At 39.2% G+C, this 72,089-nt stretch overlaps 1 protein-coding gene across 15 annotated transcripts; it reads right to left on the bottom strand.

Moving 5' to 3' along the window:
* Window positions 1–17,383: 17,383 nt before the first annotated feature.
* On the bottom strand, window positions 17,384–67,333 carry jus (EB domain-containing julius seizure protein). 15 transcript variants are annotated; one of them, XM_089729898.1, is made up of 9 exons: window positions 67,111–67,333; window positions 32,580–32,731; window positions 29,211–29,357; window positions 26,520–26,660; window positions 24,237–24,351; window positions 22,672–22,768; window positions 21,891–21,989; window positions 20,601–20,642; window positions 17,384–18,740 (listed from the first exon to the last, which is right to left on the bottom strand). In XM_089729898.1, exons 2-9 carry the CDS (start codon window positions 32,689–32,691, stop codon window positions 18,675–18,677), a joined length of 819 nt encoding a protein of 272 aa, XP_089586024.1. In that variant the 5' UTR covers window positions 32,692–32,731; window positions 67,111–67,333; the 3' UTR covers window positions 17,384–18,674. The 15 variants fall into 15 exon arrangements, with proteins under 15 accessions (XP_089586024.1, XP_089586018.1, XP_089586020.1 ...); XM_089729892.1 differs by having other exon boundaries at window positions 21,905–21,989; XM_089729894.1 differs by lacking the exon at window positions 67,111–67,333 and adding an exon at window positions 36,556–37,326 and having other exon boundaries at window positions 21,905–21,989.
* Window positions 67,334–72,089: the final 4,756 nt, after the last annotated feature.

The raw sequence follows: 72,089 nt of genomic DNA, 5'->3' as shown, positions 1-72,089 counted from the left end.
TATGTCTTCATCGTACAAATTCGTAACGACTAGCCGAGAATGTAGCCGTGATGATTAGCAGAGATAAGGTATGGCTGGTAATATTCAATTTTGCGAGTCTGCCATACCACTGAAGCAGGCGGGTCGCCCTGTGCCAGAGGGTTCTTTTGTCTCTTCGATTTAAGGTGACGTATTGTTATTCAACGTATTTCCCTTATTTAGTTTTACCAGTTTGGCGGTTTCCTTCTCCTTCTTCGTTCCCTCACTGCTGAGGATCGTGACCACATGTGACTCCTTCATTGTGTTCGGTCGTGTCTAGCATTGACCGCATGGTATAGACTACCACCAACCGCTTTCTTAACTAGACCACCATCTGGCTGGTGTTCTGGCCACGGCGCGCTTACCTTCTATGCGACCCAAAATGATGTGCTTCTCTAATTCATGTCTGGGAGACCGCAGACCGATATGTCCGAAGATGCTCATTAACAGGGAGCCGTTTTTGGACTTATTAAAATGGACTCGTTAGTTCTCATGTCAGTCCGTGGTTTCCATGTCAGTCTATTCTGAGCATCCTCCGCCACACCCACATTTCTGAAGGGTATGAAAATGCTCAGACGAGAGAAACAAACCTTTTATTAATGTAATTTATTTAAGACATGTTTTTACTGTTATACATTTTCTCTTGAGACCAGTTATGACGCTACTCTTCTATACACAGACACATAGATTACTAGTGCTGATATTATGCTCAGAGAAAAGAAAACAGAATTTGTCAAAAATATTAATTATTGCAAGAATTTCAATGCTGAACGATTAAATCATACTTCACAACTGTTGTCATTGTAGCAAGGATTGGGAAAGGTCTATGTCTAGCAGTGGACGTAGGTAGGCTGAAAGATAGATTGATAGTTTACAGCTGTAAACTATTGCTTAAATAAGCAATTACTTAAATATTTAAATAATTATAGACCTTCGCCAAGCCTCGCCACTACACAATTGCTTTCAGTATAGAAGATAAAATAAAATCGAGTTATCATCGACTATTTGAATTCAGAAAACACATAGTAAGGCCGAGATTCATAATGGAATATCAAATCATGATCGAGATGACATTTCACAGTGATGTAGTAGTGTACTCATTCATTATCTCGAACAGAATTTATGTTTGATAGATTAAGGGTTGAATTTAAAATAGAATGAATTTAGAGGTGTACTATTATTGCATTAGGTTTTCGTTAATATTCCATATATTTTATAACAGACCCATGCTATTGGAAAATTAATGTTTGAAGTAAATTACATTAATGATTTCGAAAATTCAACCGTTGGTCTAAATTGTGTTACAATAACCGATATTCGAGAAATTATTACCTAGCAGAATAAATGTGTAACAGGAAAAATGGTATTGGAAGTAGATCAAAAGTCTAATGTAAAATATTAGCCGATATAAATTTGGTAGTATGATTAGTAGAATAAATTGTAATATGTATGTACATCAGTATTTTTTATTACAATGAAATAAAAAAGAGAATAAGTAGTCGTTCTTCGATTCATTTCAAGCAAAGATCCTTCCTCCCTTTCAGCCAAATGAGATATCAAAGTAATAAAATCCGTGTAGTACAATTCATTGGACAAATAAATTTTATTTTCAATCTATTAGCAGAAGCGAGTACAAACGTATGACAAACGCCCACATCTAACCTTACCCTTTACGCAGTGGAGATAATAATACAATGGTTAAATTTTTTATTTCTCCATATAGGCAGCGATTTCAAGGCCTACCGTGAATCTTACCATCCGTCCTTAAAATTTGAGATCGAGATTCTATTCTGTAGTTGTCTTACTCTTTTGACGTTATCGATGCTTTGGGGCATAACCGGCGGAATAGTGTCATATTATGATGTCTAAAGGGGCTTAATATACGCCCTACCAACTGTAGATATATCAACAATCTCACGGCTCACCTGCTGTTAAGCCTATAGACATTTATGACATACAAACGAAGGACTAATTGTACTGAATTTACAACCGACCCTTCGTTCAAATTGGAACACACACACACAACATTGGCTGATTCACTGCAAAAACGGGCTAATATCTACCCAATTATAAAGACTTTTCAATCTTTTTTGGGTTTTATTTACATTTTATTGTAGTAATAGAAAAAAAATTTAGTTCCTTGAGAATTTGGACTTACATAGTGGCATCACTCAGGGAGACGACAAGTATACACCAACCGTCTCACTTTTAAATTTAGGCTACAAACACTTCAGCGGATGAATCATATCGTCTGAATTCTCGTGTACTATTTCGATAAGCTCAGTAACGGTGTCTTGAAAAAGGAATTACATCGTGGAGTACAACGAAAAAAAAAATGCGTATTACTAGTACGTAGTAGTAGAGCAATAGAAATCTGCACGGGAAAGTACTATTTTGGCCATTTCTATCATCAAACAGTTATGCGTTTCTATTTTGGGTGTGATAACAATTCTTAGTATGGTTATTCGTGACAGAGAAGATCGAGGGAAAGAGACCGCGCGGGCGCATCCCGACAAGGTGGTGCCATCAAATCCGCACCACACTAGAAACCCCATTCCACGAAGACCTTCACTGGAAACACTGCAAAATCCTGCCTAAGCGTGATGGTCAGCAATGAAAAAACGACTCAAGAAGAAGGAGATTCTATCAAATTGAGACTTTTACCATATCTCAAAAGGCGGATGGTGACATTTCATAAGCTCTCTCTAGTATTGGGCTAACAACAGATATGCCTTGCCCATGCCTGGCCAGTTGGCCCAAAAAATACCTACCAAAACTTTTTTAAGCTACACCACTTAATCCGACAAAAATAAGACAGGGTCTGTCCCATTCCGGGCGCTTTCATCCACTAATTGAATCCGCCCCTTTACGTGGCAAATTACTCCGTAATTGTACGTGCCTACGTCCACTGCAATTACACGTTACATAGAAATTACAAGAGCCATGCTTTACGTGAAGAATTTCGGGGGTTTTGGTACGTTGAGATACATCACGAAAGGAATATGTACTTAGAAAGTTTTAAAATTGCTTTTTGAATGGATAAACGTAGGACTGGTTTCTGTAAAAGAAACTCTTTTTTTTTTAATTAAATAAAAAACGATTAATGATTAAAATGATACAAGTGAAATTTGTTTGATGCTTGAAAATGAGCTTTATTTCTGTTTTTCGGCGAATGAAAACGTAACGAGACGAATTCGTCAATTGCTTTCTCTCCCAGAAACTCGAACTGGTTGATTGACTCACGGTAGAAATAGGTAAGATACACATATTTAATAAACAACTAAAGGAATAATTGCCAATGTCTTTTTCGATTTAAAAAAATTTTTACACGCTTTATATTAGCTTCACTTGTATGTATGTTTGTAACTGACTCGTTTAGACGCGATTTTAACCCACTTTAAACGGCCAGATTTAATTCAAACTTTGTAGATTTATCGATGACAATTCAATAAAAAAAAAATATTTTATACAAGTTTTTTTTTACAAAAATATGTAGAATTTAATTGACATTATTTTACATGTATCAAAATCGAAATTAACTTTACTTTAAGAATCCGCTAAGAATCAATACACACACATCACGTAAGACTTAAAAAACACGGCCTACTCTAGCCGCGAAGCATTTGAGCGATGAAATATTAGAGCTTTGAATTCTTTTACATACGACTCACACTTGTACCGAGTCCTCGTGTTGTACCGAGTCCTTGTTGAGTCGGAGAGTCCCTTTCAAAGTGTCAGGAGTGCTCAACTAATGGTCTTTTGCCCGTTTCGTTTTCAGACCAACAGTGTGCAATTCGGATTACGGAAAAGCATTTAGATGCGTTTTTATACAAAATACCTATCCGATTTTTAATAACACATCGATTCTAAGTTTGTTTTTAAGTCTGTCTTTTTACTAGGACTGATTTCCGAAATGTCTCAATAACTATGAAATACGTCTCTTCTTCAGCCCGTGTCCACCCAATGCTGAGTGTAGGTCTCCTCGAATGCACCCCACTCTCTTCGGTCTCTTGCCTTTCTCATCCAGTCTCTAGCAACCACTTTGACCAGGTCATCGGTCGGACCTCGTAGGCTGTCTGCCCACGTTACGACGACCACGAGGTCTCGACTCCATTACTTTTGTGCCCCCCGAATGTCAGTGCGGCGGCATATGTGGCCAGCCCACTTCCACTTTTTCCGAACAATCACACTGATGAAATACGTGTCTTTCATTAATAGGCAGAGAACGACTAATTATATTTTATACTAATCAGCTCGGATGGAAACAGCTTTAAAAAAGGCGTAAAGTTTCGTATAAGTAAGGATAATAAATTTGGAGCATCAAATGAGCAAACATTAACTATAATTTGATGCTCTATACGCAACAATGTGACGGGTAGCGTGGTTTTGTAATATTGTACTCTGAGAGAGCGACCGTGCTCACTGCTGCATTGTACTAGAGTTTAACAGGAAAATCACTTAACAATAGAGTCGGTGTATTCTAAGCGAAATTTTGTGTTTATTAACTAGAGAATTTTAAAGAACTCTTTTAGTTTACTAAATAAATGTTATAATTTAGTACTTTTATGGTTTCTATTTTGGCCTTTTGAATATATAGGTATATGGCCGATAGCAAATAGCATGTGTTCCTGGAATTTGTGATTTTTTTAAATAACTAGCTTTTGTCCGCGACTCCGTCCGCGTGGAATAGTTACTTTGGCATAACGTTAAATTTTACCCCCACTTCATTTACGTAGGAAGTGAAAATATTTTTGAATTATAGAACGTTAAGGAGATATTTAAACCCCTATTTTGAAACATTCTTTATTGGTGCTCCACTTGTATTGGTATTACCGTAATGTTATATAGCCTATAAGCCTTTTCCAATAAAGGGGCTATCTGAAAGTGAAATAATTTTTCAAATCGGACCAGTAGTTCCTGAGATTAGCGCGTTCAAACAAACAAACTCTTCAGCTTTATAATATTAGTATAGATTGTGAACGCTCTTCCTTAGGTGGGTGGTAATCCGTGAACTTATTTAAATTACTAGAATATTATATACAAAAAACAAAGACTAGGAAAACGAAATACCTGAAGAGCGCGTATTTAACTAATACTAAGCTAAGAAAGACTTCGAGTCTGCCTTTCTGCCAATAGAATCTAATATCTGAACTAAATAAAAGCAATATTCAAAGTTTTTTTTTGTTGTTCTGGTAGTCAGTATCTCGACAACATGTTGCAACAAAGGGCGCGATTCGGAGACAAGATCAAATGAAGTTTTAACGAAGTACATAACCCAATGCGGGCACCTATAGTGTTACAAAGAGTTTCTCTTAGAGTTTCTGTAAACCCCTACCATGAATCCATTATTTCCAAAGAAAGAAATATAATTAAGAAGTTAATCTACATGTTTGTCGCTGATGCGTTTCTAGATCATTCGTTTGATGGTAGTTTTTACTGGTGGTAGGACCTCTTGTGAGTCCGCACGAGTAGGTAGTAGTTTGAAGACGTCGTGGCCTAAGGGATAAGACGTCCGGTGCGTTCGTGTTGAGCGATGCACCGGTGTTCGAATCTCAGGCGGGTACTAATTTTTCTAATGGAATACGTACTCAACAAATGTTCACGATTGACTTCCACGGTGAAGGAATAACGTCGTGTAATAAAAATCAAACCCGCAAAATTATAATTTGTGTAATTACTGGTGGTAAGGCCTCTTGTGAGTCCGCACGAGTAGGTACCACCACCCCGCCTATTTCGGCTGTGAAGCAGTAATGCGTTTCGGTCTGAAGGATGGGGCAGCCGTTGTAACTATACTGAGACTTTAGAACTTATATCTCAAGGTGGGTGGCGCATTTACGTTGTAGATGTCTATGAGCTCCAGTAACCACTTAACACCAGGTGGGCTGTGAGCTCGTCCACCCATCTAAGCAATAAAAAAATTTTGATTAGCCCAATATCATTGGTCTTTTACATTGCAATTAGCTGGATAAATCACTGCAGCAAGAAGATATAACTCAGGTGTACTGCTATAGATCAGACAATAACAGCTTGCAACCATCAAATAAGTCTTTCAATGCAACATACCCACCTCGTTGTGGGAGCGACCACAGAAATCAGTATTCGGTTTGAAAGGTGGGGCAGCCGTTCTAACAATGCTGGCTAGGCTGTGAGCTCGTCCAGCCATCTAAGCAATAAAAAAAATTGATAGTAGTGAAACTTTGTTCAGTTGCAATAGGCATACCAGGGAAGACCTCTGTCAGTAGTACCTTTGAAGGTTACGATAAGTAAAACGCGATTCTTTTCAAGAAATCGATGTTATTCATGCAATTAGCTATACTCACAGCATAGCGTGACCGGCTTTTACTGCACCTCTACTAAAACGTACATTTGTGACGTAATTCAGTATGGTGGTTTTTACACTTCAGGGAAAGTTTATGTCATGTCGGAAATTACCAGTTTTCAATGGAATTTATGACGGAAAAAAATTATTTTTGTGAAGAGTTTACTTTAATAATTTGAATTGACTAAACCTTTCCGCGATCTAAGCTAAGGTCAGATGAACCTAGGGGTACCACCTAGATGAGTACCACCGCCCTGCCTAATTCTGCCGCGAAGCAGTAATACGTTTCGGTTTGAAGGATGGAGCAGCTATCGTACTGTTGCAACTAAGACCTTAGAACTATTGTCTCAAAGTGCATTACATTGTAGTTGTCCATGGGCGCCAGTAACCACTTAACAGCAGGTGAGCCGTGAGCTCGTCTACCCATCAAAGTAAATAAATAGCTCCTCTGAAGAACTTTCGTAAATTGTTCATGCGAACACTGAAGTCAATGTTTACAATATTCCGGTTCATGAAACTAAATGAGTTAGTAATTCCTGATTTTGGCACTGAATCTATCAATAATACTGTTTAAATCGATGGGATATATTGTAGAATATCTGTACCAGCTAACTATATACGTGACCCTCTCTAACTGGTCATAGGGTGTGGTGAGAATGCTTAGTATACCGGTATGCATAGTATACCTTAATTATGATATAGTGTGCATTGTGTGAGAATTGTTACATAAAGCAGTTTCGATTTTAATCTCATCTCTTAAGGTGGTGGTAGGACCTCTTGTACTGGTGGTAGGACCTCTTGTGAGTCCGCGCGGGTGGGTACCACCACCCTGCCTATTTCTGCCGTGAAGCAGTAATGCGTTTCGGTTTGAAGGGTGGGGCAGCCGTCGTTACTATACTTGAGACCTTAGAACTTGTATCTCAAGGTGGGTGGCGCATTTACGTTGTGCATGTCTATGGGCTCCAGTAACCACTTAACACCAGGTGGGCTGTGAGCTCGTCCACCCATCTAAGTAATAAAAAAATAAAAAAAAATCTTAAGATCGCCGACTGTAATCATATTGCAACCATACAAATACCTCGTATAAAATGCTTTAATTAAACCAAAGAATAAAGGTATTCATTAACTGTGTTCTCCTTTTCTCTAGAACCTCCTTTTCGTTTACTGGCTAACTGTAGGTCATTTTTTATTTTTATTTTATTTCTTAGATGGGTGGACGAGTTCACAGACCACATGGTGTTAAGTGGTTACTGAGACCCATAGACATCTACAACGTAAATGCGCCACCCACCTTGAGATATAAGTTCTAAGGTCACAGTAGAGTTACAAGTCATTTACCAGTGAAATAAAATTTTATTAAATAACATTAGTTGAAACAATCAAATTTATGGTAGGGGTTTTCAGTGTGTCCTTTTGTTCGCCAGTATAAAGTTACTTCCGTCGTAGCTGCTCGCTTTGATCTCCGAGAGCGGTAATTAAATCTGCTTTTGTACGAAGTTCTTAGTTTTTACAACGAATACGCAACGCGATTCTATTTATAGATTATGATTCGGTAGACAGCGGCTTGGCTCTGCCCCTGGCATTGCTGATGTCCATGGGCGACGGTAACTACTCACCAACAGGCGAGCCGTATGCTCGTCTGCCTACAAGGGCAATAATAACAATTAAAAAAATAAACAAAATCTCATTAGCCCAACATCACAGCTCTTTTACATTGAAATTACCTGAACCATCAAACAAGTCTTTGAATGTAACGTGGCTACCTCGTTGTGGGGAGTGACCACAGAAATCAGTATTGCCAAAAGCGACTTGAGTTACCGGCCGACACACGTCTTTACGGGTCCATCAGATTCAATAGCCCTTGCATTAGACGCCTTCAACTCTAACACTAGGACAAGGCTTAGGGACCCCGGTAACCGTGCTCGTCGAGCTCAGCAAAGAGTTCAACTTGCAACCTAACCTGCATGGGTTTCGGCCCGCTGAGTTTCTCAACGAGTCACGATTCCGATCCGGTAGTAGATTCATTCGCGAAGCAGGGCAGTATTTTTTTTATTGCTTAGATGGGTGGACGAGCTCACAGCCCACCCGGTGTGAAGTGGTTACTGGAGCCCATAGACATCTACAACGTAAATGCGCCACCCACTTTGAGATATAAGTTTTAAGATCTTAGTATAGTTACAACGGCTGCCCTACCCTTCAGACCGAAACACATTACTGCTTCACGGCAGAAACAGACAGGGCGGTGGTACCTACCCGCGCGGACTTACAAGAGGTCCTACCACCAGTAATTACGCAAATTATAATTTTGCGGGTTTGATTTTTATTACACAATATTATTCCTTCATCGTGGAAGTCAATCGTGAACATTTGTTGAGTACGTATTTCATTAGAAAAATTGGTACCCGCCTGGGATTCGAACACCGGTGCATCGCTCAACACGAATGCATCGGATGTCTTATCCTTTAGGCAGTTGTTAGCATAACCCACCCCTCCGGTCCGAGGCTCTGTCGCCCACTTGTCCTCGTGAAACTGGAAACGCCTCCGGGCCACCAGTAATCCTTCATTCATAAAAAGAGCTACCGGCCACCCACCTCTTTTCAAATCTTGTTTAAATGTCTTTGTTGAACTCTGTAAACTATGACAAAAGTTATTAACTCTAAGAGCTGGTATCTTAAACTAAGAGTGGTGACGTTGCATCCCATATATCATTATGTGCTTCGATATTCCCCTAAAACATCCACTCGACTAATAAGATTGAATTTTCACGATCTTCATAACATTCACAAACTATAACGGCTAATTTACTCGTTCAATATCGGGCTAGTTCAAGCTATTCAAGTTATAATAAACACACAAATAGTTGAACGGCGATTTCCAGACACAGGATATCGAATTCCACCCTACGGTCAGGGCGGGCGGATGTATAAATTCCGCCCAGCCCACCATAGATAACCCTTCTGCAGACATAAATTTAGGGTAAATAATCTAAGTTATTAGTAGAGGAGGCGACTGGGGGGTTACAATTTATGTGGACGTTAAAGAAAAATTGAATTAGTCCTAAAACCTCTCTTTTAATTTAGATTAAGGTTCGCAATGAAGATTTTTTAAATCTTTTTGAATAAAATAAACTAACTTATTTAAGTAATTTTGCAAAAACTGTAAAAAGTTCAGACTACGTCAGAAATTGTAAAATTAAAATATTATAAACTCATTCTGCAAATCTCGAAGTTCTAAGAAATTATAATAAGAATACAGTATTTTTTTATTGCAGAAGATTAAACGGTCCTTGGATTTAAAAAAAAAAGTTAAACGACGCTAAAAAATAACACTAAGACTTAAAGAGTGCATCTAAGAATCATAAAGAATCAATCAACCTATACCTAAATTAACCTACCTACATATATAACGTCCGGAAATGTATTTGTATTTGTCTCGTATTATTTATAATATTGTCTAAAATGAAATATACTTAAATCTACCAGTCGCATAACAAACAGGGAACCAATACGTCTCGGCACTTACTTATTGTACATAGTATACGCGATACAGTAAATTGCTTGTAATAATGTTACTTCTCCATTGGCCCTGTCATTTTGCACTGCTACCCGTTCATACATTGACTCCTTTTATTGCACAGACTAAAAACACCGGCATGGTGATGTGATGTGTCTTACTGGTGGTAGGAGCTATTGTGAGTCCGCATGGTTAGGTACCACCACTTTGACTATTTCTACCGTGAAGCAGTAATGCGTATGAAGAGTGAGAGTTTGAGTTTAGAATTCATATCTCAAGCTGGGTGGCGACATTTACGTTATAGATGTCTATGGGCTCCGGTAACCACTTAATACCAGGTGGGCTGTGAGCTCGTCCACCCATCTGTGCAATAAATACATAAAAGTCACATACTACATTACTACATATTTTATACATCACCACATATTTTGTGTAAATGAGATCAGGGTTGGAAATCGTAGATATAATGAAGACTACTTCAAATAAACTATGGGTTTTAAGATTGGTAGTTTTCTGTTGTAATAAGATTAGAGGGTAATAATATCACTTCGTACAACATAACTAAGAATGATTCCCAAACTATCAACGCGAAAGATTTGTCTTGGATTAATTATTAACTGAACACCCAAATTCCTTTTTGCAACTGCAAGGAATAATTTTCTGCACCAGACTGTGGTTTTGAAGATAAAAGATGGCTTTATCTGTACAAGCTGTTCCAACACCCTACCGCCTTCGCATACACAAGCATAATTTCCGACACAGCGCTCGCAAATCGATGCCGAAGCCCCTTTTTATTCGCATTGACATTTTCATATGTCTTATTTCGCATAGAGTATCGTGTTTGCGCCCGCGATCGCAATACTCTTATTGAATTTGTGCATTTTATTGGAAACGTCACGGGGACTAATGGATGCCTCCATACGGAGTTTCCTACTAAGGCTTATTTGACTCGATTTGTTATACTCAGTATAACTTTTTTATGGTCTAAGTTATCAAGTCTGACAATGTTTTGATTTAAAAACCTTAGTTTAAATAATATCAGATTTATCTCACATGTCTCACGTTATTTACATCACAAGGGCTGTTGGCTTTATGACCATTAATATTCGTATATATTGAATGATGAAATAAATTTCTCCATCAAATTTTCGTGGCTTTATGTAATGTATGTTTAACAGGTAATAATTATAGTGATTCAAAGCGCTTTAGTTTAATGTTAGTGAAAGCTCCCATATTTTTTAAAACATGATCGGAGAGTCTTGTGCGATAATAATCATTCCATCTTTAATTATGCCGCTCATCCTGCAAGCATATACCAATTTCCTAAACCAATACTTATTTGAAAAGCGTTCACAGCTGGTTGTCTTGAAGAAGTTTTTATTGAATTAAATCCGCAAATTAAATAAATACAAATAGGACACATTTTAAATATTGTAAGTCCACACGTTCTGAAGGTGGATAGAATTTCATGTCCAATTTGAGTAGGTGGCTGCTTTGCTTATTTAATGAAATCATCTACATACACCCGATCAGGTGTTTTTTAAATAAAAATAAAAAAAATTAAAGAAACCTCTGACAGATATCTGTTTAGTAACCAGATATGAACGGTAGGCAGCGGCTTGGCTCTGCTCTTGGTAATGCTGGCGTCCATGAGAGACGATAACCACTCAACATCAGATGGACCGCATGCTCGTCAGCCTAGAAAGGCGATAAAAATAACCTGCAGCCAACCACAGGCGTACGGTGATTAGCTAACCAAACGCCCAATCATCACCCAAAATAATGCAATTCAAAATGCACTAAAATTATAAACTCATTTATAAACTAATATACAGTAATTATACAAAAGCAGGGTTAATGTGCTAGCCATCTATACTTCACGAGAAGTCATAAGGTGAACTTAGTGAAAATTCTACTGAAGTCGTAGTGTAGTTCACTCACTGTCCCAGTTTTGATAATAAGCTCTTTCACGTCACTAGTGACAGGATTCACGTTGAGCGACATGAACTAATGAACTGTTATTATAATTTTTTTATTTAAGTACAACGGCTGATGTTGAAGTTTTCGGTCACTTATATAGAATAATGTATTGAAGTATATATTTCAGGGCTAGATGATGGGAAGAAATTTAATGGAGAAAAATAATGGAGAAATTGCCTTTAGATTCGATGTCGAAGTGTTAACTACTATATCCTTTATCCCTTGGAAGATAAATTCAATCTAAACGACGCCAATTTTTTTTGTTTCCTACCTAATTATCAATAGCCTCCAGGGGCTATTCTAGTTTCACCGGACTAGTAGGCGAGCTCACGGGGTTCACCCTGGGAAACTTTGCTAACATATACCCTAGCAAGAGTGTTGCTTTGCTAAAACTACCACTGAATCGGAATCGCGACTAACTGAGAAGATCTGGCGAGAAATTCAGTGGGCTGTCTCTGAGCTCCGGGTTGAGACAAACAGATAAACATTAGGTAATGCCATCAATCATCTTGAAACATGAGCTCCAAATCCCTTGATGCTCCCTTTATTGTTATAATAGAGCGGCCACGCCCTTCAAACTACAACCGATTTTAAAAAGAAAAACAGGGCTGTGTAGCCTAGATCTGCGGACTCATTGTAATTCCTAGCACCGTGTCATTGTTATTCGCGATACCTATTCAAATAAGCTCTGTCTTACAGCATGAAATTCAATCAAATATTTAAGTTCGCTCACTGAATTCGTTCATTTGAGCCCTTCACTACGACACGGCCGTATTCCGGGCGCGCGGCCTTGTTTACCATGCCATATTTGCTCCCCCACTTTTGTAGTCGGTAGAAAGGAATCGTCGCAACGGAACCCGGAGCCGCAGTTTCCAGAGACCGCTTTGAAATATTCAGTATGGCCGTGCCGAGTTTCGTTTTAAACAGATCATAAATGATAAAGTTTTTGTTGAGTTCTCTACTCTACATATGTTTATCAGCAAGGCTGTAACGTTGGTGCTCGCCAGAGGATTTTTAATCGCATACTCAAAACAAATTTTATATGTAACCCTACCTGATAGAGCAATCTAATTGGGAGTTCTGTACTTTTCGTACCCTGCTATTAAAATCATCATCATCATCATCAGCCTTTATCTGCCCACTGCTGAAGTCGTCGTGGCCTAGCGGATAAGACGTCCGGTGCATTCGTGTTGAAGCGATGCAACGGTGTTCGAATCTTAGGCGGGTACCAATTTTTCTAATGAAATACGTACTCAACAAATGTTCACGATTGACTTCCACGGTGAAGGAATAGCGTCGTGTAATAAAAATGAAACCCGCAAAATTATAATTTGCGTAATTACTGGTGGTAGGACCTCTTGTGAGTCCGCGCGGGTGGGTACCACCACCCTGCCTATTTCTGCCGTGAAGCAGTATTGCGTTTCGGTTTGAAGAGTGGGGCAGACGTTGTAACTATACTCGAGACCTTAGAACTTGTATCTCAAGGTAGGTGGCGCATTTACGTTGTGGATGTCTATGGGCTCCAGTAACCACTTAACACCAGGTGGGCTGTGAGCTCGTCCACCTATTTGAGCAATAAAAAAAAAAAAAAAAAAAAACATAGGCCTTCCCCAATGCCTTCCACATAATGCGGTCCTCCGCTTTCCGTATCCAACGACTTCCCTAATTAGCACTAAGTCTAAGTTGGAGGACGCCCCACGCTCCTGGTACCCATCCGTGGCCTCCATTTGAGAAAAATGAGGAACGTAAATTAATTACCGTTTAATAACGGCTCTGACGCCATTCAAGCGAGAACTCTTATAGAAACAGCTAAGACAGTGGAACAAGTGGTGATTGAGATATTTATTTATTTATCGTATGGCATTCGTTTACACTGCGTGGTTATAATTTAAATTTACAGTTTGTGAAATAATCGATAGCTTCTTCTGTTAAATTTTTGAGATCTTCCACTTGGCCTGCGAATTTCGTTAGTGGGCATTCCATGACAATGTGGCGCATAGTTTGCTCTGGGCATCCGCATTCACAGCTTTCGTTTTCCGTCCAGCCCCATCTCTTCCGCAGCTGGTTACAGTGGCCAACTCCCGTTCTCAGGTGGTTAAGCATGCACCAGATTGGGCGTTTTTCTCTGAAACCAGGTGGGCGGGAGTGTGGATTCAGCTCGAACAGTTCAGGTGGGATGCATCTGGCTGACCATTCTTTAACCCAGGCCTCGTTTGTGTTCCAATTGGAGTGTGGTTGGTGTGCCTGTAATGCCGGTGGGTTTCGTGACTTCAATCTCGTCGGTTTGAAGTTGGCTAGGTCCCTGTTGATAGGCAGCTCGGGTCGTCTAAGCGCCTTTTCTATCTCTGCGTATAGGTGGTGGGTGCGGCGAAGGTGGGGTGGGGCAATGCTGCTCAGAGCCGGAAGCCAGTGTAGAGGGGTTGGTTTTAAGCACCCCGTGATTAGGCGCATGGTGTGGTTTAGTTGCGTATCGACTACAGTAGTGTGGGAGCTGTTTAACCATGCAGGGGCGCAGTATTCTGCCGTCGTATATACCAGGGCCAGGGCGGATGTCCTCAGACAGTTGGCTGAGGCTCCCCACGTTGTCCCTATCAGCTTTTGTAGGATATTGTTCCTGGTTCTCAGTTTCGCTGCGACGTTGTTCAGGTGGGCACTGTATGTGAGAGACCGGTCTAGGGTGACACCCAGATATTTGGGATAGGGGTTAAAGGGGAGAGTGGAACCTCTAAAGGTGACGTTGGGTTTCTTGTTAGCCTGTCGGTTATTTAGGTGGAAACAGCAGACTTCCGTCTTGGAAGCGTTTGGACACAAGCGCCATCGAATGAAGTAGTCATCAAGCGTGGCCATGTCGTTTTCAAGCTGACATTCCGTTGTCTCTATACTGCGGCCTTGTGCGACTAGAGCTAGATCGTCGGCGTACGCAAATTTCCTGGAGAGCGTCTCTGGCACATCGTGGGTGTACACGTTGAAGAGTGTTGGTGCGAGGACTGAGCCCTGCGGGAGACCGTTGTTCAGGACCCTGGATAAGCTAGACTTGTCTCCCAGATAGACACGGAATGGTCTGTTGGTAAGAGCGTCCTCAATAACTTTGTAGATCTTTATACAGGGGATAAATCACATATCACGAAGCGAACCAAATATCAATGAATTTCTCAGTATAAGCATTCCAGATTGTAACTGGATCTAATGTACAGTGGGGTGCAAAAATGCATGGATAGCATATGAATAGATTCATATAAACATACAAATGACGCCATCTGTAAAAAATAAAGTATAACTAATTAGAGTATGTGTGAATTTATTTTTTTATTACACTGTAAAATTTAGATAAACAATATTTTGTTGCTTTAAATGAGATCACTAGCTAGATTGAAATGGTAGTTAGGTAAAAACAGAACTAGATTTACATATATATATATAGGATATAGCGAATGAAACCACCAACGCCATCTAGTTTATTTTTATTTATTTCAATTCAAATCTTGAGAGGGACAAAAAACTTAAGGTGTTCATAAAATACTGCGGCCGACCAGGGCCCTGAAACTGCGATACTTTAAGACAAATATTTTTTTTGTATGGAAACTGTCGACATCTTGTAGCGAATGCCCCTAAACTTATACGTTGTTAAATTTAAGACATTTAATTATTGTATAACTAAAGACAGAAAAAAAAAACTAATAAATTATACAAGCCTTTATTTGTTGTAGACAAATTGATAAAATTTTATCAATTTGTGATCTCTGAAAATGTACAAAATCCTTCAAAATAACATATAGAATAGGTAATATGTTACTGCCATCTATAGGGACAATGAGAAACTAATCGAAGCGAAGCTATCTAGTGGCCGACGCCCGTAAACCTTTTTGCTCGATGCTTGAGTTGCTTATCTATAACAAATGTATGTGTATTATCTATGATACATACAAACCAGCATATGATCTTTTTTATTTCACAACAGTAGAACCAATTTGCATTATTCCGGAGCTAAGTGTGAGTAAGTGGTTAAGGGAACACTTTAAAATCACATTGTCACTACCCAGACACGAGATTTAAATTTGTGATATATGCGAGTCCGAATGCAAATATTTGTGTTCCCAGTTGAGCAGCTTTCTTAGAACCCGTAGGATGCTTTCAAGCAGTCCACAAACAGTAAATAGGTATAGTAATATAAAAAACAAAGTTTTTTTTTTTATTGCCCTTGTAGGCAGACGAGCATACGACCCACCTGATGGTGAGTGGTTCCGTTGCCCATGGACTTCAGCAATGCCAGGGGCAGAGCCAATCATCTCGAATAATTCCTCAGAGCACTGACAACGACACAAAAAACCATAGCACAATGATAATAACTGCCGTACCACGGAGGCCAGCGTCGTTGCTCAATGACAGGTTGGTTCAGGACAGGGCGTCTTGGGGATGACATCGCGAGCTCCAACCCTAACCCGGGGTTCTAACCCCAGACGAAAACCGGACGTCGGGTGACAGATTACAGGAGGCGTCATATGGCACCTAGAGCTCTAAAACACCTTTGGGTCCGTGATCCGCTCCCAACATCTGCGAGCCGTTAAGACCCACATACATCACGTGCCTCGTACACGTGGAAATCAGATGCGTGATGCTGGGCCACTGACCCAAAAAAAAACGCCCCAAAATGTATAGAAAGATTTGTTAATCACTACCTACGAAATTGGTGTTTAGTATACTAAAAGTTAATGTATGTTTTTATAAAAGAAAACTTTTTTCTATCAATCTTAATGTAATGCTTGTAGCCATGGTATCAATGCATCTCTACCAGTGCAGTGATAATTTTTAAATGGCATTCTTGAAGAAGTCAGGGGTATGGCAGCCAACGAACTCTTCGAGCGCATTTTGTATTGCCCCTCTCAGGTATAATTTTTTTCCTATCAAGACTTGTTCAAATTTTGATAAAAGTAAAATTCTTTCCGCACGATTTCTGGTGAATACGGTGGATGACGAAAAACTTCAAACGTAGCTCTTGTAGTTTAGAGGTCATCTACTATGTCGTATGAGGTGAAGTGTTCTCGTGTCGAAGCACCGGAGCTAAGTGATTAACCAAGGCTAGCTGAAGATACGCTAGCATCTCCATCATTGTCTGTCAAGTTCTGTTTTTACTGGTGGTACGACCTCTTGTGAGTCCGCGCGGGTAGGTGCCACCACCCTGCCTATTTCTGCCGTGCAGCAGTAATGTCGGTTTCAAGGGTGGGGCAGCCGTTGTAACTATACTTGAGACCTCAGTACCTTATATATAAAGGTGGGTGGCGCTTTTACGTTGTATATGTCTATGGGCTTAAGTAACCACTTAACATCAGGTGGGCTGTGAGCTCATCCACCCAACTAAGCAATAAAAAATAAAAAAAAACGTAGGCCATGAAACTATCAAGAGAATATGGTGTAACATTGCAAGGCTTGTCATACGTATACTTCGGTTAGTTAGGTCCTTGTTTTCCTTCTATGTTTTTTGTACTTATTTCTTCATTGGCGTAAACATCGTTACATGTTAACTAAAAAGGATTAATTGAAATAAAACATCACCAATTGGAAGTATAAGATATAATAAAATTTATATAGTTATGGCATAAACTTTTTCAGTATGTTTACAACTAGCAGTGTCCGAAATATTATTATAATAATGAACGTGAGCATAATATTATATTAAATGTTTTCGTAAAATATTCGTTATCATTAATTAATTACTAATTGAATTAATAACACATATAAAGATTCAGTTAACTGTAGAAGATATTTCCCAATTCTTCCCCATTTATTGGAATATATCTTCAACAAACAAAAAAAAAAAAACAGATATGAAGATGCCGAAGTCGAATATTGCGTCTTTTGTTTTTTTTTGTGCGTTTCGCAAATACATCGTCGAAGAAGCGACTTAGTGCATAATTATTAACTTACAGTATCAAAAAATGTGTAAACTTCCCCATTTTACACATTAAAATTTTAAATAAGAAACATCTAATAGTAGACGAGCTCCATAGCGACGTTTGCTAATAGCTCCTCTCTCGTATTGAAACGCTCAAAATAAGCTATTACTTTTGCTCTTAAAATTAAAGCTAAATTCAGAAAGTCTTATATTAGAAAGCGGCGTAGAACCCATTCTCCGCATTACATAAAAATCTCCGTTTTTTTTTTTCGAACCCAGTGAGATGGTCCCTAATATTTTATCATAGATCTAACATAGCTTAGTATTCGCTATTAATATTTCTAAGGCAGGAAATCACAAAATCTAGCATTCGTTTAATTTAGCTATATATAGAATGAAATCTAATTTGTAGCTTAGACTTAATCATTAATAATCGACCATTTGAAAAACTAATGAACTACAAAAAAATGCCGAAAAGCTCTCCTTCTAATGCTAAAAAGCTAAACTTATCAAGCTAGTCTTAATACTATTTTTTTTTAATAGTGCTTCGTATTCTAAGAGTGACATTTAATAATATAGAACTGTGAAACGTGAATAAATAAGTTCTATCTTTAGTAAACTAATTTTCATATTTCGTGTAGGTAATCTGAACGTTTTCATTAATATTAGAGGCACTTTTTATAGTGGCAATATAATTCAATAACATACGGTGCATAAGTTTATATTCACTACAAAGACAAACTCAAGCCTTAATTTAATATAAAACATTGAACGATATTAATGTAATAAATAAAAATTATGTTGGACTGAAATACTGTGATAGTTAGTTATTTGGATGTCGTTTCTACGTTGTTCTATCTTCTATGTTGGTTTGAGTTCTTCATAGCAACGTTTACGTATCTGGAGCTCGTATTTGGACTGTAACCGACGCCGGTCCAGGAGTCGTTGGAGACCTCAGAGTTGCTGAACGCAATGACGTGGCTGAATGCCCGCTACTTGCTCTTGAACCACGATGAGAGCCTGTCAAAATAATTGATATTAGCACATTTTTTTTTTCTTCCTATGCTGATAGCCTTGAGAGGTTATTTCAGCTTCACTCTAACGTGTAGGTGAGGTCATGGGGCTCGAACCAGAGTATTGCTAACACTGGCCCTAGCAAGAGCAGTGCTTCACAGAATTTACCGCCGGATCGGAAACGCGACCCACTGAGAAAATACAGCGAGAAACTCAGTGGGCTGTGTCTGGGATAATTTGCTCGTGGAGCCCTTCGTCATGAGCGACGGGTTCGACGAGGACGGTGACCGGTGCTTGTGGTGTATCACAGAATAATCATATTCAAAGAAACAAACATGCGATCTCAACCTTACGTGCAAATCACAATCAAAATATTGGATCAGTTTTTTTTTATTGCCCTTGTAGGCAGGTCATGCAGCCCACCTGATGGTGAGTGGTTACCGTCGCCCATGGACGTCAGAAATGCCAGGGGCAGAGCCAAGCCGCTGTCTAAAGATTTTAAAGCTTTGCTATGAAACCAATTAGTTCTGCGATATTGAGACTTTGATTTCACATTTCAAGCGACCATACAGTAATTACCTGCTGTTCATAATCCCTGTTGAATGGCGATATTTATCGTCGCAACACACGACAATTTAAAGCTCATTATTGAATAATAGTTTTTAATCTATTTTCTTTAAGACATTCATTGCTAGTAAATTTTAAGAGCTTTATGTCATTTTTCTTCTAAAGGTTTTTATCATCGTCCCGTAGAAGTTTAAAGGCGTAACGTATCATGCCGTATGTTATTCAAAGCATAAGACAGTACTTTGTATTCGAAATAGCTACCTCATAAGACCCAGTCTTGTTATACGTCATCTACAACAAACTTTTAATTGCGAACCATTTTGAGCTACTATTTGCAATCAAAGTGATTTTTTTTTATTGAATCTTATAATAGCTTTAATTTATTTGTGTATGAATTGAGAATAAATTTTATTTAGGAAGTTTTATTTAGGAATATCAAATGTAAGGCGCATAATAAAAAAAATGTTCAAAACTTTTGTGTACCTAATACATTATTTCTTGTCTCGAAAAGCTTATTTATTACAGTTAACCTGGGCGCATAAAGAATTGCTCTTAGTACCTTTCACGGTAAAGATATGTTTTTTTTTTATATATTATACATTACAATCGCTAGTATTTAACGGGTTCTTACTGCAGTTATTGTTTCAACGAATTTCCGATCTGACGCTATTGTAAGCGCCCTGATCACGGATAAACAAACACACAATGTTTTTAATTACAAAAACATACCGTAAGGCTATCCATATGTTGAAATACTATTTTTTTTTAATACACAAAACTTAACATACATCTAAAAAGTGGCGCAATCTTCTTTGAAGTCACTAGTACCTGTACAAATCATAATCAAGACGAATAATAATAAAGTCTATTGAATGTGTCAAAACGTAGCCACACTTTTCACTTCTAAAATAAGTAGGTACCTCTAAATAGCTTCAAATGTGTATAAACGCAATCAGTTTCAAGCAAACGTGGTCTAAGTCTAGTTTTCCACAAAATATCAGATTAAATTTCACTGCAATAACTTAAGAATTGTTATTCTGTAAGATTAGAGCACCTTCGTAGTCGTTATCACAACTAATAACTTAGGTTAAGAATTGTTATTCTGTATGATTAGAACACTTTTGTATTCGCTGTCACAAATATGGTCTCTAACCAATAACTTAGGTGAAGAATTGTTATTCTGTAAGATTAGAGCAACTTTTTAGTAACAATTATGGTCTCAGTAACGTACCAGTTCCGACGCGCATGCAAAGCTATAGATAATTTAAAAATATATTTGTAACGACATTCGGTGTAAACCTGAGGATTTTCGGTGTGACTGATGACTTTGGTGAGGTCGTGCTGTTGATGAAATTATGAAGGTTAATTTAGTTTTAAAAACATTATTAAGTTCGAAAATAGATAGGACAACATCGACATTAAAAGTGCACACTGTGCCGAGATTCGAAGACTTTTGGGAAGACAATTCCGAAGATCACTTAGACCCAAAAAAGTTTTTACGAAGTGCCGGTTTTAATACAATCAACTGTTACTGGTATAATCTACATTAAAATTAGTAAGAAACTATAATTTGTTTTCATCAGCCAATATCGATAAACAAATTTATTTATTTCATTTGGCCAAGTCATTCGCTGCAATGTTTGCATTTTCGTCGACACTATGAGTGTTATTTCTTGAACTACTGAACTGGGCTGTAATATTATGGTCAAAATCCTTCACAGTTTTACTGTTGTTATCTGCGTCTATTAAAGTTTTAAAAGCCTTTTAGTTACTATCGTTTTTAATAGATCTGAGCTCTACAACTCAATATATACTTTTGTAAATAAAAGAAATTTTGATATGCTCCATGGGGAGTGCTCTGAGGAATTGTTCGAGATGATACCGGCATCTCTTTTTTACCATCGCACCGCCCGCCACCGGAGTAGAGTTCATCCATACTACCTGGAGCCACTGCGGTCATCCACAGTGCGTCTCCAGATGTATTTTTTGCCAAGTACCATCCGGCTATGGAATGAGCTCCCCTCCACGGTGTTTCCCGAGCGCTATGACATGTCCTTCTTCAAACGAGGCTTGTGGAGAGTATTAAGCGGTAGGCAGCGGCTTGGTTCTGCCCCTGGCATTGCTGAAGTCCATGGGCGACGGTAACCACTCACCATCAGGTGGGCCGTATGCTCGTCTGCCTACAAGGGCAATAAAAAAAAAAAAATGCAACTCCCGCACCATTCCAGTTTGCTTATGGATAATAATTTATAGTACTCAGTTTCTTAATAAGGCATCTAATTTTGAAAAAATCTCTTCTTTAAGGATTCTATTGTTATATATCATGAATTATAGCTAATTTAGTAGTAACCCATCTCACAATAAACAAGTCCCTATGAATTATTAAATTTAAAGGGCTAATGTCATTACGACTTTTTTAAATTCAATATAATTAATTATACTTTGATTTTCGCTACTTTTTCCGTTTAAACTCGCGTTGCGTTAAAGTTGAAGTAGTGCGGATTATTAAAATATCGGATTTGCCTTCCGAAAAGCACTTAAACACTTTCACATAAAGCATAGAATAGAAAGAAGATTTGTTCACTATACTTTTGCCTGTGTACCTGGACTCGGCGAGTGGGGTCTTAACTCCTGCTGGCTCGCCTGTCGAGAAGGTGGGCGCATGCTCACTCTAGAACCACGACGGTCCTGGAAAAGTTGATAGCTATTAAAGCTCGCTTTGGGTGCTTACATATTTGATTGAGGCCTATAAACAAGAGAGGCGCTATCATTTCTTGAATACCCACCATGAGTCATGAGGGCAAAGCATCAAGATTTAGTATTTTATTCGGTTTCCACGGGTCATAGGCATCTTAAGTTTTTGGTCGTCAGAAATATTATAGTAGTAATGATTAGCAAGATTAAAACGTAAGTGTAATTTTAATCATATTAACGACTAGCCGTACTCGCCCGCTTCGCTTGGCATCTAAAATTAACATTATTATTTATTGTCATTATTATTAGGGAGTCCAACACTCATATAAATATTAGCCTATTCATTAAGTACCTGTATTTTCTATATGGATACCAAGTTTCAAGTCAATAGGTCGCATGGTTCAGTAGTTATAACGAAACATCCGTAAAAACCACTGTAGATTTACATATTAGTATAGATTTATATCAGTCGCTTTGGATAAACAAGTTAAGGTATTTGTTAAGCTGTTACTAAATTCGACATAAAAATCTGATTTAAAACTTGCAACAAGAATTATGTCAGTACAAATAAGATATCTTTTTTGGATTTCGGTATACTAAAAAAGATCGAAGCAAATACAGTATCTAATATGTTAGAGATTTAACCATAGTTAGGTAATATAAATTTTATGCAAACCTGAGAGTGCAACAGCTTAGATTCTCTGAGCAAAGAAACATTCATCAGACGCGGATTTGGAGTGTTGAAGATCGTCCTGTTTTCACGCCATCTTGCCCTGAAATTATTTGTCAAGTATAGGTAAGTCTTCGCTGTTCATTTCGCGATAAACAGAAGCAGTATTATTTGGTATAGTGAACTGTCTATCTGGTTGGTTATTATAGCTTCAGTGCGCACATTTTATGAAAGCATCTGCAAGTACCTACTTAATATTCCAAAAAATAATATTGAAGATCAAGGCAGGCATTTTTTTATAAAAACGTCCCTTCTGTGCGCAAATAAACATACTAATTTAAAAGAAAAATTAATATATTAAAAAATAATAATCTTTGGTCGCCTAATTGGCTTAGTGTCTTTCGTAACGCGGGGTACTGTATCGTGATTGTATTTCTAATCAAAAACAGTATTTTTGTTGAAGGTACTTTAGCTGTGCCACTTGTTGCAATTTCCTCCTGCTTGTATTTCTAATGAGAAACAACACTTTTGTTGAAGATACTTTGTACTTTAGGTGTGCCACTTGTTATCATATCCGTCTAAATGTAACTAACATAATAATATGTACAGTATCGTACTATGCTCTGTCATTTACTAGTGGTAGGTTGTATTATTATAAGCCCGCCCAGGTAGGTACCGCCCTGAAACCTATAAATGCCGTGAAGCAGTCATGGATTCCGGCTTAAAGGTTGAGAGACCCGTCATACAATACAACTGGAACTTCAACCTCATGTTTTTTTTATTGCTTAAGTAAGTGGATGAGGTCACGGCCCACCTGGTGTTAAGTGGTTACTGGAGCCCATAGACATCTACGACGGAAATACCGCCACCCACATTGAGACATGAGTTTTAAGGTCTCAGTATAATTACAACGGCTGCCCCGCCTTTCAAACCGCAACCCATTAACTGCTTCACGCAGAAACAGGCAGGACTCACAAGAGATCCTACCACCAGTGATTAAGCAAATTATAATTTTACAGGTTTGATTTTTATTACACGATGTTATTCCTTCACAGTGTAGGTCAATTCGTGAACATTTGTTAAGTACGTATTTCATTATAAAAATTGGTACCCGCCTACGGGATTGGAACACCGTTGCATCGCTAGATACGAATGCACCGGATGTCTGATCCTTTAGGCTACGACGACTTTACAGAGATGTCTGGTTTATGATGGACTCCAGTATCTATTTTTGTTTTTTTTTTATTTCTTAGATGGGTGGACGATCTCACAGCCCACCTGGTGCTATGTAGTTGCTGGAGCCCATAGACATCAACAACGTAAATGCGCCACCCACCTTGAGATATAAGTTCTAAGGTCTCAAGTATAGCTACAGCGGCTGCCCCACCCTTCAAACCGAAACGCATTACTGCTTCACGGCAGAAATAGGCAGGGTGGTGCTACCTACCAGTGTGGACTCACAAGAGGTCCTACCACCAGTAAATTTAACACCAGATACGCCATAAATTCATTCATCAGTCTACGCAATGTATATTTAATCAGCATCGTTATCATCGATCGTAAATATTTACCTGCTGAAAAGCCGAAGAACAACGCAAATGATGACAAACATCAGCGCCATGCCGACGAGGACTCCAATCATCGCGGGGTCAACGGTCCTGGTAGACTCATCAACTGGTTTTACGGCTGGTTTAAAACAATAATTACAAATAAACACGATTTAGTAAAACATAACATGAAATACGCACTCAACAAATGTTCACGATTGACTTCCACGGTGAAGGAATAACATCGTGTAATAAAAATGAAACCCGCAAAATTATAATTTGCGTAATTACTGGTGGTAGGACCTCTTGTGAGTCCGCACGGGTAGGTACCACCGCCCCGCCTATTTCTGCCGTGAAGCAGTAATGCGTTTCGGTTTGAAGGGTGGGGCAGCCGTTGTGACTATACTGAGACCTTAGAACTATATCTCAAGGTGTGTGGCGCATTTACGTTGTAGATGTCTATGGGCTCCAGTAACCACTTAACATCAGGTGGGCTGTGAGCTCGTCCACACAGCTAAGCAATAAAAAAAAAAAAAAACATAAATTATTAAAATTTGTACGTTAAATCTTATTGAGAAAAGTACCATCCCTATAAATCGCATAGTAATGTTCTAATAATTAACTAAAATATATTAAGTAATAAAGCAAATAAATACATGTGAACATAACACCATATTTTTCAAGTCGCATTCACAGATTCTTTTACATGGCGCTAAGTGAGAATTCTTCAAATTCCCCAACTATTATAATTAGAAATAGGCCAAAAGAATTCTAGGACAGTAGTCTCGGATTGAACGTGGACAGACAGAAACGTGGCTAACTAATTACATGGACGGATGATCCGATGAGAGCTTTACACAAGGTCAAATTGCGTATAGCCTTAGACCGTAAGAGATCGGGAAACGATTATATCAAACTTAATACATCGACATATGCTGGTGTACGTAATCTTATATATAAAATTCTCATGTCACAATGTTAGTTACCATATATTCCTCTGCAACGGTTTGACCGATTTTTATGAAATTTTATTTGCATGTTAAGTAGGTCTGAGAATCGGCTACTATCTATTTTTCATACCCCTAAGTGATAAGGGTTGTCCGCCCCTAACATTTATTTTTATTTTTGGATATTTTTTTTTGTTATAATGAGGCATTACCTAGGTATGTGGTTGAATGAGGTTTTGTTATTTTTATACTCCCTAATCGTTCACAGCGCTACGTGCCTCTTTCACTCATTTACCACATCCTTACACACTTACAATAAGTTACTTTTTTTTCTACACTAGAAATTCCCTAGAAATCTTATATATGGCAAAACAACGTTTGCCGGGTCAGCTAGTTAAGATATAAATTTAAATCGCGGTAACTTAAAGTACAACACAATATGCAGTAGAATATATGAGGCCGTCGGAGCAAAAGTGGCTTAACCCACAATTTTTCATATTCGTCCTTATATTGCAATTTATTTAAAACATAATAAATTTTGATGCAAATCCGACCAATCCCTAGTTTCACCCATAGATAACAGATGGCTTTGTAAAGATTGTTTTTGCGTGTATTCTGTATTCTTACGAAGCAGTTTAAAAGTAAATTGAAACTATGGTAAGCTTAGTCCACTTTTGATTTAACAAAGTAACTTCTTTACTGGTAGTAAGACGTCTTGTGAGTCCACACAGGTAGGTACCACCACCTGTCTATTTCTGCCGTGAAGCAGGAATGCGTTTCGGTTCGAAGGGCGGGGCAGCCGTTGTACTGTTAAAATTGAGACCATAGAACTCATGTCTCAAGGTGGATGGCGGCATTTACGTTGTAGATGTCTATGGGTTTCGGTAACCACCACACACACCACATCTAAGCAATAACAAAAATTTTGGTGTGAAATAAAACTTTACAATAAAAACTATAAAATAATAATAATTAATAATATTTAATAATAATATTAAAATAATAATAATTTAATAACTAAAGTATATTATTAAAGGGACTCCCCTTTAGGCAAGGTTCCGAAGATACTGGCAGCGTTTCCCCTTTGAATAGCTAGACTAATTCTTTGTCCAATGTAGCTGCCAGTACTTCGGTCTCCTGTGATGTCGAGTAACTTTTTTTTTTATTGCCCTTGTAGGCAGACGAGCATACGGTCCACCTGATTGTGAGTGGTTACCGTCGCCCATGGACTTCAGCAATGCCAGGGGCAGAGCCAAGCCGCTGCCTACCGCTTAAGCCTTGCTATGATTTTTTTTTTGTGTTTAGTTTGAGGTTCATTGTTAGTGTTGATTACATTTGATATTACAAACTATACACTTACGAGTACATATAACTGCTCCGTCGACGGTGACCAGCGGTACCATCTCGAACTTGCAAGCGCAACGTTCATTCTTGCACTCGGTCTTGAAGTCGACGTCTTCGCATTGCTCATTAAACAAGCAGGATTCATTGATGCTTGCCGCTGAAACATTACAACGCAATTTAAATCAAAATGTATTTTGTATTTATTGCTTAGATGGGTGGAAGAGCTCACAGCCCACCTGGTGTTAAGTGGTTACTGGAGCCCATAGATATCAACAACGTAAATGTGCCACCCACCTTGAGATATAAGTTCTAAGGCCTCAAGTATAGCTACAGCGGCTGCCTCACCCTTCAAACCGAAATGTATTACTACTTCACGGCAGAAATAGGCAGGGCGGTGGTACCTACCCGCGCGGACTCACAAGAGGTCCTCCCACCAGTAAAAAATTTTTACCTATATAATATACTTATAGAGAGGCGATGTTTGCTTTGTCTGTGTATGAATTATTAAGTAAAATGTGCTTATAAATTGAAATAAAAATTCAATTTCAAATCCTATCGCGTTAATGTGGTTATCTTTAAGCCTAAAGTATTCAATGGAGAATGGGTAATTTTCTTGTAATAACTATTATGATACTACTAGATAGATGGATATGCCCTTGGTGCCTAATTTAGCCGTGAAGAAATTCATCAGTACTCCATATGTGACAATGCTTAAGCTGGTACTAATAACACTACGATCCTAAGTGACAAGGTGATGGATTCGTATTGTGATTAGTGGGATCCAATACCAGCTGCAATATAAACTCGTGGAAATGGTGGAGAATATCAGATCAGAGAAGATTACATTTTACATAACAAAGCCAGCATCTGGATTAATAGCGTGGACTTATTTGTAAAAAGTGACTCAATATTACTGTCGTTGACCATTTGATTTTCTTTTGTGCCCAACGAAGAAAGGATTATCTTGAATTTTTTGTAATACCAAGTGACTTTTTCCCGTTTCGGAATATTAATCAGTTTAAAATGTGTTCTAAGTTTCTCCGCTAAAAATCAATTGTGATAGCCTCTCTCATGGTTAGTCCCCAAGAACAAATACAACATTATTGCATTATAATAATCTTGGCACGCGATTACCTAGCTCCCCTTATTTTGTTTAGTTAATTAAAAAATACTATGTCTATAAAGTCGGTTTATGGACGATTTTACAAGATAACGTCAGTAGCAGAACTATTCGAACTGCTAGCTCTGACGCCACGCGAGAAGAGATATAAATGTGTCACAAGCTAATGCTTGGGCCGATCGTGCCTCTCTATCGTTTGTTCCGCGCTCTCGCTTGCACGCTCAGGCTCAGGCGGAATGTGACACCTTTCCGTGCGTGCAGCCAGTGTTCATAGATTTATAAGACTTTACCACGCAAATGCTTTGAAATGCACAATTTTTTGATTAAATGCCATTGCGTTTTTGAGACCAAGATGTTGAATCGCCGGATCGTCACTCTAGATATTAGAACTTTGTGGTATGTGGTATGCGGATTTCTTTCTAAATTTAATTGAAAAATGGCTATCTAATTATTTAAGAGGAACATATTATGATGGCTCATTCTAACAATAGAAAACACAGTGACACAAAATAACATGCACCCATTGGAATAGGCATCCATAGTAGTATTTTGTGACTAGCTCGTTCCATAGCATGCCACAAAGGCATATTGAGTTAAATAATTCGAATTAGAACGCGCAAACTACTTACTATAAACTCGTTCGAACTTATATTGTTAATCATCAAACGCTTTAATTAGGATATCGATTTGCCGGGCTAACACGACACCACATAGCTATACAAAATTCAATAATAATGTGTCTAAAATGAGATCTAAAATTTTATGAGGAGCAAAATTGACTTACTTGTGAGCTCATGGTTTGGACTATAAGAGATTTTCTCGTCGACAAGAATAAGTGATAATATTAAAATTAGAACCTAAATTTTCAAAAAAAATTATCGTGAATGTCAAATGAATCTAAAAAAAGACGCAAATGCTAACCCAGCTTAGTCTTGTATAAAGACGACCGTAAGTCAAAGGGAGCTCGTCTTTAAAACCCATGTCGTGAAACTTACCAGAATAAGTGATAATATTAAAATTAGAATCTAAATTTTCAAAAAAACAAATCTAAAATGTCAAATGAATCTAAAAAAAGACGCAAATGCTAACCGAGCTTAGTCTTGTATAAAGACGACCGTAAGTCAAAGGGAGCTCGTCTTTAAAACCCGTGTCGTGAAACTTTACAAAGGAAAGCTTCGCTTTCGCTTTTATGTTCGCGAATGCTTTACATTTAAAACCTATTCAAGCTTCCAGATAGGTCATTTGAATGTAAATTGTTTTTTAAGTTTGAGTGGTAGTTAACGTTCTGTGGTTGGCGATGGCTTTTAAATTGATCCAACGGTGGTAAATGGATTCTTTGGGTCACGGGACCTTCTGGAAATTCCATAAGCCCGAATCTAAATAGATTATACAGTGTTACTTATGTCTAAACTAAGTTTGAGTGGTAGTTAACGTTCTGTTGCTGGCGATGGCTATTATATTGATCCAACGGTGGGAAATGGACTCTTTAGGTCATGAGAGCCTTTGGAAACTCTATAAGCCTGAACTTAAACAGATTATACAGTGTTACTTATATCTAAACTAAGAGTGAATTGGTACATAACTCACGTTTTCCACATTTGTCGAAATGATTGCTGATGGGCACGTCAGGGTGGCACGTGCAAACCTTCTGGCTCTCGTCGCAAACTGCATCAGGAAAGTTGCAGTCGGCCGTCAGTGAGCACCAGTCGCCGACGCGGCCAGGTTTCGATGGATCTGTCCATTATTTTAAGATTTTATTGGATTCATAGCTAAACGAGCAAAAGGTACTATTCGTTAGACTTGGAATTTTGAGGGTACTTTTTGGCGAGGCTGATAATAATATACGACCTTAACTAGTATATTCTGGATCTGGTCTTATTCTAATATGATATTTTTTTGTTATCCTAGGTTTGAAGTGACCTAAGTGAAATCGTTTGAGATAATATTGTCATTTCATTTTTACCATCGCACCCCTCGCCACTGATGTATAGTTCATCCATACCACCTAAGCCCACTGCGTTCCTCCAACGTGCGTTTCCAGAGATCTTTTTTGCCACGTACTATCCGGATTTGCAACAGCCTTTCCTTTATAGCGTTTCCTCAGCTAGGCAGCGACTTGGCTGTGCCTCTGATATTACTGACGTCTATAGCGATAACCACTCACCATCAAGTAGGCCGTATGCCTAGAATGGCAATAAAAAAAGAATAGATGCAATGAAAAACGTTGCATCTGTGGTCGAGTTATTACCGATGCTCGTAAATGTCACCCATATTGAGATATTGAGTGGGTTTCTGTGTCTCAGCCAAGTTTATTTGGTACCGGCTCAAACAAACGAACCACCGATAAAGTCATATTTTAATATACAGTGCGGTCGACGGTTATACAAACATTTTTTATTTTCTATTACATATTACTAGTGGTCCAACAGTAGTCGAAATTCGACTATAATTAATTTAAATTATAAGTTTTAACATTATTATGATTCTATTGTCAAATTATATAATCACAGATTTCGCCAAGACTACACTTTAGGCAAATATTAATAATGACAACCAATATTCTCAATTTGACCATAGATTATAAGCAATAAGAAAAGTTTGACAATTATCAAAATGGAATGCATGCGTGTGTGTGTCAAATATACGGTAGTGTGTGTAATGTTTCCTTTATTAATTTAATGTATCTTTTATGCATTATTTAAAAAAATATTAGCATTATGCACTTCTTCTCTATATTCTCTATAAGTGTAGAAAATTTCATACTCCTCCGTCCGCGCTATTTTCGTAAAAAGGGATACAAAGTTTTTGCTTCACGTACTAATATAAAGATTACATTATGATGCTTCTTCGAACTTCGATCTTCGAACTTGACTGCCTATGACATGAACTTACTCCGAACGGGTCACTTCAAAAATCACATTCAACATGACATGACTTTAGAACATAAATATGGTATTCAATAAATTGATAGCGCGACGTGGGTATCATGTATTTCATATGACACGACATTTTTCATTAAATGACAAATGCTTTTTAGCTTTACGCGGCTGGCCCAATCGATACATATACTACTTTACAGAGCGATGAACTTTAGCGCAATCTGTCGCAGTAATACTGCAACATAATTGCTGCACACTCTATTGGGAAAAAGCAAATGCTAATCAGGCAATTCATCGAAATAACGAAAATTACAGTTGAGTTAAAATAATATAATGCCTTTGCATTTACATTTTTACAGGGAAATAAATAATACAAAAAGTCAAAAAGAGTTGGCTCAGCTGATGCTTTTCAAAGCCACTTGTTTCAATTCAAAGCCACTGATTTCAGTCACCCCCGTTCCCTTTTGGTTTTTTTTTTTTATTGCCTTTGTAGGCAGACGAGTATACGGCCCACCTGATGGTGAGTGGTTACCGTCGCCCATGGACTTCAGCAATGCCAAGGGCAGAGCCAAGCCGCTGCCTACCGCAAGTATTATTATTATAATTGGTGTATTGCAAGACTTAAGACTAAGTACAAGTGCACGGGTTAAAAGTTTGCTATAAACTACAATAAATATAAGAAGAAGAAACACCCGAAATAAGGCATTATTATTTCTTATTCATACCCTAGCCTATTACTGCCCCGAAGTTATCATGTGGTCCAAATTTAAGGATGGGGCAGCCGCTTTTCAATGCAACAATTGATGGGTAAGTGCTTACAGGGGCCCGTAAAGAGCATAACGTGAATGCTGTGACACATGCGAGCTTGAGGTCTAAGTCACAATAAAGTGGGAAAATATTCGACAAGTAGGAAATAACAAATAAACACGAGAGAGATTAAATAGTAAAAGTAGCTTAAATTATGTTTACGACTCACGAAATACAAGTAATGGGTACCCATGGTAAAAGGTAAGTGATACTGAATGCACCGTAATGATACTAAATAACGACAACCGCTCTGACAAGAGTGATACGACAAAGAAGGAGAAATAGATAAACCAATCCTTTAATCTATGACTTGTAGAGAATGCCAACTTTCCACTTAATCTCCACTTTTGACCGTTTTGTTGTTATAAGAGCTCGGAAACCAGAATACTGCACCAGGATTCCGTTTGGAGTTCTTTTTCAAAAATGAATGTGTATAGAATAGAAGAATACATAGATCACAAGATATTTGCAGATTCCTGAATTTGGCTAATGACATTTTCAAGGTTAAGTTTGCGTAGACACAAGTTCCGAACAACAACATGTACTTAAGCCGTCGGTCTACCGAGCAATTTCACCAGCTAGGTCGACGACCCTCTCGTTTCACAGCCCACTGAGTTTCTCATCGGATCTTCTGAGCAGGTCGCAATTCCGATCAGGTGGTGAATTCTGCGAAGCACTGCTCTTGCTAGCGCTATGTGTTAGCGTATTCTCCCAAGTTGAACCTGTGAGCTTACCTACCCGTCCGCGCGTAGCCGGATTAGCTAGGCTACCAGCCAATAGGTATGGAAAAAAAGATGTGTGGTGTCGTGAGACACCGGATAGGAACGGAGTTCCTTATTATAAAAATATTATTTAATATTAAATTCTATTGGAGGTATAAAGAAAATAAAACTGGAGGCTTCGCAAAAACCCCAGGGTCATTAGGTAACGTACGAACTTATTGTGGTACACTTCATTCACGGTTGTTTGCATAAGAGTTAGTGTATTGCGCAAACGAACGCTCCGAGATCGTGGTCAATGAATGATAAAAAAATATGTTATTTTTTGTACGTTATTACAAAGTTAGGTTGTACGCTGTGTGCATTACTAATTTGTACGTTATTACAAAGTTAACTCATACACTGTTTGCATACAAATAAAAATCTTACGTTACGGACGTTTTTCCCGGTTAGGGTACCCCTCCGCATCCTTCCATAAGGAACTTCGTTCCAAAAAACCTTATTTATTGCATATGAAATGCTTATTTACGCTGATCAAATTTTGAACTTACCCGTAACCCCTCCATTGAGTTCAGCCGAGCCTAGCGGTGCCAGGCCGAGCGCCAGGATCACCGCGAGTGAGGCCAACGAGGCCACCACCCACTTGGAGCGCTCGCCCCGCATGCCGCGCTCCCTTACTCCCTGTCACATGCCAAACATATACCTGAAACACAAAAAAAACACCGATAATATGAAGAGGTTCCATTGGTATAAAACCTGCGTGAAAACTCAGGGCTAGTGTTAGCAACGGCCCCAGGTTAGAGCCTCGAAAGCTCACCTACTCACTCGGTTAGGCTGGCATAGCCTCTCAAGGCCAGACCAGACCAGCTTAGGTATTTTAAAAAATGTTGGTTTAAGTGTCAACTTTTTGAGTGCCTTTGCGATTCAAAACTCGACGGAACGCTAAAGTGACACTAAAAAGAGACGAAATTATATAGGAATTACACTGTGAGGGAATGAGAGAGTGCTTTGGAAATTTTTCAGTTCTGCCACGTCTAGATTCCAAGGTAATTGCAAGGTTTCCATTGTAATTTTATGTGTAACGTCAGCTTTTATGATCTAGCTTATCTCTGTTGCGAAGCACGATTCGAAGGGTGGCCGTTATATGCAGCTTTCGCGTTGTGATGTCCATAGACTCTAGAACCACTTAGTGCGTGAGCTGTGAGTTCATTACCAAATCAAAGCGAATATACACAAGATAAAGTAAATAATGGGTTATGTTTGGCATCAAAGTAGTATAAGCTCCATATTAAATCGAATATTGTTTATGACAAATTTTATGTTCATCATGGTAAAATGTATTTTCTGTTATACAAAAATCAACGGATAATTGAAACCCAAAATCAGGGTATTCCTGCAAAAAACGAACTTCTGTTGCGATAAAATTTGATGACAACCAACACGCTTGTATCTGGCGAGCGCAGTGCCTCATTTGCATATAGGTTACGTTGACCATAATATATTGTGTTGGATGTAGGGCATAGACACAGGCAACGCTACTTTATGTATGAAGCTAACATGTATAAAGCTCTGAAATCCTTGGCTTACTTAAAAATAAATAATAGTTTAAAAAACTAAAACTTTTTTTTTTTTTAAACTAGGTGTTATTTATTTTTCATTTTTTAGTTGAATTTCAATTTTTCTATATTCTTTTTTTTTTTTTTTTAATATTGAATTGTAATCGGTCCTTCATAAGTATATGTCGGCGTTAAGCCAGGATTTACACACATAACTTCTTTTACAATGAAAATACAATACAATTCTATAAAACTTTAACATTACTTGTTTACAACAAAAAGCCACGCCTGAGTTATTCAGTGGTTTTTACACAATTAGCCATTTTGTGTTGGTTATAGCAACTACAACTTCTTTTATACAAACAAATGTAATTACTGCGAAACAATTCACAAAACATAGCTTAATATTCAAAATACATATTTTAGTGATTTTACATGACTCACATTTAATTTACTTTACATGAATTACTTTTAAGTAATATTAACTAACATTGTTATTATCCAGCCTAATAATAGATGGCGCCAACAACATAATTGCATAACAATTACAATACTGAATTAAATTATTAGTAGTGTTAATTATAATATAAATTATTATTAATATTTGTGCTTTATTCATATTTAATCATTTATACAGTCATTTGGGTTTTTAAACAATAATATAAACATTAAACATATTCTGAACATTTTCACATCAAAACAGTGTCTGCTAATTATTAAATATGGTAGAATAACAGTTTTGTTGCTAATAATAAATAAATATTAACATATAATAAACTAATCTATATATTATTATGTTAATTATTGCCAACAGTGGCGTTTGCGCCCATACGGCCATACTGATTCCAGCGCGTCCCTTGCGCTGTTTTAGCATTTCACATAACAGTAAACAAGGCATATCCCCTACTGGGATCTGCCCAACACACAAGGCACCATTCACCCTTACGAGATCTAGCTAACACACAAGAGGATTACCCAACGGGATTTACCAAACACACAAAGCATCACCCATACGAGTCTAGTTAACTCGCAAGCCATCACCCTTACAGGATCTAGCCAACTTACCAGGCATCACCCTTACGGGATCTAGCCAACACACTCGGCATCACCCATTCGGGATCTAGCCAACTCACAAGGCATCACCCACTTGGGATCTAGCCAACCCACAAGGCATCACCCTTTCGGGATCTAGCCAACCCAAAAGGCATCACCCATTCGGGATCTAGCCAACTCATAAGGCATCACCCATTCGGGATCTAGCCAACTCATAAGGCATCACCCATTCGGGATCTAGCCAACTCATAAGGCATCACCCATACGGGATCTAGCCAACTCATAAGGCATCACCCATACGGGATCTAGCCAACTCATAAGGCATCACCCATACGGGATCTAGCCAACAAGACCAGGTTTAAGGATTCGCATGGTGGCCCGCCAGCGTTTTAGGAAGGATAATTTGATAGGAAAATAAAAGTAGATACCATAACAAATTATAAATCATTTTACAGCAGAACAAATCTCTCTGCCCATACGGTCAATTTGTCAGTTATCAGAATCCTCTGACATTAAGAGGATAGATTTACCTATATCAAACCGTTACCATTACTAAACCTTTACCTTTACCAAAACACATTAGATGACAGAGACCGCTCGTCCATCCATTTTTTACCAGCTGATTCAATTTCCCCTAATTCATCATTCAGCGGACCATTTTCAATTTGCTTTATTTTAATGACTGGTAGGGAACATCATCCTTCTAATGCCTCTGCATTTTTGTTTTATTGTTGTGCTGCAGCTTTTAATCAACTGTAATTCTTAAAGCTGCCTGTCAGATCTTATTAATTGATATTTTACAAACATGTGACATTTATGACCCATCAATAAGTTCAGCATGCCTGTTGACCATGCTCGCTCTCTTTGCAATAATGTGGTACTGAATTTCATATTGTTCACAAGTTTTTGAAACTCCTGAATTATCTTTTATCTTGGTGAATTTTTAAAAGTGACAGGTTTCCAAAAATGGAACTAAGATTTTAAAAACAGAAATCACATAGAGATCTGTGCCATCCTTTTTCTTGACTAATAATAAAGCAGCACCCCCACTAGAAACCTAGGGTGCAGAGAGTTAATCACTCATCCAAAAATAAATAATTATGAAAGGAAAAGTAAATAATATGGAGCTGCTGAACAGGGATGAGCTGTCTCTTATTATGGCATATTATTAAAAGTTTATTTTTATTTTTATTGTAATATGCTTGAACTCCTCACAATAAACAGGAGACATACAGTATGTACAGCGTTGTACTATCCTATCCAAATTAATTATTTCAAATCCAACTTTTATCTGCCTGATCACCATCTATGAGACATGATTTGCAAAAGTTACATGATGATTGAATAATGACTCCAAACTTGAGCGTTCACTGGATAGAAACTTATAAAAATAGATATGTTCTCCTCAAAGAGTGCAACACTGAGAAGTTATTTTTAAAAGATTAAAACCTATTAGGATGTCAGCAAGACTGTCAGTATTACCATATGAAATTCTATAATAGTTCTAGTATTTTTCTCCATTAAAAGTCACAATGCTTTGTTTTGAAATCAGTTGACCCCTTATGCTCAAAAACTTTACATGAAGTTGTTTAGCTTACTAAATTAGATCTGCAATGATTTAAGTCTTAATTGTGGTGATACGTTTGTCATCTTGACGGCGGTAACAAGTTTTCTCGAAATTACGCAAGTGACGCAGTAACCACATTTAAAACCTTAGTGTTACTAAAAGTGCCACGAAAACTGAAGGAATCATTATGTGATTGTGATAAAACTGAGTTATGTTTAGACATTATATTTAGAGTACATTTTCAATTTGACGCTTTCGGAACGTTTTTAGAATCGATATTATTTAGGAAGCGAAATACATACCACAGCGTATTTCTCAATAACTTGGATCGAATAAATTTAAGATAAATACCTGAAATCAGTATTTTTACCATCTCAGCGTCAGTAGCTTTTCCAAAACATCCACGGTCTAGAACTCATTTTAAATATCCACAACTTTACTGAATGCATGGATCAGTTCGTCCCTCACTTGCTCCAATGCGGTTCAATACAAAGACCAGATATCGGCTTATGTCTTGCTTGCTCTTTTGAACTCGATGTTCATGCGATGAAACAATTAGCTTCATGATAGTTTCGTCCACATTTCCGCATCGGTCTTGATGTCACGCCCTCATCGGAGTTGAACGGCGGCAAATAAAAGTTATAATGCCACTACAAGGGTACAGCATTTGCAGCTATCATCACTTTTCGCCTTTTTAATACAGGTTGAGAGACCCATCACTTGTTCAACAGTGGGCTACTTCATTCGGAGGCTTACGATTAATTTTGGGGCTGCGATCCCACTTCTGATGTCGGCGTTAAGCCAGGATTTACACACATAACTTCTTTTACAATGAAAATACAATACAATTCTATAAAACTTTAACATTACTTGTTTACAACAAAAAGCCACGCCTGAGTTATTCAGTGGTTTTTACACAATTAGCCATTTTGTGTTGGTTATAGCAACTACAACTTCTTTTATACAAACAAATGTAATTACTGCGAAACAATTCACAAAACATAGCTTAATATTCAAAATACATATTTTAGTGATTTTACATGACTCACATTTAATTTACTTTACATGAATTACTTTTAAGTAATATTAACTAACATTGTTATTATCCAGCCTAATAATAGATGGCGCCAACAACATAATTGCATAACAATTACAATACTGAATTAAATTATTAGTAGTGTTAATTATAATATAAATTATTATTAATATTTGTGCTTTATTCATATTTAATCATTTATACAGTCATTTGGGTTTTTAAACAATAATATAAACATTAAACATATTCTGAACATTTTCACATCAAAACAGTGTCTGCTAATTATTAAATATGGTAGAATAACAGTTTTGTTGCTAATAATAAATAAATATTAACATATAATAAACTAATCTATATATTATTATGTTAATTATTGCCAACAGTGGCGTTTGCGCCCATATATACCATATTTCGAGTTAATCTGACGTTTTGAAGGGGGTCAAAATCATTTTCCAAGATTCCGTTACATACTAACAAACATACGTCTGAAACTAATAAAAGCGTATATCGAGGATTAAGGTTATTAAGTTTAAGCGACAATTCGCTTAATACGCGACTTTTAACTTTGTAATTACAGATGCATTTTATTTGGTATTAGCATCAACAGTTCGATGTATTTAATTGAACTTCAATTAAGTTTACTCCATTCAAATATCTGAAGTAGTTTTGTTTTAAGCTATTGCATAGCTTTTATCGCGGGATTTGAGCGCGGCGACCGAATCACGAAATTCCGTAACGAAAATAAAATCTAACACCCTGCTCCGCCTACCATGTAGCTCCCGTTCAACACATTCACACGTTGCGCTTGTGTAAAGTTTGTGAATAAGCGCGCTGCGTGGCGTCGCACTGCATGCGCATCATGAAAAGTCTGCCCATCTCTCTCTCGCGCGGTCTAGCTTATGAGTGTGAAGGGGACACTTAATGTTTTGCTTTTGTTAATGTTTATAAATATAACTTGGTCTTATTTTATTATTGTTTTAATATTAAATTATTATTGTCTAATTATAATTGCATAAGTTAATGAAAAATACTATGCAATAGCTTTACCACGACGATCCCTGAGTGCCACACGTGTTTTTTTTTTGTTAAGATATTTTTCAGTATTTTCAATTTTAAATGGCTCTACTGTAAAATTGCAAAAATGTCGCTTAAACCAAGTAGCCTTTCTCCCTTAGATATGTGTATCGGGTATATCACCAAGACCATATCATAGGGTGCGAATGCTTGACTCATTCAACTAACACTTAAATACGATTACGAGTATGACCCTTTTTTAGATTTAATTGAATCTGTTTTACAACTTAATAATAAAATTAATGTGCTTTATTTGAATCATTCCGTCGAATAACATCTTAGTCGCCCGTGACCAGGATAAAACTGAATATTCGAAATTTCGGAAACATTAAAATGACTATAATAAACGCGAGACTAAACCGTAAAAATAGCTTTAATCATGACTATTTGAAACTGAAGAAGATACCAGATTTTAAGAAGATCCAATTTAATGGCCTCTTTAAATTCGATAATAAATGCAGTTACTGTTCTATATAGTTTGATGATACCGAGAAGTATCTTCTTCTTTTCAAGCTCCTTCATTTTACATAACTGTTTACCTTTACAATCTGAAGCAAAACATTAGGTAATACTTTCCCGTCTGAAGTGTGGAACAACCTTATTAAAGCACTATTGGAGTTAGATCGTGCTCTACTGCCGGTAACTTCTGCTTAACTAATACAATAATGTAAATAACAAAAATAATACAACAATACAAAATAATATATTCTGATAAGCGGCACAACATTATGCTCGAACAACCTAATCCCATTATTGCAAAGTTGGGAAGAAAACAGGATTAGAATCACCAGTAATGACGCCGGAAGGCGGGGGTCTTTTCAAAATGTTTTTCGCGTAATCGTTTTTTGTTGTAAATGTTTTGAAATACTTGAGTGATTCGGATGCAAGGTTTTGGTATTCTCTTACACTTTTAAAAGACGAATTTCGAGTATTACTCTTTCAGCGACGATTTGCTAGTATAATAATTGCATGTTTCTCTTTAATATTATCCCTACCTACTGAACCATATATTATGAGCTTCAACTTGTGTACTACAGCTACTTCAAGCACCGGTCATCGTTCTCATCGAACCCGTCGCTAGAGACGAAGGGTTCGGCGAGTAAACTATCCCACAGCCCACTGAGTTTCTCGCCAGATCTTTTTAGTGGGTCGCGTTTCCTATCCGGTTGTAGATTCTGCGAAGCACTGCTTTTGCTATAGCCTGTGTTAGCAACACCTCCGGATTGAGCACCGAGAGCTCACCTACACGCTAGAATAACGCTGACATAGCCTCTCAAGGCTATCAGCGTAGGTACAAAAAAAAAGTCCTGCAGTTCATTTTAGCTACTAATAAAAGCATAATATACGTCGGCGCAAATATGACTATTTACCTACTGATCATCAACTAATTACTCTGTGATAAGAAATTGATGTTAAACAGTCCCTTTTATTGTAATTTCAATACTTGTAAAAACTTGTAAACACGCTGACGTGTGCCAAGCCCTATAAATACGGCCGTACTATCTAGCGCTCATTCCATTCCCGATCCTGCGGACAGAATGGAAAGCAGTCGACGTCGCCCAAAACACGTCATCTCGGATCCTCCCGATCCACTAACGGTGCTTTTAGGTACTTCAAGCACCGGTCACCGTTCTCGTCGAACCCGTCGCTTGCGACGAAGGGCTCGACGAGTAAATTAACTCTCAGACACAGCCCACTGAGTTTCTCGCCGGATCTTCTCAGTGGGTCGCGTTTCCGATCCGGTGGTAGATTCTGCGAAGCACGGCTCTTGCTAGGGTTCGTGTTAGCAACATCGTCAGGTTGAGCCCCGTGAGCTCACCTACTAAAGTTAGGGTTACGCTGACATAGCCTCTCAAGGCTATCAGCTCAGGTAGGAAAAAAAAAAAAAAAAGCGCTCATTCATTCGTGTCCGAGCCGTAGTACAGTACGGATCTCTCTGTAACGTTGTTATGCTTCTCGTGCAATATACGCAGTTCTCGTGAAGTTTTGTTTTGGAAGCCCAAACATGAGTCATCGTCGAGAACTTAATGACCGTGACGTCACACTTTTTAAAAACATTCCTTCAGCGTTTCTCCTCCGTCATATATATATTTGCATAAAAAGCGGGGTATATTGGTTTAGGGAGGTAAACCACATGCACAGAAATTTCGAACAGTAAAGCAAAACAACGTTGAGCTCTTTGTTGCTTTTACTAGCTTTTGTTATTAAATCTGTCATGTCATATTAAATCCCCAAAGCATAGAAATAAAGTTCTTAGCCCTTATACTGAATGTATAAATTTCTTCTAAGTCTTTTCCGAGTTTGAGTAGATTTTTTTAGTTATTGCTTAAAAGTTATTTTTATTACCTATTAAACGCATTTAGCTATCTATTAAAATTCCTGAGCCTATAAGCTGAGCATTTACATATAATATCAACGGGACTACCTAATGAGTGCGTTTGATTCTGAAAATATCATCTACTATTTCTTATACAACAAATTCAACTCAATTTGAACTTGTAAATTTTCTGATTACCTAATTTAGCGCTGAACGATTTATAATAGGATGCCTTTAAGGCCGGTTTTTCGATATTCCAATTTTCGAAACCATAAATCATTATGCTTCGCATTTGTTATTAGTTTGCAGGTTTTCTTGATCACGAAGAAGGTTAATGACGGATAGATGGCGGGAGCACTAAATTATATTTTGATGGGATAATGAGAATGAAAATATATCCAATTTTTTTTAGCAAGTAATCATGCATTTAATAACTTGTAAACAGTAAATGGTAAGTAGCTCGTGGCGCATTCGGCCAGTGACAACTGAGGTGAATTTCGATAATTCGAAATAGAATCACTGCTATTCAAACTTTTAGACCAAAATGCTTGATCACTTTATAACAGAAACAAGAAAGATGGCAGCTATTGGCTCATGATTTGGCGTCATGCACATTATCATTATAGAATATATATTTTATTACATTTTAGACTAGCTTTGCACATTTTTAGCACTAACTGAAATTTGATAAGCAGAACATACTGTACTGATATCTATGTGCTCCGGAAACCACTAAAACCAGTGGGCCGTGAATTTGTTGAAATCTCACGGAAGCTCACGGAGCTCAAACCTGACGACGATGCTAACACGAACCCTAGCAAGAGCCGTGCTTCGCAGAATCTACCACCGGATCGGAAACGCGACCCACTGAGAAGATCCGGCGAGAAACTCAGTGGGCTGTGTCTGAGAGTTAATTTACTCGTCGAGCCCTTCGTCGCAAGCGACGGGTTCGACGAGAACGGTGACCGGTGCTTGAAGTACCTAAAAGCACCGTTAGTGGATCGGGAGGATCCGAGATGACGTGTTTTGGGCGACGTCGACTGCTTTCCATTCTGTCCGCAGGATCGGGAATGTAGTTACCGGCGGCCACGATGAGAGGGTTCTCGTGTCGTGCCGCTTTATCGAAGTGGTGCATCGAAGCCGACTGTAGATACTTACTGATGGACTCTAAGTCCAGGTCGTCATGGATACCTCCTACCACTAGCTTATGCTAGTTGGCGTTCTCAGAACGCCGATATAATACTCAGGGAACGCTGCTGTTCAATCTCCAGCGAATTCCCCATTCGTCTTTGAAAACACCGTCGAGAAGGGGTAGGGAAGTGCTATTCTAGATATGTAAAGCCGTGTGAGCAGTGGTCATATTTGCACGTATACACGGGGTATTAAAAAAAAGGATGTGTGGTGTCGTGGGACACCGGATAGGAACGAAATTCCTTATTAAAAAAAAATTAATTTTAAGTTCTATTCATTCGAGGTATAAGGAAAATAATTATTCAGGTATAATTTTTTTATTATGATTTTTGTATTGATAAAAACAAAAAAACTACTTCACAAAATTTATAAAAAATATATCATATTATTTTAATATACAAAGAAACAGCTATTTATATGAATAACAATAATAACCGTCATCACGTAGACTATACATTAGACACTGTATAGCCATCACACTAAGACTATACATATATAATAAAAATCTTACGTTACGGACGTTTTTTCCCGGTTAGGGCACTCCTCCGCATCGTCCCATAAGGAACTTCGTTCCAAAAACAATTTAAATATTTCACCACATTGCACAACCCTACATTGATTTAGTTTTGTGGTTGGTTACATTGTGCGTGCCACACGCCATAACACAAATAATTATATTTTTTTGGTCACAAAACTACACGTTTAAATAAGACGTAACCTTTCCGCGTAATCTTTAAGATCGATATTCCCTTGATAAAGTTAGAAACGGAATATTTCAGTGAATTCGGTTCGTTTACCCTTTATGACCGAATTCAGGCCTAGTTACGGACTGTGTTAAGTACATATTAATTGTTAGGGTGCGACGATGACTGTGATTATAAAAAGAAAAATGAATTTAGATACCGGTAACACCATCCTGTTTATTTATGTAGAACTAGCTGGCCCGGCAAACGTTGTTTTGCCATATAAATTATTTCAAGGAAAGATAAATAGCCCAGATACCGACTGCAGCGCTATCTGCCGGGCGGAATTGTGAATCTAAATCACCCAGGGTGCCACACAAACGCATACAAAAAAAATCATTCAAATCGGTCCAGCCGTATAGGAGTTCAGTGACAAACACACGCACAGAAGAAATAAATATATATAAATATATACTAGCTGACTCGGCAAACGTTATTTTGCCATATATAAGATTTCTAGGGAATTACTGGTGTAGAAAAAAAAAACTTTTTGTAAGTGTGTAGGGATTCGCCGGGGTGCCACCCTGGGACCTGGAGGCGGAGGCGCTCGCTGCTGATTACAGGTGGCGTAGCGACCTCCGCTCTAGGGGGGAAGGGCGCCCCGGCGATGGAGTAGTTCGAGCGCGGAGGCTCCAATCTCGGCGGTCCGTGCTGGAGGCGTGGTCTCGCCGCTTGGCGGACCCGTCGGCCGGCATCCGTACCGTCGAGGCGGTCCGCCCGGTTCTTGCGGACTGGGTGGGCCGCGACCGCGGATGCCTCACCTTCCGGCTGACGCAGATGCTTACCGGCCACGGATGTTTTGGCCGGTACTTGCATAAGATAGCCGGAAGGGAACCGACGGCGCAGTGCCACCACTGCGCGGACCGCGACGAGGAAGACACAGCGGAACATACATTGGCGCGTTGCTCTGGATTCGACGAGCAACGCGCCGCCCTCGTCGCGGTCATAGGAGAGGACCTCTCGCTGCCGCGCGTCGTGGCTACGATGCTCGGCAGCGACGCGTCCTGGAAGGCGATGCTCGACTTCTGCGAGTCCACCATCTCGCAGAAGGAGGCGGCGGAGCGAGAGAGGGAGAGCTCTTCCCTTTCCGCACCGATCCGTCGCCGTCGAGCCGGGGGCCGGAGGCGGGAATACGCCCGTACGTCCCGGCCCCTGTAGGTGGCGGCCTCCCCCCGGTGAAGGTCAAGGGGCGACCTGAGGGGGTGAGGCCGCGCGGCGCGCTACCAGCACTCTAGCGCGCTGCCGTGGAGTGAATAGAGCGACCGGTCGACGGTGTATCGCGTCCCGACCCGGCAGGCTGGTTCTGGTCCAGCGGGGTATTCCGGGACACCAGCGGCACCGTCTGGGCGGCCCGACGGGCTGCCGTACCGAAACGGCCGACGTTTCAGAGCCTTCGATTCGCCTCGAAGGCTCCGTCGGCTGGGCGTCCTTGGGGTGAGCCGCGCCGTCTGGTTGTAGTGTTGACCGCGGTAGCCCCCCTACCTCATCCGGGTTCTGACCTCGGAGGGGATCGGACGTCGGGTGTAAGAGTGCAGGGGAGTCGTTTAGTGGGTGGGTCCTAAAATCCTTGGGCCCGCGGTCTGCTCACAACACCATGCAGATCGTTGAGTCTCACATACCCCGCGCGCCCCTCTTGCGCGGGGACCTCGTAGGAGGTTCGGCCCTCTACCCGAAAAAAAAAAAAAAAAAGTGTGTAGGGATGTGGTAAATGAGTGAAAGAGGCATGTAGCGCTGTGAACGATGAGGGAATATAAAAATAACAAAACCTCATTCAACCACGTAATGGCTCAAAAAAAAAAGTCCAAAAAATAAAAAATAAATGTTAGGGGTGGACAACCCTCATCACTTAGTGGTATGAAAAATAGTAGCCGATTCTCAGACCTACTGAACGTGCATATTAAACTTCATAAAAATCGGTCAAAGCGTTTCAGAGGAGTATGGTAACTAACATTGTGACACGAGAATTTTATATATAAGATATAGATAGGAATCGCAGCGCATTAAATTAAAACTTCCACTGTTCCAATATCTTCTGTTATAATAATAATAAAAAATTAATTAACACTTTTTATGTACGTCTTGCTCATTTTTATAGCGTTTTCGCCATCTTCCTTATCACTGTCATTCTGTCTGTCATTATCTTTTCCCTTTCTTTCCGTTTTCTTTCACTCACATATTAACGCTCCGCTCCGCTCCACACTATTTTCATACGTTCCATTCTTACTAATCCTACATTTACGACGCGAAAAGTGCTACCTTCAATTTGAATTGAAATAGAACTCCTACTATTTAGGACACTTTAGACTACAACTCTTTAAAGATAATATCGCATGGCAGTGAGATAGAGAGGTAATAATCGGCTATTGCACAACCAAATCAATATTGTCCATTGAACTAGAAATAGGGTCGATGTATGTTCCTGATGGTTATATACGCGAGTGGAGGAGAACGTCGCTAAAGCACGCGCGTACTAAGCACTCTCTAAGGCATAGTGCTCTCTCGCTGCTTATTAGCCTATGCTCCGGATACAGATATATTATGGTTTTTAGCGATTTGCAGCTGTTGTAAATAGATGCTTAAGCTATTTTAATTTCCTTACAAATATTTTGGTTTAAATGCTATTTTGGAAGAAGTCTGCGCTAAATAAATATAGTCGCAATGAGCCCCGGTACAAATGTGAAGAGAAAAAATATCCGGATATTGATAGCCAGTTCACATGCTGATTTGTAGTCAATGATCACTGCGTTACGTCGACTGTCTACCGTATTCCTGATAAGAAATAGAATAGGTAGAATACAGAATAGAATTCAAACTCCACTCAGAGCTGATTTGGCTTGAGAAATGATAGTTAATACCGCTGTATCATAGCACGTAGGCTTCGTAGCTAATAAAAAAACATGAGTTCATTGATATTCTCTATTGAACTACTCTGAAAAATAATACAATATTTTGACACAAAAGAAAACTGACATAAGCAAAGTTAAATGAGGATATCGTAGAAGTAGTCAAAGGTAATGAAATATGCGTTATAAAGAATAATTTAACTTCTTTTTATTGATGAGGACCTTAAAAACAACTTTTTGCTTATTCTATTATGTTGACCTAAGCTTTTGGTGTTTCACGAAATATAAACTAAAAATTACCGTTCAAATCTTGATGAAATTGAAATGGGATCAAAGGAAAAACGCCATGTTTCAAATGAAAATAATCAAAATCGATTAACTTAGAAAAAAACACGCAATCAATAGTCGAATTGAGACCGTACTCTTTTTTAATTTGGTTTAAAAAAAAAAAACAGTGCTCGTCTAATTGAATAGTACAAATACTTCAAATCTTGTTACTAAGGAAGAGTATAATTTAATAAAGGTTGGACTCCCAAATCGGCAATAGACTTTCATGACACCGATAAGATATTATGTCGGCCCTATCAATGAAAAAGCTTTACTTAAGTCACGAAACAAAATGGAAACATACAGTCACTTAAACTGTTAACTAACGCTATTAAAAGTGCAGTCTGATAAGATGATAAAGATACGAATAAGTAATAGTAGTGTTTTTTCCGGCTTACGCGTGTCCTAGTACTTTACTTGTATTATCACTATGACCTGTTTATGATTCTTTATGTGATTGAATAATATACTACCCCACATTTCCGTGCTGTTGCAAGCGCCATCATACTTTGTATGTCAAGATGTTTTAATTCCAGTGATATTACACAAAAATTAACTAGAAACATTCCATCCACAGTATTCAGTCTACCTATGATAATGGCACTGGGAACGTTACTGCAATTTCCGGAGCTCAATAATATCGAAGACTGTAGAAAAAACCCTTACAAAAATATACTCACACAGAGCTACGAAAGCTTAAAACAATTTTAACTATTCCGCTTATTGTCATATATCATGTTATGTATCTCTTAAATGATTACTTAACGAAGCCACTTATTTCCAGTAAGTCTGCCTTCATATTTATTGAAAATTCGAATGGATACTGATATGCTCCTAAAAAGTTAATCAATTTCGCTTAAGCGAAAACGCAACAAGCTCTAACCGTATAGCAGGCCGTGTTTTTATAAAATCGTTCAAATACTATAGAGTTTGAACTTTATGATTGGGAACATATGTGCTGATCTCGATTGAAACTGAAGCCTGTTGCAGACCAAATCACATTGAACTTTAAAAAAATATTGTCGTTACATAGATGATTCATATTTTATTTCATTTAGTTGGTTGGATAGGTACCAGTTCTAGTGTCAGTAGTTGCTGAGCCTTTAAAGCCATTTTGTTTGCTTAGATAAATGGTCAATCTCACGGCTCACCTGGTGTTAAATAGTTACCGGAACTCATAGGCATCCACAGCATAAATTCCGCCACCACCTTGAGACATGAGCTCTAAGATCTCAGTTACCGGAGCACATAAGCATCTAAAACGTAAATTCTATCACCTATCTTGAAGCTGAGTTCTAAAGCTTCAGTCTGTACAGTACAACGGCTGCCCTACCCGTCAAATCGAAACGTATAGCTGCTCCACGGCAGATATAAACAAGGCGTGGATACCTACCGGCGCGGACTCACAAGAGGTACCACCAGTAATTACGCAAATTATAATTTTGCGGGTTTGATTTTTATTACACAATTTTATTCCTTCACCGTGGAAGTCAATCGTGAACATTTGCTGAGTACGTATTTCATTAGAAAAATTAGCACCCGCCTGGGATTCGAACCCCGGTGCATCGCTCAATACGAATGCACCGGACGTCTTTTTTCAGTATGGTAATACTCTATTAGTCATAAATCATTCTGCTTCTATATATGCACGGAATTTCACATAGAATGAATCTGATAATTGTCAAATAGCATATCTATGTGACTAGTGGCTTCATTAATGATGCTTTTCGTTTTAACTAATTTTCAATAAGACTCACATACTTAATAAAATTTCTAAATACAAAAAATATTTATATTCTGATCACCCCTATATTGTTATTTCATTATTTATTTAAAAAATTTAAATCAAGTAATAAAATTGTCGAGTAACAACAAAGAACAAGCATTCGAAACAAAATCTAGCGATACATAAATTTCAAACATGAAAACAAAATTTATGAAAACACCACTCAAAAAATATTAACAGTTAAGCTTAAATTACAATGGCGATCTTCGAATATTTTTCGGTGGCAGCACGAATGTTTACGCCGAAAACGTCAAGCGAAAAAGACCTCAATGCTTTGATTGGTACGGACGAGTTTTCCATTGTTGTGAGAGCACGCATGCGTGTTTCCTATACCGCAGTGCGCGGCGCCTTCGAGACCAAAGCGTGCGGGTTTGTATTACGAAAAACGAATGACGATTGCACAAACGTTTGGGCCAAAGTTGGTCCCGGAGGGGTGAATCATAGTTTGGTATTGTGCGGACTTATTATGTAAAATTGTTATTTAATTCAGATTATGATGAGCTTTTTTTTGTAGGTTTTTTTTCACTTTAGGCATTCAGGAGGTTTCGGTTTAAAAAAATATTTAATTAGAAATAGTTCAGACCTTAATAAAAAGAACCAGAATTGTAAAAAGCTCCAACCAAAATAACAAGCCTCTAAAATCAATTACTAAACAGACACATGATAAGTACTTAATTATTTTCTCCAGACTCTCAAGAGGTTATATTGTTAAAGAAGTTACTACCCACAAAATCAAAACAATTATGATACTCTTAGACCCGACCACCGGACAACGAAAGCTAAAATCGATTAGTAAAATCTCTGGAGGGGCAAACCGGATAACAAGTTCTGGATGTGTGTTCAATGGCTGAATGAGTATTGTGTTTGGATTTTGATAATAAAGTCAGTGCATCTTTCAATATCAGGTCAGTTACTAGACGTGAATGACATGAGTGATGCTTAACAAAACGTTTCGCGCATTGAATGTTACAAAATAAAATAGTCTTATATTTTTTTAGTTTAATTTTAATGAGGGTATTATGTAATGATATAAATGGAAAAATTTGATTCGAGCCCTACACCCCAGCAGAGGGTAATAGGAAAGAATGATGATGATGATGATGATTATGTAATGAGTAATTATGTAAAGTTTTTGTGACAAGAATTGAACAATGAAAAAATTGGAGATAATCGAACAGATCGCAATAACAAAGGAACTAAACTTAATTATTGAATTAATTTATTTTATTCAACTTTAAAAAATACCAAATTTAAAACAACATTCACATACAGGAGCAACTAAAACAAACATAGTTGTAATTATTTAATTGAGTCACACTGTATTTTTAATGCGTTGGTTAAAATATAGTAAGTTCATGATAATTATTAAAAAAACTATGACCTCTATTAGCACAATTCTGAATTGTTTTAAACAAATCAAACCAAAAAACTGGCAGTAACTGGATGCGTAGATTGGCGGTAACTGGATTTCTTTTATTGCTTAGATGGGTGTACGAGCTCACAGTCCACCTGGTGTTAAGTGGTTGCTGGAGCCCATAGACATCTACAACGTAAATGTGCCACCCACCTTCAGATATAAGTTCTAAGGTCTTTATTATAGTTACAACAGCTGCCCCACCCTTCAAACCGAAACGCATTACTGCTTCACGGCAGAAATAGGCGAGGATGTACCTACCCGCGCGGATTCACAAGAGGTCCTGCCACCAGTCATTACGCAAATTAAAATTTGCGGGTTTCACTTTTATTACACAATGTTATTCCTTCACCGTGGAAGTCAATCGTGAACATTTGTTGAGTACGTATTTCATTAGAAAACTTGGTACCTGCACCGGACGTCTTATCCTTTAGGCCACGACGACTTCAAATGTATGCATAGACTGGCAGTAACTGGATGAGTAGAACTGAAGACCGGGCTCAGTGGCGAGCTTTGGGGGTGGCCTATGTCCAACAGTGGACTGCCGCAGGCTGATGATGAAACCAAAAAATGCTTGAATTTGTTTAACATAATGCCGCCGCGCTCTCAAGAGCGAAGTCGCTTCGTAGAGGCCATTTAATCTGCCACGGGTGCTCAGAATAGGAATTGTGTAATCAATCTGATTTTTTTTATTGCTTTTATTGCTTAGATGGGTGGACGAGCTCACAGCCTGGTGTTAAGTGGTTACTGGAGCCCATAGATATCCACAACGTAAATGCGCCACCCACCTTGAGATATAAGTTCTAAGGTCTCAAGTAAGTTACAACGGCTGCCCCACCCTTCAAACCGAAACGCATTACTGCTTCACGGCAGAAATAGGCGGGGTGGTGGTACCTACCCGCGCGGACTCACAACAGATCCTACCACCAGTAAAGATAAAACTTACATGTCTATTCAATTTAATGACAATTTGGCGACATCGGCGCCTACAACGGGGTCATAGTTTCTCGCACAGCTTACAGGAACCATTTATTCTGTCATCTATCTAATCACTAGGCGCTTAGTCGGCTTTCTTCTGTGTGAACTTACCCTAACAGCTAAGAGACTACTTAACGCTGATTTCGTTGTAATAAAGCCACCAGAAAAATAAGAAATCAGATGTCAATAAAAAATTTAGGGTGCGTAACAAAATAGTTAAGCACAGCTTTTCTTAAAATCTCAGATATTTACTTGCTTATTCTTCAAACGATCTTTGTTTTGTGTATTTTAATTTGGTATTTTTTTAAAGGCAAGTCTACTTACTACTCACTTAAAACCCAGACGGTTTTAAGATCGCAGCATTAAGATGAATAATAAAATAACAAAATGGCTCCCACAATGTTTTGCATAACAAACAATTTGTCCCGCAATAAAACTGGGTCAAAGCGCTCGTCATAAACTCTTGCATGTTATGGTAACTGTCCTTGCTTAAAATATTTCAATGTGATATCATAGTTGTTTGTTAGCTGAATAATCACTATAACAATTATCTACATTAGAAACATTAATGCACCAAGGCTTTGATAGCGTGTTCACTGCACTACATACAGGGACTCTTCTTTGGGAGTAACAGCAAAGGAAAGATTTTCACCCAGCGAGTGAAATACCTCGGTAGACCGATGGTCCAAACGTCATTGTTCGGAAATTATCTATATCGTCGTTGTCAAACCAAAATCTGCTATGTGCACTATTTGAGATTTTTACTTTTGGACCTTTTCGTATAGTTCACAGCCCTATCTACCGTATAAAAAAACTGTTATGTGTCTATAGCTTTGATATTCATCTATAGCTTTCATTTGATATAGTTCTTAAAAATTCACCTTCGTATAAAATTTTATACGAAAATATTTTTACTCGTTAATTCAAAATAGAGTTTTTGCACATAGCAGATTTTGGTTTGACAGCGACGATATGCAAACTTATCTTGAAAATTACGTCAGCGAAAATCAGACATCTGTCAAATAGCCTATGTTCTGTGACAGCTACCCACTACACTTGAATTCCCAAATCTTCGATTCCTCACTGTTTATGAGTCAAAACGATTCCCAAAATGAAACTTTAATTTGGTTCGTGCTTTTTATACTAAGGCCCTAAAACCTCTAAAGCATTATTTATTTAGCCAAGGTCAGACTTTGGCTGAACCCCATTGACGTATTGATTCTCAATACCTTTCATTATTTATGACTCGGAGACTTTCCAAAGTATAAGTACCTCAGTAGTGTCGTATTTTCGAATAACTCACATTTAATTAGCGTATTTCGTCGAACTGTCTCTACAGCGGTCTGGCACGCTACAAATTGCTTTAAGGTTAAAAGCACAGGAGCTTACAAAACTGCAAATGTAATGTCTTTAATGGTAGAGGACTTGGAAATACTTGATTTATGGAAACTATTATTTAGTTTTTACTTGACATGTCCTATGACATGTCCCCTATGACATGTCCTTCTTTAAAAGAGGCTTGTGGAGAGTATTAAGCGGTAGGCAGCGGCCTGGCTCTGCCCCTGGCATTGCTGAGGTCCATGGGCGACGGTAACCACTCACCATCAGGTGGGCCGTATGCTCGTCTGCCTACAAGAGCAATAAAAAAAAGTTTTTACTTGTTCGAAATAACAGCAAATTAGGCATGACTGTAGGAAATACATTAAACCAATTATTAACTGGAAAACTTGGCTTAAGTTGTCTTCTATTTATTTTTATTTTAAGTATTTGCGCTTTACCTTCTGGTTTGATGTTCACGGACACACAGTTCAGTACACACGTTGCGCATTTTTAATATTATTTTACCATACTAGTGATAAATACTACCACTACATACTACAGCCAACCTGATTTGGATCGATGTTAAGGATCAAGCGCAATTTTTTTTCCCTACCTATTCTGATAGCCTTGAGAGGCTATATCAGTGCTATCTTAGCGTGTAGGTGAACTCTCGGGGCTCAAACCGGAAGTATTGCTAACACTGGCCCTAGCAAGAGCAGTGCTTCGCAGAATCTACCATCGGATCGGGAAAGCGACCACTGAGAAGATCCGGCGAGACATTCAGTGGGCTGTGTCTATGGGTTAGTTTACTCGCCGAACCCTTCGTCGTGAGCGACGGGATCGACCGGTGACCGGTGCTTGAGGTACCTAAAAACACCGTTAGTGGATCGGGAAGCTGTCATAATACTTATACCAGTACAAGGATATGCCAAATTACATAATTTTAATGGACCAGTCTGGGCCAATTGGCAAGTGTTGATGTTTATATGACCTAAAGCTGGCACTTTGGCAATAGTTTTATATAATCGAAAAAAAAAAACAGTTTATGTATTTCAGATATTTCATTTAAAATACCCCCATTAAATTGCTTTGGTATAACTTAAAAATATTACCGTTTGCTAGTAGCCTTGCCGTGGTTTTCGAGAGTGTAAAGTATAGGCTGCATCACGATGCTCAACATTGAGCAATCATCAGAGGGGACTTTCATCCAGTCTTCATTTTCTAGGGTTGGATATCTTTTTATTCTAAATGGAACGTTATTCCTTCGAAATCATAGATTATATGTATCTCTAACTAGCTGACCCAGCAGACTTCGTAGTGCCTCAATCGAGAAATAAAAGACCTAAGCTCTTGTATAAAATAAACTTAAAACAAACAAAAGGAATCCGTCCGACGGGGGACACACTAAAGGAAAAACAAAATTGTTATTTTTATTTAATTCCGAGCATTTTCATATTATGTATCTACCTTTTAAACCTTCTCTAGACTTCCACAAACAATTCAACACCAAAATTAGCCAAATCGATCCAGCCGTTCTCGAGTTTTAGCGAGACTAACGATGAGCAATTCATTTTTATATATCTCTAAAATAGTTTTTGGCTTGTATGAGATACAATAATACCATAGTAATAGCTCATACGAATATTCACTGACAGTTAGTTAATTGTACACTAAACATATCGGGAATTTTATCACTAGAGATTAAACAGCTCTTTTCCACTTTAGGATTATTTTAAACTTCCCATTGTATGTTTGAATGCTAGTTTTGTTCGGGATATTCGAATATCATGGTCGTGTTGCATAATATTACATTTTTTTGTTCGAATTAAACACTGTTGAGATATTTTAAAATGAAAACCTTTAGTCATGGTACAAAACTTACACTACGTCAAGTAATTCTGACATTTACCATGAGTCATTAACATCGTTAACTATTATGAACTGTTTCAGTCGCTCTGTGCCGCGTACTGAATGGTACGGTGTTCTTATTGTAAATTATTGCAAATTAAAATTTAAATGAAATATGTAGATAGCAAAATCTTTTTTTATTTTTTATTGCTTAGATGGGTGGATGAGCTCACAGCCCACCTGGTGTTAAGTGGTTACTGGAGCCCATAGACATCTACAACCCACCACCTTGAGATATAAGTTCTAAGGTAGTCAGTATAGTTACAACGGCTGCCCCACCCTTCAAACCGAAACGCATTACTGCTTCACGGCAGAAATAGGCAGAGCAGTGGTACCTACCCGTGCGGACTCACAAAAAGTCCTACCACCAGTAAAGAATAAATCAATCTCACCGTAAATACCGCTCCTCACCTTGAGACTTGAGGTCTATGTTCCAATAGTACAGTAATTAGGCAGTGGTAAGTAGTAGTAATCTTAAAAAATCCCCCAGGGACTCTGCTAGTGGATTGCTAACTTTTTAGAAGGGCGGAGCGTCACGGTGGTTCTGGACGGTTCGGTACTCTCTCCCACGCTTTTCATCCTGTATATCAATGACATGGTATCTATTGATGGCATGCATTGCATTGCATTGCAGATGACAGCACGGGGGATGCGCAATATATCGGCCATCAGAGCTTTTCTTGGAGTGTGGTGCAAGAGAGACGATCTAAACTTGTGTCTGAAGTGGAGAGCTCTCTGGGGCGAGTCGTGAATTGAACTTAGTTCAATTAAGCCCGTTGAAGACCCAAGTTCGCTGCGAAGAAAGACTGTTGGCCGTATGCTCGTCTGTCTACAAGGGTAATAAAAAAATTGTATCAAGGCAAGTTATAATTTTAGAGGGTATGATTTTACAAGATGCTAATCCTTTATCGGTGAAAAAATTCAAGTATATGAGTTAAGTATTTTTTTTATTACAAAAATTCGTACCTTTTTTTATTTTTTTTTTATTGCCCTTGTAGGCAGACGAGCATACGGCCCACCTGATGGTGAGTGGTTACCGTCACCCATGGACTTCAGCAATGCCAGGGGCAGAGCCAAGCAGCTGCCTACCGTTACGTATAGTATACCGGATTTGAACACAGAAATAGTTTCATTTCTCAATACAAGTACGTCGGGTGTCTTATCATTTAATCAAGCAACAAAAACATAATTACAAGTAAGAGGATAAGCAGTAATTTTTAATCCCAGACGATCGAAATTCGTTTCATTAAGAATTATTTGTTGCTTCTTTATTGCGTTAGATGAATGTCGAATTTGCAATCCGTCTGGTGTAAATTTACTACCGGGCATAGAGATCAGAACGTTAATACCATCCACTTCGAAATATAAGGTTAATGACTGAATTGTATTATATAATGCCTATTCTAACCTAACCTACATATGAAGTCTCAAATAGGATGTATGTACTTGATTTGGGTGCAGTTAATTGATTGTGAATTCATAGATATACTTAACCAGCGCGAATAGATTCGTGCAGCAGAGTGATTATTGATCTAGGGTCTCAAATACGTCCTGCAGTGTTTAGGAATACTTTGATTTATTGGTCCCAATAAATATCACAACTGAGTGAAGCCGCCCACTTTAAGATATGAGGTCAAAATTTCAAATGTATTGTACTCTTGTTGACCCACACTTAAAATTGGAATACATCACTGCTTCATGGTAGAAATAGGCAGAATATTTGTAGCTTCCGATGCGGGCCCCCAATACCAACTATCACCAGTACACAAACAAGGATTGGGCATACACAACGCTATTGAAATATGTAATAATCACGATAAAGTATTAGTGACCAATAAAAATAAAACATATTTTTTTAACACCAAATCCAAAAATAGTTTTAACTTTAACACAAAACAACAAAAATACAGAGAGACACTCTGTATTTTTGTTGCAACTCTAACGGATCACTTATTATCCGATAAAACTTTCAATGGACGTTTACGGTCGGGATGCTACGTGACTAGACCAAAGTTTATGAAAGTCAAGTGCCCTAAGCTCTATTTTTAATGTTTGAGTCGAGAAAAATTCGAAAGCTTCTTCGAAACGCATGCTTGATACGTTTTAGATCATGTTTTCTTTTCTCCCTATTCGCTGGTAGCCTAATCTTAACTAAGCGTGGGCGGGTAGGTGAGCTCACCGGCTCAACCTGAAAGAAATAGCTAACACTGGCGCTAGCAAGAACAGTGCTTCGCAGAATCTGCCATCGGATCGGAATCTCGACCCAGTAAGAAAATCCGCCGAGAAACTCAGTGGACTGTGTCTATGGGTTTTAGATCATGTGTACCTAATTCGTCTGTGGATATTTTTCAGGCTAACTTTAGTATCGTATATCATTCTGCCTATTTCAATGAAACAATTGTGCATTCTCGCTTCAAGATTAGTACAGTCTTTTCAATTGAGATTAAAGCTCGTATTAAGTATTGGGTTCACATTCTTAATGTTGGGAAAACCATAAACTTGACCTAAGTTAAATAATAACGACAAATTTATGATTTATGGACCTTATGCCATATGAGCCATTTTTTTGTACAATTTCTTACAATTCCACATTTATGTACTGATGATTTTGTTTTTTGAACTAGCTTTCATTTGCATAGCCAACTTTACACCGCATGGGCGCAAATATGTGTTCAAAACTGCTACGAAATGTAAGCTATATTCTTTCCTAGGGTTAAAATTATTTCCGTACATTATTTTGTCAAAATCTGTTCAGTGGGTCGTTATGTAGCAGATAAAATCACCTATTTATACCCGCATATATACCTACGTAAGCTCGATAACTATTAATAACGTTGAATTTTCATGGAATGAGGCCTCTATTCCATGAAATTTTATTCAAGCCATCCAGCAGTGGAAAGATACACTTTATTCTAGTCCAAGTTAGTCTATGTTTGTCTGTGAAAGCACGCGCCGTATTCTACCATTTCATTATTCTTTATATATTGATATTGAATTATTATAATTGAGATATTATATGTTAATTAACAACACCTTTATACTGAGTCAATAGTCATTGAATCACAGGCTTCAATAAATACAGTGTTATTTTTCACGTCCGATTTCAGTTTTCAGCGGGCAGTTACTCAAATATTTCGCATACCCTATTGTTTAGACTGGTTTGATCGCAATTTCTGTTACGTGATGTGTTGTTTGTTCAAGTAATATTTCACAAGTGAAGCTCTTTTGCATAAGTTATTACGTAATAAAAATAGCTTCTTATAGTTGACAAAGATGACTTAACAATGTTACGCGTGTTGATACAAAACAGTTAGCTTTCTCCGATAACTTCTTCGTTTAATATTCAGGAGGCAACTTGGAGCTTTCGGACTTTCTGAGTTGATATCACACGCAGTAAGTTATGAACCTAATAAAAGTATATTATAGTAGGTAGGTATGTTCGTGTTGATTGCGCATTGAACGACTGTCGGTCCAACGACCTCTAAGACGAGATACACAAATAAGTTACTTAGACGGAATCTCTTCACCTTGCCTTTTCTAGGTTCTTTATCACTGTCCTCACTCTGGCGAGGAAGAGTATCGACGAATGAGTGACCCTAAATTAAACATCCTATGATCCCAATATTTGAAAACTACAATAATAGTTTGTTGAACTTTCACCATTGACAAAGTACCTAGTTGCACATTCATAAGTGGCTTCAAGATAAAGAAATAATAGGATGTATATTTTAAGTATTGAAAAGTAAGGTTCGGGAGATTGACCCATTCGGCAATAACGGCAGAAAATTGGTACCGAGTTACCGGCTTATAATTACTAGGTTGATAGGCATCAAGATACAAATACTCCTCACTGAATCACATTACGAGCTCCAAATATAACACTTCGATTAAATCTGTAGTGAATTTAATGATGACCGTTACATCAACTTCGAAATAGTAAAGTAACTGATTAAGAAACAATATACGTTCGCCCACATCGCAAACCACACTTACCGATTTAAAGACATTCCACTGTGACTGTAAATAATACGAATAAAAATTGTTTAGGCCATTAACTAGAGTCTATATTAGTGTGAAAACTATTAGATAGAAATAACAGATAAGTTTACTCATAAATAGTTTACAAATAGTTAATTACAGACAATATAGAATTATAAAATTTGGTGCCTAGATTCAAAATTATCACCGTCGTCTACAAAAACAATCGTCTGTCAAATAAGTGTATGGTCGAGTAAGCAGTCTTTGAATTTTAAAAATAATACTTCAAAACTATTAGAACCAATAGGGAAAAGGACTTAAATGTGAATATATAGAATGTAATGATGACATTCATAGCTGGACAAGAGAGAAGACCCAAACAACACTAAAGGACTTAGGCTCGTGATAAAACTACGAAACTGTAAGAAATTGAGATGTTTCAGACCAAATAACACGTAACTTTGATTGGATCGATAAATCTTTTTACATTTTATTAAAGTGAAAACTTTTTTAGCCACGTTGAGCACTTTTTGGTGACGTATTAAGTAACATTAGTACCGTGTAAACTTTACAAATAAAATTGAATGGAAATAGTAAAAGTGATTGTATCATCAGAAGAAGAAGAAGAAGGGTCGTCGTACCCCCTTTCGGGGGCACGGAACGGGCCTCGGGGCAAACCCCACTACCCGGGCTGAAACTCCCTACCATATAAGGCAGGGGTGAAGTAGATGCGGGGAGGACTTGGGGAAAAGGTACGCTGTTCGCAGCGTGCACGGCTGCACTACATCGACAAAACATATATACTTATACATAATACGATGGGCTTGAATGGCTCCAGGGATGACGCCCGGCAGCAGGATCCTCCGGCGTCGTGTTGTCCTCAATTTTTTTTTTTTTTTTTTTTCTTTTTTTTTTTTTTTTCTTTTTTTTTTCCCCTTACTAACTAACTACAAGCTAACTAAAACTAAACTACACTACTATTTACACGGGGACAACAGTCAGCGGCTACGAGGGGCCCGCCACCGGCCCCATGCCGCGGCCCCGCCTCTACAAATCAGAGGGGGGGCCACGGCACTAGTAAAGCGCTCACCCGCTCCGGGCTCCCCAGAAGGGGAAGTCTGTCACGGGGAGGGGCCGACTTAAAACACTCCCCAAACGGGGGAGTGGTCCACCCTCGGGGGTGGAAAATGGGTCCCCATAGGGGGGCACCCCAACAATGTGGGGGGAAGTGACGAGTGTGGACAGCTCAGTCCCATGGGGGCACTCATTATGAGCACTCCCATATCACTCCGGTTAAGCCGACTATCTTACCATAGCCGGGGGTTCCAGTAGCTCCCTTGGTAGCGCCAGACCATCAGGTGGTCTAGCGTGCAAGGGAGCTAAGTTGTGGAGATGCTCGTGGGGTCCACCGTCAGCCCGCTCGTAAAGATTACGAGCTAGCCTCCGGATGAACTCCTCGAGCGACTCCACATCCAGATCCCGGGCGATTACGGCATTACTGACGTAACGCCCTGCTCCGACTATCGTGCGAAGAGCCAGATTCTGCTGGGCCTGTAACTTCACCCGCGTGACCTGCGGGATGAGGTGATACCAGGCCGCAGCTGCGTACGTGATACGGGAACGGACATACGTCTTATAAATGCCGAGCTTAGTCCTGACCGGCAACCTGGAGGCCAACACCGGCCGGAGGAGGAATCTCGCGTAGCGAGCGGCCGCCAACGCCTTATTGGCGTGGGCGGTCATCCTCAAACTCCGGTCGATATCGACCCCCAAGTACCGGACGCTGGATCTAAACTCGACATTAGCGCCACGGAGACTGAGCTGTCCCGGGACGACTCTTGTGCGGACCGGACCGAAGAGAATAGCCGCGGTCTTCCCCACGTTGACCGCGACCCTCCATCGGTCCAGCCACTGGGGCAGTAAGTCCAATAACCTCTGCATCCTCGAAATGGCCGCAGAGGGGAAGTTGGATGACGTGAAGTAGGCGCTGTCGTCGGCAAACAGCGCCAACTTTACGTCGGCTTCCCACGCTTCGAGGTTGCCCTCGAGCGTGGGAATATCGTTGGTATAGAGAGCGTAGAGGAATGGTGCCAGGACGCTCCCCTGCGGAACTCCGGCCGTGACTGGGCGCACCGACGGTTGTATCATCATCATCATCATCATCATCATCATCATCATTATCAACAGCCCACAGTCGTCCACTGCTGGACATAGGCCTCTCCCAATCTACACCACTGAGCCCGGTCTGCGGCTCTTCTCATCCACTTCTTGCCGGCCACCGTGCGGAGGTCATCACACCATCTAGCCAGGGGGCGTCCCACGTTACGTCTTAAGTGATTGTATAATAATATTATTTGTTATTTCAATTGTAAATTGTATTTATAATTTGTCATGATCTTTTACAGCCCGTAATACATATATTTGAATAATAAATAAGCTATGAACATTAAGAAATATCAAATTTTAATACGAAAATTCTAATTTAAAAGTTTTCAATTATCTCGGCAGTCCATATGACTGCCATTTTTTTTATTTTTTTATTACGTTAGAGATTTGGACCCACAAGTGTCATAGAGTGGATTTAAACAAAATGAATCGCCACGCACCTAGAGACATGAGGTAAAAGTCCTAATTATATTTAACAGCTGCACCAAACGTCAAATCAATGTGTATGACTGTTCTACGATAGAAATAGATGGGATTATCCTACTTAACTGAGCGGCTACAATATGCCTCACTACCAATAAATGCCATTTTACGACCACATTACGGTGGCAAGCTCCTCATAGAACGTTACTACCCATTCTCCAGTAGAATTCCCGCCATCTTTTACGCCATCCAGGGTAAGAAATGGAGAAATGTTATGCTAAGACAACAAGCACCCAAATTATTTGAAGCCAATTATTTAGATTGGATTTTCTTTTACTTTTAACCGACTTTCTTCAAGAAATTTTCAACAGCTTTAATATTAACTATGAACAATACTAAATGGCAGAAATGATGTTATATATGAACGCAGTGGTTAAAGATAATATGAATGAATTCTGCTCCAGTGGTGGGCATTTTTTACAAGCGAGATGGCAGGACTATCTAAAACAATTCCTAAGAACATTTCCCATATAACCTACCTTACAAAACACAGTGAGAACCGAACTCCCTTTGTAAGCCCAGAAGTTCCAAACGTTCCGTGAGAATGGTACTATCGACAAGTCGATACGTAACCTAATTTGTCACGTACAGCAAAAGATTTTCAAACAATATCAGAGCTATAATCAAAGCTAAAATATTCAACAAGGATCAATATATCTACATTCAGAAAACTCCGAACGAGTAATGGCATTGAGAGCATCTCATGTACTGTGACTGAATACGAAAATCCATGAATAAGAAATTGGACCATCTTTTTCCTAAAAAGACTGTAAATCTAAAATCGCGAAGGAGTGATTTTATGACTTGTAAAAACAGACCCTTTTGTGAAAAGATCTTGCAGCGTGAAGCAATCCCTTCTTTTAGAAACACTTGACTTAATTCAACAATAAACAACAATTCAACAATTCAGAGAATTTGTAAAGGTATTCCAGTGGGAAGCTAACAGAATCATGAAATAGAATCTGTAATTTAATCGTCTCCATTGACAATAGCTTTACGTACATTCAAAGCTACATTTTGACTATCGTAAATAAATCTATTTGTTGTCTACATGTTACTAAAATCTAAATGTCTACATCTTACATGATCTAAATTTATTTATTTATTTTTTAATGCTTTGATGGATGGACGAGCTCACAGCCCACCTGGTGTTAAGTGGTTACTGGAGCCCATAGACATCTACAACGTAAATGCGCCACCCCCCTCGAGATATAAGTTCTAAGGTCTCAGTATAGTTACAAAAAATGTTAAATGTTACTAAAAAGTAAAAAAATAATGATTCTTTTTTTACGTCGCCTCGCATTTTAGTATTGTTAATACGGTAGGGTATTTTTTATTAATTTTTAGACAGTCATTTATTTAACCGTAATAATTGTACAGCTGAGTCTGGATTCGTTCGAGATATTATCCGTTGACGATTTATATCGACTTCATCTGATAACAATAAAACAAAAACAGTAAACGTTCAATTTCGTAAGGTCAACAAACCTTAAGCACCAAGTGTCGCGACCATATTACATTTCCTATTTGCCTGTGTCCCTCAAAAAACAAGCAAACTCTATTTACGTGAAACGCAATTTATTTCTTTCCAACGGTCAGAACATATATAAAAAAAAGGTCAGTTCTTTTGAATATTGCACAGTGAAACGATGTTTTAAATTTTAAACACTTTTTGGACATATTTCTGAATCTTTAGAGGTTAGAAGGAAGCCACTTTCTAAATCAATTTACTTCGCAACAGAAGGTACCAATGAGCAATGGGCCAATTACCTTTTTTCAATTTTCATTGTTTGAAAAACCAGTTCAAGGGCTAAGCTAACTCAGCTTCCTTCCTGGTATATGTCAGATGTGTCACTTTTATAGCTGAAAAGATAGTTTTTTGAGTTTGTTTTCAGATTATTTTTCCGATGCGCATTGTAACTTCAATAAACTCACATTTACTATTATAATTGAACGTTGTGATATAACATCTTCAAATGAGGCACGATAATCTTATTTTACAGGACGCAACGCGATGTGTTATTCCCTCAGGCACTAGCAATATTCATGACGCGTAGTGTACAATAATTTTCTAGTAGGTAGGTTGCAGTTACCTTGTATTTATTGAGGTAACTAGCTGACCCGGCACACTTTGTAGTGCCCCAATCGATAAATAAAAGACCTCAACTTTTGTATAAAATAAACTTAAAACAAACAAAAGGAATCCGTCCGACGGGGGACACATCAAAGGGAAATCAAAATTGTAATTTTTATTGAATTCCTTTTTTTTTTTTTTAGCACTTTCATATTTATTTACCTTTTAATCCTTTTCTAGACTTCCACAAATCATTCAAGACCAAAATTAGCCAAATCGGGCGAGCAAAGAGGCGTTATCGAGTTTTAGCGAGACTAACGAACAGCAATTCATTTCTATATATATACATAAAACCTATGAAGACACAGGCAACGGTACTCAATTAGATAAATTGATGGTACTTTGCAACCTCGTTCCTTGAAGCCTAAGCTATAGGCTAATCCTTATGTGTATCTGAAATCAAACGGTCTGAGAACTTGGCAAATTGCCAAATAGCGAAACGTGGCAAGTACGAACCTCCACAAATGGAATGATTTCATTTATTTTTTTCGCTTAGAATTTAGTCGTTACATGGGCCTATTGTTTTTTTTTTACGTGTATGCTTTCGTCTACCTTCAGGCATAAAGTTGATGTTTTTGTTAAATTGGAATAAACTTACAATTCACATTGCTTTCCTCTCCTCCTCCTCGCACTGTTTCCTCACTGCTGATGGTCGCGACCATCTTTTTTTTCTTTATTGCTTAGATGGGTGGACGAGCTCACAGCCCACCTGGTTTTAAGTGGTTCCTGGAGCCCATAGATATCTACAACGTAAATGCGCTACCCACCAAAACTTCCACCCACCACCCATCTTGTTTAGACAGGATTTTATTTTTTATTATATCTTTTCAGCGTTTCCGATCATTGGCCACGCGAAGGTCTTCGTGGAATAGGGTCATCGTGGACTAGTGTGGTGCGGATTTGATCGAAGCACTTTGTCGGGAAACGCCCGCGCGGTCTCTATCCCTCGATCTTCCCTGTCATTTATAGTCTCTCTAAGTTATCAGGTATCCGAGTAATATGACCGAAGTGTCCGGGGGCGTCGCAAAGTCTTGTCTTGATTTCCATCAGTCATGAATTAAGTGTACAGCGGCTGTCCTATCGCTAGCAATTATGAATGCTGCCCAGTAAATAAGCAGCAAGTTTTTTGCCGCTAATCTTTGGTGCCCTCTTCTCTCCCAATTAGGGACCACAACAAATTTCTATGTTTTTCACCTGTACTCTAAATAGTTATTTTGTAACTGGTTACTGGTTACTGCTGGTAGGACCTCTTGTGAGTCCGCGCGGGTAGGTACCACTGCCTTACCTATTTCTGCCGTGAAGCAGTAATGCGTTTCGGTCTGAAAGGTAGGGCAGCCGTTGTAACTATACTGAGATCTTAGAACTTATACCACAAGGTGGGTGGCGCATTTACGTTGTAGATGTCTATGGGCTCCAGTAACCACTTAACACCAGGTGGGCTGTGAGCTCGTCTACCCATCTAAGCAATAAAAAAAAAACCTTGACTTCACTCAGCATAATAATAGTCCAATGATCTAAGTTACAAGAAATCGCCTTCGTCAGTCACTGTTCGATCTTTGACAGCCGAAATTAAAAACACGGAATCAAACTCAACTTATTAAGAAATTCAAATAGTTTCTTCTATTTTAGTTCGCGTTAAATAAAATATATGACTGTTCTAGCGGATACTAGTCCCAAGGATCGCTAGATAACAAGAGCGAACTAAAACTATGAATACCAATAACGGAGATTCCTCGAGGTGATCATAACGTATCGATCGAGTTGGGGTCAAGGATGTTTCGAGATAGCTTCTTAAAATATGGGTCTTACGATAGATAGGAATATTAATTGTTCTTCTTCATTACTGCTTGTACTATCCACTTCATGATTTTTTCCAGGCGTCTTATTCTTTAAAATTCCTTTAGATACATTCTTAAGAGTACCTGCCACCTGCTAATATTTACGAAAATAACCAAAGAAGTTCGATTTTTTTTATTGCAAAGGTGGTTGAACAATCTCACGGCCCACCTGGTGTTATGTGATTACCGAAACCCATAGACATCAAAAACGTAAATGCCGCCACCCACCTTGAGACATGAGTTCTAAGGTCTTAGTTTTTAAAGTAGAACGGCTGTCGCACCCTTCAGGCTGAAACGCATTACTGCTTCACAGCAGATATAAGCAGGGTGGTGGTACCGATTGAGCCGGCTCACAAGACGTCCTATCATAAGTAAAAGTCATAACTTTTCTCAACTTTACTTTTACTTGAGGTTGATTCAATAAGATAATTTTAAAATAAGACTATTTTAATAGATATTTTTCTATGTTAAAATGTATTTTTTTCTAAAATAGCCTAATACAATCCTGCATCGTGTTGCTGGATGAGGTGGGCAAGCTGCTGGAACGCATTCTGGCGGCCCGTATCATCCAGCATCTGGTCAGGGTGGGACCCGATCTGTCGGCGGAGCAGTATGGCTTCCGAGAGGGCCGCTCAACGGTAGACGCGATCCTTCGCGTGCGGGCCCTCTCGGAGGAGGCCGTCTCCGGGGGTGGGGTGGCTTTGGCGGTGTCACTCGATATCGCCAATGCTTTTAACACCCTGCCCTGGTCCGTGATAGGGGGAGCGCTGGAACGACACGGAGTGCCCCCCTACCTTCGCCGGCTGGTGGGTTCCTACTTGGAGGACAGATCGGTCACGTGTACCGGACACGGTGGGATCGTGCACCGGTTCCCGGTCGTGCGCGGTGTTCCACAGGGGTCGGTGCTCGGCCCTCTTTTGTGGAATATCGGGTATGACTGGGTACTGAGGGGTGCCCTCCTCCCGGGCCTAAGCGTAATCTGTTACGCAGACGACACGTTGGTCGTGGCCCGGGGGGGGAGTTTTGCTGAGTCTGCCCGTCTTGCTACGGCTGGGGTGGCGCATGTCGTCGGCAAAATCAGGAGATTGGGCCTCGACGTGGCGCTCAGTAAATCCGAGGCCATGTGGTTCCACAGGCCCCGGAGAGTGCCACCTGTCGATGCCCATATCGTGGTTGGAGGCGTCCGTATCGGGGTCGGGGTGCAGTTGAAGTACCTCGGCCTCATTCTGGACAGTCGTTGGACCTTCCGTGCTCACTTTCAAAATCTGGTCCCTCGTCTGTTGGGAGTGGCCGGCGCGTTAAGCCGGCTTCTTCCCAACGTTGGGGGGCCTGACCAGGTGACGCGCCGTCTCTATACAGGGGTGGTGCGATCAATGGCCCTATACGGGGCGCCCGTGTGGGGCCAGTCCCTGGCCGTGGGGGTAGCGAAGCTGCTGCAACGGCCGCAACGCACCATCGCGGTCAGGGTCATCCGCGGCTATCGCACCATCTCCTTCGAGGCGGCGTGTGTACTGGCTGGGACGCCGCCTTGGGTTCTGGAAGCGGAGGCGCTCGCCGCTGACTATCAGTGGCGGGCTGACCTTCGTGCACGGGGCGTGGCACGTCCCAGCCCCAGTGTGGTCAGAGCGCGGAGGGCCCAATCTCGGCGGTCCGTGCTGGAGTCATGGTCCAGACGGCTGGCCGATCCTTCGGCTGGTCGTAGGACCGTCGAGGCGATTCGCCCGGTTCTTGTGAATTGGGTGAATCGTGACAGAGGACGCCTCACTTTCCGGCTCACGCAGGTGCTCACTGGGCATGGTTGCTTCGGTGAGTTCCTGCACCGGATCGGAGCCGAGCTGACGGCAGAGTGCCACCATTGTGGTTGCGACTTGGACACGGCGGAGCACACGCTCATCGCCTGCCCCGCATAGGAGGGGTGGCGCCGTGTCCTTGTCGCAAAAATAGGAAACGACTTGTCGTTGCCGGGTGTTGTGGCATCAATGCTCGGTGACGACGAGTCGTGGAAGGCGATGCTCGACTTCTGCGAGTGCACCATCTCGCAGAAGGAGGCGGCGGGGCGCGTGCGAGACGCGCAGGCCCGCCGCCGTCGAGCGGGGGCCAGGGAGGCGGATTTCGCCCAAGCCCTGGCCCTCTAAGTGTTTCGGGTCTCTCTCACATGTCGGCCTGGGGACCGACGAAGGGGACCTAAGAAGACGACGTGCAAGCTGCTCTGCACGCGTTTTATGCAAGAGCGTCCGGGTGATGGAAGGCCGGCTATCCTCAACCCACGCTGGTTCTGACCCAGCGGGGTATTCCGAGGGTAGACCATTCTAACCGGCGCCATCTAGGCGGGCTTCGGATAGCCTGCCGACCGAGAGGACTGGTGGTCGTGGCACCGACGACCGCCAGTCCGGCGTCCCGAGGGGGAGGGTGATGGGAGAGATGTGCTCCGCACTAAACGCTTCACTTTCCCCCCTTTGCCTTTTCATGAGTTCTGTCTCATGCGAGGTTTGGACGTTGGTTGTTGAGCGACAGGAGGTTTTAGTCGGTTCAACTCCGACATGCCCCGCCCTCCATCCCCAGCGGAGGGCGGAAGTCCGGTGATTTCCTCCTGACAAAAAAAAAAAAAAAAAAAATACAATCCTGCGCTTATTAAACAAAAACATATTATTTATTAAATAAAAAAACGATCAAATAAAATCAACTATAGGCAAATATTTTCATCGTTGGTAGGTCTGTGTCAATAACAGCACCGGCGAATACTTTGAAAACTGATTAAACTTTGTTAATCTTGGGGGATCATTAACTCTCCAAACATTTCAGAAGAGTTGTCGACGATCCAAAATGAACTCACAAAAAGTTTGATGTTGTGTATTGAATGTTTTAGTAGGTAAGTTGGTTTCCGAATGAATATTGTTGTATTTTTAAATGGCTAAAATACTCACCTTTTTTTTCTCATATATTTTTTTATTGCTCTTGTAGACTAACGAGCATAACTGGTTACCGTCGCCCATGGACTTCAGCAATGCAGAGCAGAGCAAAGCCGCTGCCTACCGTATATAATTTCATATATAATTTTACTAAAAAAATATTATTGTCTGTCTAGTTATCAGTATAGCATGCTATCAGGAGTTGTTACCATGTGTCCGCAACTTCATGAAAATATGACCTCGGTCTATTTTTGCGTAAATTTCATTCAGAATTAAATAAAGTCTGATAGGTTAATTATTGTGAAAACATCATACATCCGTATACGCTTCCCAAGAGACGACAGAATTTCATTTGGATATTATTGTTGTCAACATACCGTACAAGTTAATCATAAGTTGGCCAATGAATTTGAAGATATCGAAATAGTAATATCCATATTGTTTCAAGAAATTTGCCTTACCCAGTCATTTCGGCGTGGAAAGCGGCTCTTTGCACCGGACTAGCCAGGGTTGTGCCTTGCAGAATTGAACCTTATTCCCCTCTGCAACATGTGTCAAACTCCCGCGCCGCGGCCTCCGAATCACGCGTCACGGGAGAAGCGCATTTTCTTTCAAATTAAGACAATGTTCATTCGCGGAACTTGCTGGGCACGGGCGCGCTCTGCGACTGCTACCGCAGACTACCAGGTCTGGGTGGGATAGAGGTGGGTCGCGGCCATTGAAGAAAGCCTGTGTGTATATCGACATCGATATGACGAACATTTTTCTTGTAGAAAGCCAGCGAGCTTTATAAAAGTTCCAAATGCATTATTCGGAATTTCTGGCAGTATTTTACACATCGGCTAGTTATCAATTTTAATTGAGTCAGATGTGTAAAAGTGTCTTTTAGTATTAGATTTAAAACACTTTTTTTTTTCTTCCTACCTACGCTACCTAGGCTGTTTCAGCTTCTCCTTGACGTGTAGTTGAGCTCACGAGGATCAAACCGGGAGTGCTGCTAACACTGGCCCTAGCAAGAGCTGTGCTTCGCAGAATCTACCACCGGATCGGAAACGCGACCCGCTGAAAAAATCCGACGAGAAACCCAGTGGGATGTGTCTAGGTTAAGGTTTTTGAATGGCAGAATGAGGATAGTTTGAATGTTCCTTTTTCTGAGGGTATGATAATCTAACTGAACTTATCTCGAACAATAACGAGTTAATAAATAAATTTATTATATTTATATATCAACATACGAATTCTTATCTCTTTTGCATTTTAAATTGCGATTTTAATCTCATCACTATAAATGGTATTAGGTAGTCAAGATACCAGTAATTCATCGTCAGCAATTTATAATGATTTCTAAAACCCGATTTCAGTACCAGGTGTTTCATTAACTTCATATTCGATGTTTTCCAACACGATGCTTTTTTAAAGAACTTAATTTATTTTATTGAATTTAATTCAGCTTAAAGCTTTCCCGACATTTCTATCGACTATATTCCGTCCCTAAGAGCCTCACGCATGCGCAGAACGCGCAGACACCGAGACTACAACATGTCACGTTAATAATACATTTCTATCAGCTCTCCTGCTGGAATCTTTAAGCTTCGTACTTTGATGAGACTTTTGAATGATTAAGATTTTACGAAAGTAAGAGAAATTGAGGCTTCGAACTCGGAGATTCACTTCTTTTTGTTTTGGTATTGAATACGGAAAGTAAGATAGTTGTATATTTGTAGCTCATTTTATCTTATACCTTTAAACGAGCAATTCTTGTATATACATATATATACGGATAATACGGATATATATACGGAAAGGGCTCCAACGATTTTTATAAAATTAATATACAGGGAATTTCGGGGGCAATAAATCGATCTAGCTACGATTTATTTTCAGAAAATGTTGTTTTATTCGTCTTCTCAATAATCAACTTTATCGATAATCAACTTTATGACCCTTCCCGACATCTATTGGCGAATAATAATACTATTTGAAATATTTCATCATTTCAATACGACAATAAAATTTCGCGATGTCCTCTCAATTTGACTTTTACCTTTAATTGGTCTTATACTGTCGTTATTGGATATTCTCTTTGGAAATGACACTCTAAAATACCCTTTATTTGGTCGTTCATTTGACGAAAGAGCCATGGAACGGGCTATGTTAGGCATTTCTCTACGTGATAGAATGCGCAATATAATGGTGGTAGGACCTCTAGTGAGTCCTCGCGGGTAGGTATTACCACCCTGCTTATTTCTGCCGTGAAGCAGTAATGCGTGTCAGTTTGAAGATTGGGGCTGCCGTTGTAACTATACCTTAGAACTTACATCTCAAGGTGGTTGGCGCATTTACGTGGTGGATGTGTCTGGGCTCCAGTAACCACTTAACACCGGGTGGGCTGTGAGCTCGTCCACCCATCTAAGCAACAAAAAAAAATCCGCAGAAGAACTGGTTTGACCGACATAGCCAAAGTGATTGCTGGGAAAAAGTGGAAGTGGGCCGGCCACATAATAATATGCCGTCACGCTGACAATCGGTGGGGCACAAAAGTTTTTTTTTTTTTTTTAAGTACTGGAGTTGAGACCTCGTACTGGACATCGTAACGTGGGCAGACTGCCAAGGAGGTGGACCGACGACCTGGTCAAAGTGGTTGTTAGAAACTGGACGAGAAAGGCAAGAGACCAAAGAGAATGGGGTGCATTCGAAGAGACCTACACTCAGTATTGGGTGGACACGGGTTGAAGAAGAGATTTGACGAATTTCGTTAAGAACTAACAAAAAGGTTATTCAAGACAAAAAATTGCATAACAGGAAACTACGTGTAATAGTCTCAGCGCTTTTAAATCGATCATTCTAGATTTTCCGAGTGAACTATGTAGTTCAAACATCAAGACACGTGAGAGTTTTCCATGATGCATTTAAGGTCAAACCCATTAAGGTCTGAAATTACATTCGTTTTACATCACAGCCGACTTCGTGGAGCGGACTTTAAAAATCTCGCCAAATAGATGATATCGATTGCCTTTTCTTGGCAGTTATTCAAAGTTACGGTGCTACAGAAAAGTAAACTTAAACAAACAAAGTCGAGAGTGCGTTTTCATTTGTAAATGTTTTATAATTATGAAGATGTCCGCTCGAAGTGTTGCTGAGAAGTTTTTATGTTAATTTAAATGTGGGAAATGTTGCATAAGAAATGTTGACATTAAGTACGCTGAAGGTCTTGAATGAGGAGCAAAGCAGATAAATTCTTCCACGTGAACTGTCCTTCATAGATCTCGAATATATCTAAGCATTATGCACTCGTAATAATTTAGCCCTGCCTTGTAACTTTTAGATAAACAGACAAGTTAACCCATCTGATGCCTATGTCCATGCTAAGCCCATCTGATGCCTATGCCCATGCCAAGCCCATCGGATGGTGGGTGGTCAACATCGCTCGTAGACATCAGTATTGACAAGAGCACAACCAACCTGCTGCATTATCGTCGAGGGGAGCTCATTCCAAACTCGTAGAGTACGTGACAAAAAACACCTATTGTATATCTACCGCTTATTCATAAGGGATTTCGACAATAAGGAATACTTCGTATAGTAAAACTGAAACTTGGTTTTATAACTCGCACTCATTCAGCAGTGACGCGTTCCTTTCGGAAAGGACCCCTAGCTACATTAACAACTATTCTATCAGCTCACAGATGTCCACTGCTGGACATGGGCCTCCCCCAAGGCTCGTCACAAAGATCGGTCTTTGCGTCCAGCGGATCCTTGCGAACTTCAAAAGGTCGTCGGTCCATCTTGTGGGAGACCTACCCACGCTACGTCTTCCGGTACACGGTCGCCACTCAAGAACTTTTCGGCCCCAACGGCCATCCGCTCTACAAGCAATGTGCCCTGCCCAATGCCACATTAACAACATGTGCCATTAATACATCGAGCTCATGTTTCCACGTTGACAGCATTTACGTAGGGATGTCTACTTAACACTAAAGGGGACGTATCTTGGCCTGAAATGAAAAAAGTTCAGTATTGTGTATCTACGTAAGACATGCATTGCATATGTAAGTGAGTACCTATGAAATTGCCGTTTAGTATACAGAAAGTTTTAATAAAAAATATAATATTCATCCCTCTTAGCAAAGCGCAGTAGTAATATTTCAATGCCCTTCGTGAAGAAGTCAGGTGTATGGGAGCCAAGGTACTCTTCAAAATAATTTTAATCAGCCTCTCGGGTTTTGAATGTTTTTCTTTTCAAGAAGTTGTCTAAGCTTTAGGAAAAGAAGAAGTTTGTCAGCGGAGGGTCTGGTGAGTGGATGACACATAGCTTCCAACTCTAGCTTTTGTAACTTATTGACCGTCTGCTGTGCCCTATGAGGTAGGGAGTTGTCATATAGAAGCAACGAGGGCGAGTGATTTACCAAAGCTGACCGGAGACTCGCAAGTTTCTCCATTGTGTCCAGTTCCTCATTAGTACACATCCGTAATAATGTTGGTGCCATTTGGTAAGAAGCTGTTATGAATTATACCGGCACTTGCCAACCAAACAATAACCGGGACTTTGACGTGACAACGTCTTATAATTCGATGGAGCCGGCTGCACGCACGAAAAAACATTACTCATGCGGCGTTACCTCGCTCTGAGGCGTTCCATTTAAGGCTTGAAGTGCAAGCGAGAGCACGCAACGAGCGACACAGAGTTACAATCGACGTCCGCATTCGACATCTGTCTCTCTTCTACTTGAGTGAGCGATGCATCCGCGTGGACAGCTGCTATACAATAATACATTTTTACATGTTTTCGTTAGTATAAATTTTAAAACTTTGGTAGTAAAAAAAAAAAAGTTGACCTAATTGTATTTATGCGTACAAATAAATGTAGCTTGATCAATTCAATGGTGATTTCCGTTTATTTCGTTCTTCTACATCCATACAAAATATCTATCAAATAAACAAAATAAAAAAAATCTTTTGAAAATTGAAACCATTCCATCAGTATTTTCTTATGACGTTGTCACGTTCAACTATCTAGTCTAGTCAACAAGTTCAAAAACGTGTTAAATAGACATAAAGCTCCTAAAAATATGTACGATAGCTCATTGGATGCGGAATGATGTCTACAAAAATGTTTTTTTAGGGCTTATTAGCACATAAAAAATTGCGATTGTTATAAACAAAATAAGATTTAAAAAAAAAGGAATTTGGTTTTTCCTTAATAATTTCTAAAATAATGATATTTAAGGAATTTTGAAAAAAGATCCTGAAAGAGGAGGAAATTCCCAATAAAAAAGTCTCAACTCCCGGAATTCTATCTCTATTATTTATAAAAAAAATTTAACGCTGAAAATAGCGCTCCGCGAGGTCGTTGCGACATAGGCGCGCCGTCTAAAAAGCCGGTATATCACCTAAAATAATTTTTTTATAGTATTAAATAACAATTTAAAAATTTGAACAA

This window comes from Bombyx mandarina, chromosome 09 (assembly GCF_030267445.1).
Source record: "Bombyx mandarina strain Sakado chromosome 09, ASM3026744v2".
Classification (NCBI taxonomy): domain Eukaryota; kingdom Metazoa; phylum Arthropoda; class Insecta; order Lepidoptera; family Bombycidae; genus Bombyx; species Bombyx mandarina.
Note: the sequence above shows the minus strand (reverse complement) of the source record. Positions and strands in the feature narration are given on the sequence as shown.

Excerpts from the sequence above, each read along its gene's own strand:
- jus (XM_089729892.1), bottom strand. The coding sequence starts at position 32,691 with ATGCGGGGCGAGCGCTCCAAGTGGGTGGTGGCCTCGTTGGCCTCACTC. Across the intron at positions 29,358-32,579 it reads ACTCAATGGAGGGGTTACGG|ATCCATCGAAACCTGGCCGC; the intron begins GTAAGTTCAAAA and ends AATAATGGACAG. Across the intron at positions 18,741-20,600 it reads GTCACACCGAAAATCCTCAG|GCTCTCATCGTGGTTCAAGA; the intron begins GTTTACACCGAA and ends TTATTTTGACAG.